Source organism: Zingiber officinale, chromosome 9B (genome assembly GCF_018446385.1).
Source record: "Zingiber officinale cultivar Zhangliang chromosome 9B, Zo_v1.1, whole genome shotgun sequence".
NCBI lineage: Eukaryota > Viridiplantae > Streptophyta > Magnoliopsida > Zingiberales > Zingiberaceae > Zingiber > Zingiber officinale.
In genome coordinates this window covers 21,575,684-21,634,811 of record NC_056003.1, presented here as the reverse complement: position 1 = coordinate 21,634,811, position 59,128 = coordinate 21,575,684, and the positions used below count along the sequence as shown (strand labels likewise).

The 59,128-nt window shown below is 39.7% G+C and overlaps 3 protein-coding genes across 5 annotated transcripts; 2 read left to right on the top strand and 1 right to left on the bottom strand.

Moving 5' to 3' along the window:
* Window positions 1-10,378: 10,378 nt before the first annotated feature.
* Window positions 10,379-12,425, bottom strand: LOC122025797 (polyphenol oxidase, chloroplastic-like). Its single transcript, XM_042584678.1, has 2 exons — window positions 11,705-12,425; window positions 10,379-11,621 (listed from the first exon to the last, which is right to left on the bottom strand). Exons 1-2 carry the CDS (start codon window positions 12,342-12,344, stop codon window positions 10,501-10,503), a joined length of 1,761 nt encoding a protein of 586 aa, XP_042440612.1. The 5' UTR covers window positions 12,345-12,425; the 3' UTR covers window positions 10,379-10,500.
* A 3,247-nt stretch (window positions 12,426-15,672) lies between these two features.
* LOC122024945 (E3 ubiquitin-protein ligase RGLG4-like) lies at window positions 15,673-37,744 on the top strand. Of its 2 annotated transcripts, none has more exons than XM_042583687.1 (11): window positions 15,673-16,070; window positions 35,759-35,843; window positions 35,918-36,058; window positions 36,165-36,278; window positions 36,357-36,454; window positions 36,531-36,610; window positions 36,695-36,800; window positions 36,891-37,018; window positions 37,102-37,270; window positions 37,347-37,403; window positions 37,509-37,744. In XM_042583687.1, the coding sequence occupies exons 1-11, from the start codon at window positions 15,708-15,710 to the stop codon at window positions 37,593-37,595; spliced, it is 1,428 nt and encodes a 475-aa protein (XP_042439621.1). In that variant the 5' UTR covers window positions 15,673-15,707; the 3' UTR covers window positions 37,596-37,744. The 2 variants fall into 2 exon arrangements, with proteins under 2 accessions (XP_042439621.1, XP_042439620.1); XM_042583686.1 differs by lacking the exon at window positions 15,673-16,070 and adding an exon at window positions 16,602-16,932.
* Window positions 37,745-46,848: 9,104 nt separating this feature from the next.
* Window positions 46,849-55,160, top strand: LOC122024336 (allantoate deiminase 2-like). 2 transcript variants are annotated; one of them, XM_042582948.1, is made up of 12 exons: window positions 46,853-46,969; window positions 47,062-47,156; window positions 47,679-47,782; window positions 47,858-47,942; window positions 48,031-48,147; window positions 52,694-52,803; window positions 52,878-52,983; window positions 53,101-53,187; window positions 54,048-54,287; window positions 54,366-54,491; window positions 54,564-54,725; window positions 54,803-55,160. In XM_042582948.1, exons 1-12 carry the CDS (start codon window positions 46,897-46,899, stop codon window positions 54,947-54,949), a joined length of 1,452 nt encoding a protein of 483 aa, XP_042438882.1. In that variant the 5' UTR covers window positions 46,853-46,896; the 3' UTR covers window positions 54,950-55,160. The 2 variants fall into 2 exon arrangements, with proteins under 2 accessions (XP_042438883.1, XP_042438882.1); XM_042582949.1 differs by lacking the exon at window positions 47,062-47,156 and having other exon boundaries at window positions 46,849-46,969.
* Window positions 55,161-59,128: the final 3,968 nt, after the last annotated feature.

The window sequence follows — 59,128 nt, the reverse complement described above, 5'->3', positions numbered from 1 at the left end:
TTGAGCCAGTTTGATTTATTGGACTAGATCTTTTTAGATTTGATCAAATGAGCTAGATTTATTCTAATGAGTCAGATTTGATCAAAATTATGCCAAATTGTCCAATGGGCCAGAATTAATCAAATGAGTCTTGGTTTAATCTATAGGTTTGAATTTGAATTAAATATGCTTAGATTAAACAATAACAACTGGACATCCCAATTAGATCAGTTCTAATAGGACAAGGGACTAAGCTAATACTTAGGATCTGGTTTTCCAATTGACTGGTCCAGTGTATCAGTCAACTGAAACTTCTCAAATAAAGAAAACTTATTTTTTTTATTTGATTATGGATTTTGTGTGTTTGTTTGATGTATATGTATAATTGAATTAAACAGATTTTGTTACTGGTTTGTTGGTTTTGTATTGACATTAATATTTTCAATTCCAGATGTTACAAATGATATATATGATGAGTCATCGTGATGTGCAATGAACTGAGCTAAGCGAGACAATTTAGGAGATAGAATATGACTTGACATACGGAGTCAGAGGACATATTGGACGGCTCGATCGATTATTCTGAAAACTCGAGCAGGAAGAGTTTCCAATCCTAGATAACTACAGGATCTGAAGTTTGATTCAATCATTGTTGAGGAATCCCAAGGTGATAGCACACTATGTATGGGACCGTTATGACTTATGAAGGGTGAATCTCATATTCAGAGTTGTGTATGGAGCTACTTTACCATGAGGATCCAAAAGAGAATCCTGAAGATTCTGAGAAGGATCTAGAAGAGGATCCGAACATGGATCAAATAGAGAATCCTGAATCTAATCTACTTGATATTGCCCTAATCAAGTCTAGGATGAACGAGATAGTATTGTTCATCAGTAATATTTTTCCTAGTGGAAGTGGTGTTAACTTATGTATTTTATTAGAGTTATGTTGTTATTACTGTCATTATATATGTATAGTATTAGTCTATTTAGTTTTTGAAATGTTATGTTATGTGTTAACAAACTAGAAAAGGAATATTATGTGTTAACGGTCTTTAAAGAATGATGAGCTCCTTTCATAATTTATTTACTTAATGATTAGTTCATTTGATAGGATGTGTAATATAATTAATCAATGTTGGTTAGATTGGATTGTATGAATGATGAGTAGAAATGTAATTGCCACTTGATTTTGTAAATCAACTCAAATTAACAATTAGTTAATCATAAATTATATACATAGGAAATACACTGAATTATTAAATAATATGTTTATTTATGTTAGATCATGACTACTAAGAATATCATAGTTGAACTTGATAAGAGAGAGAAATTATATGGGGATAACAATAAAATATAATATCTCAAGATAAAATATGTTCTTGAGGAATAAGAAGTTCTGAAGGTCATAAATCAGTTTATAGAAGAATCTACTGATGGTTCTACAATATAACATAAACATGATCTCGATGCCTATAAGGCATGGAAGAAAAAGGACTCTACTGCTAAGGGAAAATTGATTAGTTTAATGGTAGATGACCTAGTATTTGAATATGAGCCATTACCATGAGCTCATACCGTTTGGGTTGCCCTGAGAGAAAAGTACAATGGAGTTAGTTTAAGCAAGATTTTCAGTTGATAATCAAGTTTAATAGTTACAAAAAGTGTCCAAATGTTACCATGGCACAACATCTGAAAGAAATGGCAAAAATGAATGACATTTTAAAGGATGTCAGTCATGAGTTGACTGATGAACAACAGATTTAGATAGTTATCCATTCTCTTCCTAATTCTTGGAAAATGATGAAATAGAATTTGGCTCACAGTGAAATTATCAAGACTTAGCTTTCACTGATGTCTCACGCCATGTTAAACTAGAGGCGGAGAGAATAGAATCTGCAAGGATTTTTGGACAAGCTTTGTAGCTGAAGGTTTTGTTGGAGCATCTGGATCCAAAAATAAGGAAAGATTGTTCTCAAAAGGAAAGGGAAAGGGAAAAAGAAGCTAGTGTTACTGCTGGGCAAGGTCCAATCAAGAAGTTTGGAAAAAAAACTTAAAAGCAAGTTGACTTGCTATAACTGTGGCAAGAATGGTCACTTTCCTTGGGAATGCACTGACCCAAAAATGATGGATTCATGTGTATCTTCTTTCCGTGAGCATTATGTTGATAGATTCAGGAGCAACAAACCATGTGGCTCGTGATCGAGCTACACACGTGGAGTACCTTCGAGTACCAGTTGACAATAAATAGATATATGTGGGAAACAATGTAAGGATATTGAAGTAAAAGAAGTTGACACTTGTAAACTCAACCTACGTGATGGACGTACCTTATTTCTACAAGATATCCTGTATGTTCTTGAGATTCGACGGAACCTGATTTATGTTACTAGTCTTCTTGAGTTGGGTTATTGTATAAACTTTTACAGTCGTTGTGTGAAACTAAGTATTAACTCTGTGTTAATTAGATATGGTTATGTATCAAATGATTTCAAAGTTCTTGATGTAGTATTAGATATTAATTATAGCAATAATGGTTATTTTTCAAACATTACTCTTACTAACAATGCTAATATAAATGATGAAGTTTGCTATACTAGATTAAGATATCTAGAACAAGAACGAAGAAATAGATTAGCTAATAAAGAGGGTTTGCTCGACACTCATGCTAATGTTAACTTATATATATGTGAGCATTATCTTACTAGAAAAGTAACTACCATCTGCTAAGTCTATTAGGGTTGAATCACTATTGTAATTAATTTATTTGTATATTTGTGCTCCAGTGAATATGAAGGCTAGATATGGAAGTTTTTATTTCATTATATTTATTGATTACTTCACACGTTTTGATCATGTGTATTTGATCTCTCATAAATTTGAAACATTAGATTGCTTTAATTGTTATTTGAATGAAATTGAGAATCAATTGGAACATAAGGTTACAACCTTATGCACTGATCGTGGAGATTAATATTTGTCTGATCAGTTCAAGACAATATGTAATGAGAAAGAAATTATTGGACAGCTAACTATCCCTGAAATTGCACTACAAAATAGAGTTGCTGAAAGAAGACATCGAACTCTTCTAGATATGGTTGGATCTATGATGGCTTAAGCTAATTTGTTAATCTCCTATTGGAGAGATATATTATTAGCTACAACCTCTATATATAATTAACCAAGTGCCTTCTAAATCTTTTCCATCTACTCCATATGATTGTTGGATAGACAGAAAACTATATTTGAGTCATATGAGACCTCGGGGGTTAGCTGCCTATGTTCATGATAAGATTCACAAATATAAAAAATTAGGACTCAGGAGTAAGAAGTGTATCTTTATAATGTATTCTGATACTTCTAAGGGTTATATCTTCATTGGCAAGCAACTAAATAGAACTATCTCTGAAATAGAGTCAAGAGATGCTATTTTTCTCGAAACTGAATTCCCAACAAGAGATGAAGTTAATAAGACCATTCCTTTATTTGCAATAGAGGAGGAGGATAATGTTCTTTTATCAATGGGTGAGATATCACTAAAGATGCCTAAATCTAATAAATCTAATGGGATTGATTTGCTGATAAATGATTTAGTTTCTCAATAGTCTACCCTTCAAATAAGTAGTCGTCGAATTATTCCTCAGAGAAGGTTTGATATTAAGAATGAGGCATTAATGATTCTCCCAGTTGATGATAAGTAACCTCGAACGGTTGAGAAAACTTTGAGATGCTCAATTAGAGAAAAATGAAAAGTTACAATGGATGCAGAAATGAAGTCTATGAGAAAAAATTAAGTTTGGAATTTAGTCGATCTTCCTCCAGGCCGAAGGGATAATGGAAATAAATGGATTCTCAAAATTAAGAGGAAAGCAGATGGATCAATTAATTGATACAAAACTTGACTAGTTATAAAAGTATATACTCAAATGGAGAATATTGATTTTGAAGAGACATTCTCCTCAAATGATCATGACATATATCAAATGTATATTTTCAAAAAGAAATATATCATATCTAAATGATGCATGTATAGCATGACATATGATAATTTCATAAAAATATGAATGCAAAAGCAATGTTGTCATGGCATATTATAGGGCATATAATCATTGCAATTTTAACATAAAGAAATACCTAGATTATCTATTTAATTAAGTATCACTAACTAATCGCTAAATTAAAAATAACCTAAGTTTGCCCTTTTTCTCCCTAGAAAATATCAAAATCTCAACTTGACATTTATTTGACCTCTATCCTATTTGTGCCAAGTTAATTAAGCCCAAATTTTTAAATTTTGGCACATTTTACTCTTTTAAGAGTAAAAATTAACTTTTCATTTTCAAGGTGTAACAATACCTTGAAAATGCCCTAGAGTATCAACTTTATCATGATTGGGTTAACTATCATTCTAATTTGAGTTGACACACCATAAACTCATCTAAGATGTAGAAAATATACTCTTAGGAACCCCAAAATCTATTGGTGCTCCTTGGGTGTTCTAGATACTCATTGGGGATAAATTTTCTTGATACCTTCCTAGGCTTCTTAGAAGCCTTGGTTACACTAGTCTCCTCAAGGTCAACTCTAGGAATAGCTACCCTTGCAACCTTAGCTTGACTCCTATACATAGGGTTAGTTCCATAATCATATAGAACTCAATGGTACGAGGGCACATTCTCCTTAAATTTTGATTCATATCTCAAACCTCTCTTACCATTGAACACCTCTTGTCTCCGTAAAGCTTTTTAGATGCTTGGACACTATTGGTTATTTTCTTAAGGGTCTTGTATAATATATCAAATCTTGACCTCAAGACTTAATTTTCTATCCTTAAATGCTCAAATTTGGATTTTCTATTATTTTCTTGGCCACTTTCCTTTTTAAGCATATATTTAACTTGTTTTCGTTTCTTACCTAAACTATTTTCTACCTTCCTATCCTTAGGTAAGGTAGTCTTAACATGAAAAAATTTATAATTTTCCTTATGGTTTTTATGTTTTCTATTTTCATAATAAATAGCATTAAAATGATAGAAATTACTTCTAGCATGCTTTTTATCATTATTTAAATGAGTATCATTACCTAATAGTACCTTAGTTTTACCCTTGGAAGCTTTCCCTTAATTGGGTTTCCTCCTTTCTTCTTGGCCGAAATTCTCCCCTTTGGACATTGGTTCCTATAAATTTCCTTTTGATTGCAAGAAAAGCACACAATGTGATCTTGCCCTTTCGTATCATAGGGTCACCCTCTCTTGGCTTCTCCTTCTTCTTGAGAGCCATTTGAGCCTTCTTATTGGCTAATTTTGGACACTTATTCTTATAGTATTCTTTTTTCCTACACTCAAAGCATATAATATGATTTTTATCTTTACAATTTGAAATTGATATACCTTCACAAGTTGCACTTGTAGGGTTGACACTTTCTTCTTCCTCATTGACTTTGGATGTTGATGATGCTTTTTCTTATTCCAACGTCAATGATTTATGCTCCCTCTCAATCCTTGAGGTGCATGCTTCTTCAATTTCCTCCTCGTATGTTGAGCACCTCTCAACTTCCGAATCCTCTCGTTCTTCACTCAAAGAGTCTCTCTCTTTGAATTTGTCTTTATTTGGCAAAGTGGAGGGATTTTCATGGAGCTTGGCCAATTTTCTCCGTAATTCATTTATGCTCTTGTAATATCCTATTTTGCATAAAATATTGTTAGGCAATAAATTAACCAAAACTTTGGTTACCTTATAATTTGCCTCAGATTTTCTTAGTTGTTTCTTAGTACATTTTCTTTTCTTAAAGAATTTTTCTTTGTTATCCATTGGAGCTTGCAATTCCTCCATTAGAGCAAACTATTACTTTATCTCCATCATAAAGAAATTTTTAGATTTTTAAAGATCGAAACCTCCAATTTTGAATGGTGGAGGTGTTAAGATATCGTATCTGAATCCATCTTGACACTCCATTTTAAAACTTGAGCTCCTTGAATGATAATTTCTTGACTTTGAAATTAGGGTTTCAAGCTTCAATGTCTTCTTCTTCCTTTAGTTCATTGCTCTCTCGGCGATAAGTTCAATAAAAAGTAGTTTTGCTTTGATACCATTTATTATGATACTTTGGGAGCTAGAGGGGGTGAATAGATTCGATCGCTTCGTCGATGATGATATGCGGTGGATATCTTGAAGTGAATACTCACCAATGTTAACACTTGGATTTTACTTGGTATCTACCTTCTTGAGGTGACTAATCTAAGAATCCATATAGTGCACACACTTCACTATAAAAAATAATCCTTCTTGAAAATAATCTGGAGGTAGAGAAATCTCGTACAAGCTCACAACAAGAAAATATACCAAGAAAATAAATACACAATACAATAAACACCTTGTTTGATATCTTGTAGCTTGTAGATGCCTCTTGATCGTTGAAAAGTACAGTAACACTTGTCTTCCAAGGGCTCAAGAACTGGCGGAGAGTGTGCGAGAGGGATAGCTCCGAAAAAATCCACAAAGATCCTTTTCTAGGGTTCTTTGACGCTTTCCAATAGATTAGGATCACTCCTAATCAATTTCCATGTAGGATTTGCTCGTTCAACCTACAGAATGGTTCCTTTTTTGAAACTCTAATCGATTGACGAGTCATCTCAATTGATTCAGAGAGCCTTAATCAATTATCTAATCGATTCTGAAACTCTTTATTCATTCATGAAAAGGCCTTAATTGATTAGCCCAATCGATTAGACTTCTTAATCGATTACCTCAATCGATTCTTCTTTCTCATGATAAAACACTATTTAATCAATTGACCCAATAGATTAGCAGTGGCTGAATCGATTGGGTCAATCGATTCAGTCATTATTTTCATGATTTCTCTTCACAAAGTTCTCAATCAATTAGGAACTCATTCTAATCAATTGGAGCGGCCCTAATCAATTAGTCCAATCGATTGACCAATCGATTTAGGTTCTTTTTGTGTTCTCGCAAGAACCTCCTAATCGATTACCTAATTGATTAACTTAGGGTCAATCGATTACCTCAATCGATTGGTCAACCCTAACTTGCTTAATCCAAATCTAGAGTTCCGTTGTCTAACATCCGATCAATTGTGATCTGTTGGGACTTCCCACTAAGTGTTCGGTCAACCTTTAATTCACTTGGATTTTTTCAACTTCCCGTTGGACTTTCGATCACCGAGTAGTGTCATCTTAGATCTACTTGGATTTGTCCCCAGGGCATAGCACAGTTGGGGGTGCATGGTCTTGTGGCCGAGAGGTCCAGGGTTCGATCCTCGGGGTGTCATGACCTAGGGTTAACGTCTCTGTCATGCGCTTTCAATTATGTACCTGCATTTACCTCCCTCCATATCCGTGGGACCGGCTTTAGGGGGGCCGCTGATGTGGCGGTTCCACATTTAGATATACTTGGATTTTCCTCTTGCCTAATCGCAGTTTGTACTTTCCTCTTTACCATGTACGGTCCTCCCAGACCCACTTCAACTTTCCTTTGCCTAACTATAGTTAGGACTAACTCTTTGTCAACATACGATCCTCCTCAACCTACTTAGACTTTTCTTTGCCAACGTTCGTTCCTCCTAGACGCACTTGGAATTTCCTTTTCCTACCCGTAGTTAGGACTTCTCTTTGCCTAACCATCGAGTTAAGTTAGGACTTTACCTTGCTTAACATCTAGTTAGGACTTTGCAGTTAAGTTCAGCCCTCTATAACCTACTTGACTCTCATCTCACATATCGTCCTACATATTGTCCAAATATCAAAACTCAAGTTCGGACTCACTCGATCTTAGTCAACCTTGACCTGAGGATCATTGTACCAAGAATCTCCCAACAATATAATACTATCCACTTTGGACTTAAATTTTTATAGATTTATTTTTAGATTCTATCTAAAAATCTCATACCAATATAATATATTCTATCTTATAAATTTATGATGTTTTTCATATATGTGTAAAGTAAAATTTTAATAGTATTTTCAACCTCTTGAAGGCACTTGTATCTCAAATAGCACCTTAGGGCATTAATTATATTAATTATAGACCTTATGAAAAAAAAAATATCATAAATAAGAGTGATAGATAGCAAGACATTTCTTGCAATTTTAAAATTAGAAGGCATTAACATGTGCACAAGAATAATAGATGCAAGCAAAGTTGATCAATACTTTTAGTGAAGCACATGCCTACCTACAGTCTATTTTAAAATTGCAATAAATAATGTCTCGTTATCTCTCTTATTAATTGAATTTTTTGTATGCACACCACATTTGTGAACTGATGAATGGTAAGTATAGGTAGCATAGCTAGTGTTCCAACGTCGGCATTCTTGTCCTAAATAATGTAGATCTATCCTTCTTCCTTTTATGAATGCAATAGTAATTTTATTCATAGATTTGTAGTTACAAAGTGGTCCTCTATAGAATTAACATTCATCCTAATTAGAAAGTTTGATATATAGATTGACCATAATTAAAAAATTTATTTTACAATTTATATGCTTATCGTATGTACATTTTAGTCTAGGGGTAAGCGAGTTAGATTGAGTAGATAAGGTAGGTTTATGATATTAAATTTTTGTCATTGGGACCACCAATTGAAGTTAGTTACCTAATATTTCTATCTCAGCAACAATAGATGTGGCTTTAGTCAAAGCTTGCGCAAGTATCTGAAAGAGAAATTTAATGCTAATAATGCTCAAGGATTTTCAGGTGGAAGGCTTCAGCTCAACCTCTTGATAATCTTCTCATTTCTCAATATTATTTAGAGTTTTAATGGATTTCTTAAGTTTAGGGAGATCAAAGTCTCTAAATCTATATATACCGAAACATTTGGCATGGACGAATACACACTAACGTTCACTTAATTTGTTTAATATTTGTGAATTTTTTAAATTTTATGAGGTGTCGCCTATCCGCCTGTCCCCTTTGGATCCGACTCGAGCCATCTCTTAATTAGTCCCGGCAATTACCAATGCCAACCTGTCTAGCGACTTGGACATTTCAAGTGCGATTCGTAGTTGATGAGCACATAAGTCACCTTCGAATGCGACAGCGATGATTAAGTCAGACGTTGACATGTAGCTAGTTGCATTTTAAAAACCAAAAAAAAAAAAATCTGGACAACCGACATAATGAATGCAAGTTGGCTAGTCGAGGGAGTAGTCGTGTCAGCCTTTTCCGGTGAACTTTCAATCGCTTGTTAATTCTACTACGAGGCGCGACTTTGGCTCACTGAGCCAATGGCAACGCATGCGGCTCGTACAATAGTCAAGTTTCTCTGCTTTCTAAATCGTAATTGTTAATTCATAACAGGAAAAGTAATTAAACGCTATAAATTTATTTCTTTTTTGTCTTGGCTCTATCTGTAGGTGAGGGTGTTTCTTACTGCTTACGATACGGAATGCAGTGAATTTCACACTATGAAACCTCAACTTTCGTGTACAATGAAAGCTAAGTTATGATGCTGAGAAATCAAAACTTTAGCAAATGGCTTTTTGACTTTATCTGCTAGCTCTTCTTATTTCGTATTCAGATTTGATTGGAAAATTTTGTGAGACCCCAAAAAAGAACGATTATATATAGGTAAATTAGATAAAAATTCCCAATGGTAATTATAACTTTGCATGCAATCTCCATGTTTATAAAACTTTGTTTCCACTCCCTGCATGTAAAGTATTACTTGTTTCAACTCCCTCATGCAAATATTGATACCTAAATTGCCCCTCAGATTTTTAGGTACAAAAAGTCCAAAATTGAGTACAAAAAGTCTGAAAACGAGTATAATTCTTCTTAAAGTCAGTACTTTATATTAAAAATCGAGTATATTTTTTTATCAAAATTGTCCCTCTTATTTTTTAGGTATAAAAAGTCTAAAAATAAGTATAATTCCTGTTAAATTCAGCACTTTACACTATAATCCAGAACTCTATACTAGGATCGAGTATATTTTCTATTGAAATTAACCCATATTTTTTAGGTACAAAAAGTTAAAAATTGAGTACAAAAAGTCCGAAAATGAGTATAATTCTTCTTAAAGTCAGTACTTTATATTAAAAATCGAGTATATTTTCTATTAAATTCAGCCATTAAACTAAAATCGAGTATATTTTGAGGTGAAAAAAGAATCGTACTCAATTTAATAGAAAATATACTAGATTCTAATTTAATATACTAAATTTAAGAGGATTTATACTGATTTTTAGACTTTTGTACCTAAAAATATCATGGGCAATTAGGTAAAAATATGTTTGGCTGGGGAGTGAAAAGAAAGTTTTTTATAGATAGAGACTACATGTAAAATTATGTTTGCCAATGAAGAGTGCAGGCAAATTTACCCATTATATATCATATTTCAGACAAATCATCGTTTAGTTGTAGAATAGAAGGCTGATTATAATATATTAAGGAAAATGATGCAACAATTTTTATTGATAATATTATCGGCGATTATATGATCTTTTATATATATACACCCACATGGATGATTGACTAATTGATTGCGTCTTGTGGTGGATGGTTTTTCACTTTGAGAAGTCAATTTTGATGCCGGCCACCGACGCCTTCCCCTTCCCGGCCCTCGGTACGATCGTCACCAGTACGCTCTCGTCGTCCTCAGCTCCGATGTCTTCCAGCAGGTCCGTGATCCCGAGGCGAAGCCCCGTCTTCAGCTTCTTCTCGTTCTTCCGGTGCTTGTGTTTGTGAGGCACGTTCACGAAGCTTCCGGCGAACTCACTCTCGCCGGGAGTCAGCCCTTCCGTCCCTTCGAGGGCGTTCACGAACACGTCGAACTTGATGAAGAAGTCGCGGTCGTACTCGATGCCCTCCACCACCAGCACCTCCTCCTCCGCCTCCTTCTCCGCGCCGCTCCTAGATAATTTCGGCCGCTTCACCGTGAAGCTCACCGGCGAATTAAGCACCACCGGGAACCTCGCCGCCTCTGCGGTAGAAGCGCTCGGTCTCCCCAGCCTCTGAGTCCCTGCGGCAGCTCTCTTCGCCGGCGTCGGCCGCGACTTCAGCCACGGGATCTCCACGTCCTGGTACGTGTACCGCAGCCGCTCCGTCTCCAGGCAGTCCTTCACCGTGACGCGGACCAGGTCCGCGTTCTCGTCGTAGAAGAGGAAGCTGGCGTTGAGCCAGTCCTTGTCGTCGAAGTCGCGGTGCCGGCCGCCGAGCTTCTTCCATAGATACCACACGCGGTCGACGTTGCCGTGGTGCGCGAAGAAGATGGGGTCCCGCGCCGCCGAGTAGAAATTGCCCATGTCCTCCCCGTTCGGCTGCGTCGAGTCGCCGGTCCAAATGTGCACCGGACCGTGCGGGATGTTCTCCAGTGAGCCGGATCCAGGGTTGGGCTCGTCGCCTGCGCGGTACGGCGAGCCCATGAACAGCAACGGCGTCTTTCCTCCGGAGACCACCTGGCGGTACATGATCTTGAGGTTGTGGTCGACTTGCTGCGGGTAGGGCAAGCCAGGGTCGACCCCGTTGAAGTCGAGGTCGACGAGGGCTGGCGGCTGGTGCCTGGCGTCCCGTAACTTGTCGTAGAGCGAGGAAGACTTTTTAGTGTAGATGGAGGGCATCTGGATGCCACCTGGCGCGTCCCAGTTCCAGAAGGGAAGCGCGAAGGTCTCGTCGCCGATGAGTTTCCCTGCGAATCGAATCGAAAACAGTATGAAATCTATGAGACTTAATCGAGAAGATTAATCATCGAATAAATATATAGGAGCATACCAAGGATCCTCTCGTGGAAGTAGAGGTAGAAGCGGTGCCACGGCAAGAAGAGCCACGAGTTATGGACTTGGATCTCCAGGTCGGGGAAGCCGATCTGCTCGTAGGCGCCGTCGCAGTACGCGCAGTGGATGTTCGCCTGCTGCGTGAAGTTGCGCGGGTCGTCGGCCGGCAGCGCCCTCATGAGCTCGACGGCCTTGGTGTACTTGGCCAGGTAGTTGGCGTCGACCAGGTGGGCGGCGGGGCGGACGCGGAGGGGCGACGACTGCGGCGGGAGCTTGAAGTCCCTTATGGTGCTGGAGTATGGAGGGCAGCAGTTGACGACAGGGACGCCGTTGGGCAAGTCGGCAGGCCCGCACTTGGAGAGATCCGGCCCCGTGATCGGGCTGCCGAAGGCCGGTTTGCTACCGACCCCAAGTCCGCCGACGGCGGCGGCGGCGCCGCAGAGACCGAGGAGGACGTCGCGACGGTCGAGCGTGGGCTCATGCACATCATCGCTAGATTTGCATGCGATCTTGGAACATCGACGTTGCCTAATTATGAAAGAAGGGCTTTTGGCGGGGAAGGCGCATGCAAAGGAGTTGTTATTGATGGTCGTATGAGGAATATTGCATGGAACAACAAAGCTAGCCATTGTATTCATAGCAATATTAACTGCACCAGATTATTTGATATCTTAATCAATAATCACATACACAAATATAAGTAAATATGTATAAGATTTTGCAGGACGAGGTGAGATCATTATAGGCTATTTATATAGAGCGCACGAAGTGCAAATACTCCTTCATAAATCACGTGTGGAAATTAATACAGTTAGGGTTACGTGTGGTACATTGTCTTTGAACAATATGTGGTGATTCACTTAATTTGTTTTTAAAAAAAAAATTAAAGATCAGAAAGTCAGACATCTAGATATCCTCCAGATCAGCAAGGAAACTCTTACTACTTTCATGTATATATATAATTAATTTTTATCTCCTTTTTTTGGTCTCCGATCTTTTTCATAAATTAAACCTTGGGAAATAAATTGGATCTTTGTTACTAATCACCCTAGCTAGTGTTCATTTATAGTTTTAAACAATTAAATTTGGAATTAAAATATAGTATCTATTAACATTTTATTCAATTCATCATTAAAAATCTTATTGCTACCCATACACTATTATATTAGATCAACTAACAAGGTGTATATTTGATATTGTTACGGTTGAATAAGTGAATGGAGAACAAATGGAAGAGGAAAGAGGCTCCATTGTAAATGAGACTTTAGTCCCACATTGGAAGTCTCAAGGTATTTTTGTTGGTTTATATTGATTCACATACATTAAGGATGTGAACTAATGCATGGGGAGAGACTCTCTTTCACGCATGGGTACGCAAGGGGTGTGCAAATCCAGGGCTCGGATTGCACTGAACCAAGTTGACTCGTGTGCGCGAGTTATTACCGACCGGCTATATGATGGAGGACTCTCATGTAAGAAAACTCATATATGGGTGCGTTTGGTTCAAGTCATCATGTATAAAATCACATAACCAAGGTTTTAATGAATACCCTACTTTAATATTTTACCGTATTACCCTCAGTTACAAAACTAACTATACATATTATTATTATTATTTTTTAATGTTTTTTTACTTTTCTTTTTCTTGTATATTTTTTTACTTTTTTATGTGTTTTTTTATTTTTTATTTTTTTACATTTTTTTAATTTTAATTTTTATTTATTTATTTATTTTTAAAATTTTTAAATTTTAAAAAAAAAATTTTTTTTTTAAAAAAATTTTATAATTTTTTTAAAAAATTTTATAATTTTTTTAAAAAATTTTAATTTTTTTTTAAATTTTTTTTAAATTTTTAATTTTTTTAAAAAAAAATTTAAATTTTTAATTTTTTATAAAAAAATTTATAATTTTTTTTAAAATTTTTAAAAAAATTTTAAATTTTTATTTTTATTAAAATTATTTATTTTTTTAAAAAATAAATTTTTAAATTTTTTAAAACATTTTTTTTTATTTTTTAATATTTTTTTACATTTTTTTTCTTTTTTCCATGTTTTTTCTTATCAGAGGGTATTTTTGGTAAAAAAAAATCGTTAACCCCAGAATCAAGAAAAACCTTAGTTTTCTGAGGTTTTCTGATTCCGGGCTGTATGACCCTTTTGCTGACGTGTCGGGCATGGAACATTACTTGGGAATCATCGAATACCTAAACCAAACAAGGTTTTTGTTGATAACCTTGGATAGATAACCAAGGTTATCAAGAATAACCCCGAACCAAACGCACCATAAACCAAACGAATACCCTAGGGTGCGTTTGGTTCAAGTCATCATGTATAACCTTGGTTATGTGATTACCAGGTAATCACATAACCAAGGTTATAGGGAATAAAACATAACCAAATGTTGTTTGGTTCAACTTAGGTAATGCAACAAAAACTTGTTTGTTTGAAGGTTTTAATGAATACCCTACTTTAATATTTTACCGTATTACCCTCAGTTACAAAACTAACTATACATATTATTATTATTATTTATTTTTTAATGTTTTTTTACTTTTCTTTTTCTGGTATATTTTTTTACTTTTTTATGTGTTTTTTTATTTTTTAATGTTTTATATTTTTATATTATTTTTATTTTTATTTTTTTACATTTTTTAATTTTAATTTTTATTTATTTATTTTATTTTTAAAATTTTTAAATTTTTATAATTTTTAAAAAAAAAATTAAAATTTTAAATTTTTTTAAAAAAATTTATAATTTTTTTTTTTAATTTTTATTTTTTTAAAAAATTATTTATTTTTTTTAAAAAATAAAGTTTTAAATTTTTTAAAACATTTTTTTTATTTTTAAATTTTTTTTACATTTTTTCTCTTTTTTTCATGTTTTTTCTTATCGGAGGGTATTTTTGGTAAAAAAAATTCGTTAACCCCGGAATCAAGAAAAACCTTAGTTTTCTAAGGTTTTCTGATTCCGGGCTGCATGACCCTTTTACTAACGTGTCGGGCATGGAACATTACTTGGGAATCATCGAATACCTAAACCAAACAAGGTTTTTGTTGATAACCTTGGATAGATAACCAAGGTTATCAAGAATAACCCCGAACCAAACGCACCCTATAGGGTCGACCAGCAGTGGGGTTGATCAGTCATATGCTAAAAGACTTGTACTAAAAGGGGGAAGTTAGATTCCCTTACTCCGGACAGACATGTAGGTCAGACATCTCTTGACCTCTGTCGGTTATCGAATGATCAAAAATATAGATGTCTTAATATAGGAACCGAACACTAGGTCTCCTAGGTTCGATCGACTCCTTGGCCGGTCATCCTCATACTGAAAGTCTTAACGTTGGACGAAGAGCAAAATCCTATTAAGAATGACATGTTGGTTACTACCTCTTCTTGACTTTGATTGTCACGTTATATCCCGTATCAATTATAAAATTCAGAATTTGATTAAATCGATGAAAACAAACTACCAACGATCAATTGATGTACTGTAATTGATTGATTGCTGGTCCAAATTTATGAGTTATGACGGCTTGAAGAAATACATCCACAAATCAAGCATAGAAAGTTCAGACATGGATTGGTGCGATCGATGATTGTCCACGTATAAATTGACTAATGATGCATAGAAATTGACTAATGATGTAATAATAATAGATCAATTCAATTTTAATTAAATGTTCAGCTTAATGATAAATGTCTTATTTTTACTTGCTTATTTATCCTAAAGTATAGGAATTTTTGTTTTTTAAATTAAAAAAGTATCAGATTTCATATTTGCGTTTGATAGAAAGTAAGAATCTTCTTCTTGATCAAACAAGTGGGAGAATAAATGCAACGAGAAATTTCCATAAAGAACACATGCATGCAGCAATTGCATGCCCAGTACCTTCCCTATATTCTTCCATCTAACTCCCTTAAATTTCCAGCTCTTGCAAATAAATCCAAGTGCTGAAACATTGACACTACGATCGAGCATTGCAACTCACAGACCGTCAATGGGCAATTGCGCGCCCTACACAACAAGGACGGAAGCTTCTTCACCGCCGCAGAGCGGCCTGGGTTACCGGGAACCGGATGTCTGGAGGCGTCGGACACTGGTGGCCGACAACTCGTCAGCTGCCACTGCTCTTCAGCCGAGGTTCAGGCAAGCATCCCTGGAGCGAGGGATATCGCCACCCGAGAGGCGGCCATCTCTAACTGCAAGAACTCAAAGTAATCAGCAGCAACAATTCATCGGAAGGCCACCGCCTCCGCCACCGCCGCAGCCGGTCAACCGGAGAAATAGCTCCAATGACAAGCGGAGCCAATTGACGAAGAAATACGCCTACATCCCAGACAACTACACCTCCCTTGAACAGGTACACTATATATATAATTACACTTGCCCTTCATTCACTCCCTTCTCTCCCCATTTATGATCGGATCTACCAAAATAAGAGTTTGTATAAAGATCAGGGATAGAGATGTTGACGCCCTTTTGATCGGTTAGGTTCTACGTAAATTTTCTACCGATCATCAGGTGAATCGGGAAGTATTTACGACGGACGATCCAGAAGTCTAATATTCCTTAGTTGCAAGTCCCATTTGAAAGAAAAATCTCTTTAAATATATCAAAATTGAGAATCAAATCGTAAATATTTGAGAGATAATTGAATACTTTTACCACTCTACCATAGCTCGGGTATTCGACAGATTAAGTACCTTAGGTCTGTGAGAATCTAGAGATCTGAATTAAAAAATTATATATATATATGCAAATGACGACAAAGAAAATCAGATGCTATGATTCTAAAACAAAAAAGAAAGCTTTAAGAAACATCCGGGAAGTTTCACGAGCATCTTTGATAGATGAGGATTAGCCACTTTATTCCAAACCAACATTTAAACCTTTCCTTCAGGATAAAATCGATACTACTTCAGCCGTCGTTTTGCCTTCTTTCGATCGGATTAGTATATGGTTGGTGGATGGGGAATGTGGTGGCCCTGCTTTTCGGTCGGCGGCGAGCTCACCGGCCAGCGGCCCGGGGAATAGAGGGGTGGAGGACTCGCCCGGCGGTTCGGGAAATAGAGGCGTGGAGTTTTCGCCCGGCGGTTCGGGAAATAGAGGGGTGGAGTTCGAGCAGCTCTCAGTCTTCCATGGGAAGGAGAATAAATCGCAAAAAGAGTGAAGTTATGAAGAAATACGCGTTCATCCCTGACAACTACACCACGGTCGACCAGGTTCTGAAATCTTACAAACTAATGATAATTTATACTTAATTTGTAGTTTTTTATAAATTAAATTCTTCAATTAAGACCGTTCAGAAATTAGCTATTTATTGCCAATGTAAAACTTTAGTGTTAATTGTCCAAAGATGATTAACATCAAACTAATAATTCACCATGTTTGTCATGAGGGAATTATTTGTGAATAATATTTATGAATATTGAGGAACAAAATTTATTAACTAAATTCATATATAAAATTTTCATTGTAAATAAATAAAAAATAACAAAATGAATAAGCAAACTTGTATTATTAGTTTAATAGCTAATCAAATAAATTTAAAATTATAAAAAAATTTAAACAATTTGAATTGGGAGTTTGATACTATGTAAACAAATCAAACTTAAATCGAGTTCTTGTAAAAAAATATCAAACTAAATTTGAATAAATATTTCAACCGCTTAATTTATTTTGACTCAATAAGTTTGAACATAATAAATTTGATTGGACTTTACCACCCTACTTCTTGTTGAATCATCAGCACGTGAGAGAGGGTGAATCATGTATTTTTAAAGACAGAATTATTTTAAAATAAAATTGCAGCAAAAAGTTTAAACTGAAAAGAATATAAGAAAAAACTCGATCGATTTTACTTGGTTTGGAGCCTTCAACGGCTCCTACTCCAAGACTCAGATCCCGTAGACCTATCGACGAGTAATTCACTAAAAGCATCTTCCGGAGCTGTTGGAAGACGAAATCAAATACAAAGACAGGGACAGTGTAACAACTTACACTTTCATTTTAAAAGCAGTAATAAAGAAAGCAATACTTAATTAAATTTTACCAATTTTATAGTCATATGCGCTTGTGTATTACTGTCTGATCTTGTCGAGAATCTGAGAAGACGAACTTGCTGGAATGACGTGTCTAGAATATTGACCGCATCTCCATGACCTGGATGGTGGTCTGTCTCCTGTGTTGACCAAGTCATCGGAAGACCTCCGGTCAACGCTACCTGCAGCTAGCGATCGGGTCGCCCCGGTCTCTGGTACCCCGATGCTCGAGACGGGTCCCACAAATGTATAAGCAATCAAATAATAGCAGAACAATGAAGTAAAGGTAGGACAAGTACGATGACGTACCTTGGCCCCGGGGGGCGCCCTCAGATGGGTCGATGAGCTGGTCGCGGTGCTGATCGAGTCATCGAGACCGTGCCGAGCAGACGAGTGTGAGTCAGCTGAGGAGCCGGATCTGGGGGCGACGACATGGAACTCGGTGCAGCAAGCATAATAACAGTGCAAATAGCAAAACAAAACGGCTCGATGGCCGGAACATAACACACAAAGCATAACATAGATCATGGGGCAGAATGCGATAGCAGCGGCTGAAAGGCCGGATCAGCGGTGACTCGAGCACCAAATCAGCGCCGAAATCATACGTCGACATGGAAGCTGCAGCAGCGGCCGTTGGAGGCTGTGGCAGTGGCCGTTGAAGGCTGCGACAGCCCCCGCTGGAGGGGTCGGTGACGCTCGCGAGAGGTGAAGACCGCTGGAGGCAGCGGCGTACCGTGCGTCCCTGTACTTAAGGCGCCAACGCGCATACAAGAAAAGGGAGAGGAGCGGCGACAGTGGCTTGTTGCGGGTGTGAGAGGTGTCAGCGACGGCGTCCACAGCCGCTGGCAGCAACGGTGGCGTCGTGAGGCGCCGGCAGCGGCAGCGGGAGGCACCGGGGTCGGAGAAGAAAGGAAGCGGCGGAGAGGGAAAGCAGAGGAAATGGCCCAAAGACGGGTGTTGTCGGCAGATCTCTCCGGAGGCGGCGACGAGAGCAGAAGCCTCTGCTTCGATCCCTGGTGGCGGCGGCAGAACCCCCAAGCTTGCTCCCTTTCTTCCTGTTGGCGGTCATCCCCCCTCGGAGCAGAGTATGGAGTGAGCGAGAGAGAGATAGAGGGAGTGGTGGCTTGCCGGTGAGGAAGGAGAAGGAGGCGTCAGCGGCAGTGTGAAGGAGAGGAGGTGGTGTTGGCTCTTGCGCGAGGATGGTGGCGGAGAAGCTCCTCCTTCGAACACGAACCCCTCCTCCCTTCTTAATGCCCTCACAGCAAAAGGGTGAAAATACCCCCCGCCCCCCTATTTCTCTTTAACTCCCTCCTATGCCCCCAACAATATCCATAACACAAGCATCCCCTTCAAGTCTAGTCGAAGGAGGCACGAGTTCGACTGACTAGACAATCTATTTCCAAAGTTGAATCACTCTTGATAATAGAGTCGAATCGCTGAACCCCTTGTATAATGCCACGTCAACGATCACTATAGCAATGGTGTCGCACGAGAGATAGTAGCGGTGATAAGCAAACTACGAAAAATAGTACCGAGTCGGCAACCAGACAGATGCTGAGTGAGCGGCAGAACGTAAAGCGAACGACGAGTAAAATGATAATAGACTGAGCGATACGCGGGATAACGAGTAGACCGAGCGGACGAGCGATGCCGAGCGCGCGACTGCGAAGACGCCGACCGAGCGATCGGAAGGATGTCGATCTGGTGGATAGACGTCGGACGGACGATGCCGAGCGCGTGACCGAGAAAATGTCGGCCAGTCGACCATAAGATGATGACTAGACCATCGAGAGAATGCTGAGCGTTCGATCGAGTTGTTTAAGTGTATAGCCGAACGGGCAGCTGAGCAGTACCGGTCGGACGATCATGAGAATACTAAACGAGCGGCTCGGAGAATACCGACAGGGTGATCGTAAAATACCAATCGGATTGCCGTAAACTGCGGCCGGACGGCCTGAAAATGTCAACCAGGTGACCATAAAATGCCAACCTGACGACTACCAAGAAACACAAGCGCGTGGCTAAGTGGAGGATCAGGTGGCTACCAAAATGTCGGCCGAGCGATGAAAAATAGGGCCGAGCGACTGCCAAGTAAGCTATCGGGCGAACAACAAGTGAGCACCTGGACAAATACCGAGCGAAAGGCGAAGCAGCGCTGGGCCGGAGTGGAGCCCGAAAACTGAGTGAGAGCCTAGTCCGTGAAATTGAATGCCCACAGAGACGAAAGTCGTGAGCCGAACGAGCGCATCGCACGTGAATTGAACTGGAGTGTAGCCCGTGAGTCGAAGGCGCACGGAAACGAAAGTCGTGAACCGAACGTGCGCATAGCCTATGAGATATTCTGGTCCGAAACCAGTGGAGATACTCTTGTCTGCGACCATCGGAGATAGCTCGACCCCGAACGGGGGAGATAAGACGCTCTTATAAGCTGGTCTGTGACCAGTGAGACGTGCTCGACCCCGAACAGGGGAGATGTGAGATCCGATATGCTGGTCCGAGACCAATGAAGGTCTCTCAACCCCGAACGGGGGAGATAGATGCTTGTGGAGACTGCTCGACCCCGAACAGGGGAGATAGACACTCGTGACAACTGCTCGACCCCGAACGGGGGAGATAAAAGATATGATATACTGATCCGCGACCCGGTGAAGGCTGCTCGACCTCGAACGAGGGAGGTAGAAGATCGTGAAGACTACTCGACCCCGAACAGGGGAGATAGATGCTGGTGGAGACTACTTGAACCCGAACAGGGGAGGTGGAAGATATGATATGCTGGGCCGCGACTAGTGAAGGCTGCTCGACCCTGAACGGGGGAGATAGCTGCTCGTGAAGACTGCTCGACTCCGAACAGGGGAGATAGGCGCTCATGGCGACTGCTCGACCCCGAACGGGGGAGATAAAAGATATGATATACTGATCCGCGACTGGTGAAAGCTGCTCGACCCTGAACGGGGGATGTAGAAGATCGTGAAAACTGCTTGACCCCGAACGGGGGAGATATATACTCCGCGACCAATAAAGACCTCTCGACCCTGAATGGGGGAGATATGAGATCTGATAAGCTGGTCCGAAACCAGTGAAAATCACTCGACCCCGAACGGGGGAGATAGGAGATCCGATAAGACTGGTTCGTGACCAATGAAAACCGCTTGACCCCGAACAGGGGAGATAAATGCTCTGATAAGCTGGACGGTGGAGACACGGGTTTAAGGTCGCCGCTCGACCACCGGTGGAGACCTGGGTTTAACGTCGCCGCTCGACGGTCTTCAAGGCGGGATTTTTATAGTCGCCGCTTCGACTCTAGGGTTTAATGTCGCTACTCGACGGTCTTCAAGGCGGGGTTTTTATAGTCGCCGCTTCGACTCTAGGGTTTAACGTTGCCACTCGACGGTCTTCAAGCCGGGTATTTATAGTCGCTGGTTCGGCTCTAGGGTTTAACGTCGCCACTCGACGGTCTTCAAGCCGGGTATTTGTAGCCGCCGGTTTGACTCTAGGGTTTAACATTACCGCTCGACGGTCTTCAAGCCGGGTATTTATAGTCGCCGGTTCGGCTCTAGGGTTTAACGTAGCCGCTCGACGATCTTCAAGCCGGGTATTGATAGCCGCCGGTTCGGCTCTAGGATTTAACGTCGCCTCGCGACGGTCTTCAAGCATAACTCAAACCCGGCCGATCGGCACAGGGTCTTCGACATCGAGCCCGTGGCTCAAATAAATATACGCCCGGTCGATCGGCACGGGGTCTTCGACATCGAACCCGTGGCTCGGATAAATATACGTCCGGCCGATCGGCACGGGGTCTTCGTCATCGAGCCCGTGGCTCGGATAATATACGCCCGACCGATCGGCACGGGATCTTCAACATCGAGCCCGTGGCTTGGATAAATATACGCTCGGCCAATCGGCACGGGGTCTTCGGCATCGAGCCCGTGGCTCAGATAAATATACGCCCGCCCGATCGACATGGGGTCTTCAACATCGAGCCCGTCGCTCGGATAAATATACGTTCGGCCGATCGGCACGGAGTCTTCGACATCGAGCCCGTGGCTCGGATAAATATACGCCCGGCCGATCGGCACGGGGTCTTCGTCATCGAGCCCGTGACTCGGATAAATATACACCTGGCACATCGGCACGGGGTCTTCGACATCGAACCCGTGGCTCGGATAAATATACACCTGGCACATCGGCACGGGGTCTTCGACATCGAGCCCGTGACTCGGATAAATATACACCTGGCACATCGGCACGGGGTATTCGACATCGAACCCGTGGCTCGGATAAATATATGCCCGGTCGATCGACACGGGGTCTTCGACATCGAGCCGGCCGTGGCTCGGATAAATATACGCCCGGTCGATCGGCACGGGGTCTTCGATATCGAGCCCGTGGCTCGGATAAATATACGCCCGGTCGATCGGCACGGGGTCTTCGACATCGAGCCCGTGGCTCGGATAATATACGTCCGGTTGATCGGCATGGGGTCTTCGACATCAAGCTCGTGGCTCAGATAATATACGCCTGGTCGATCGGCACGGGGTCTTCGACATCGAGCCGTGGCTCGGATAAATATACGCACGGAGGATCGGCACAGGGTCTTCGACATCGAGCCCGCGGCTCGGATAAATATACACCCGGCTGATCGGCACGGCCGATCGGCACGTGGTCTTCGACATCGAGCCCGTGACTCGGATAATATACGCCCAGCTGATCGGCACGGGGGTCCTCGATCGAGGAACTAGGGCAGATCATATAACTGAAAGGGAAAAGATAACGCACAAACTAACCTACCGTCCAACAGAGGATCTAACTCAGTTCCTCGACTCCCGAATACCCGTTGAGTGAGGAGAATGACACATTCGTCGAAACCTACCAAGGTCATGAGGATAGCAGAATTTTTCGGCATCGTCCATCTTCATGTTCCAGATCAGGTGTGTTCCCACAAACGATGCCAATTTGATCCTGTCGAGAATCTGAGAAGACGAACCTTCCGGAATGACATGTCTGGAATGTTGACAGTATCTCCATGACCTGGATGGTGGTCTTTCTCCTGTGTTGACCAAGTCATCAGAAGACCTCCGGCCAATGCTACCTGCAGCCAGCGACCGGGTCGCCCCGGTCTATGGTACCCCGATGCTAGAGGCTGGTCCCACAAATATATAAGCAATCAAATAATAGCAGAACAATGAAGTAAAGGTAGGACGAGTACGATGACGTACCCTGGCCCTGGGAGGCGCCCTCGGATGGGTCGGTGAGCTGGTCGCGATGCTGATCGAGTCGTCGAGACCGTGCCGGGCAGACGAGTGTGAGTCAGCTGAGGAGCCGGATCTGGGGGCGACGACATGGAACTCGGTGCAGCAAGCATAATAACGGTGCGAATAGTGAAACAAAACGGCTCGATGGCCGAAACATAACACACAAAGCATAACATAGATCATGGGGCAGAATGTGATAGCAGCGGTCGAAAGGCAGGATCAGCGGTGACTCGAGCACCAAATCAGCGCCGAAATCGTACGTCGACATGGAAGCTACAGCAGTGGCCGCTGAAGGCTGCGACAACCCCCGCTGGAGGGGGCGGCGACGCTCGCGAGAGGCGACGGCCGCTGGAGGCACCGGCAGCGGCGTACCGTGCGTCCCTGTGCTTAAGGCGCCAACGTGCATACAAGAAAAGGGAAAGGAGCGGCGATAGTGGCCTGTTGCGGGTGTGAGAGGTGTCGGCGACGGCGTCCACAGTCGCTGGCAGCAACGGTGGCGTCGTGAGGCGCTGGCAGCGGCAACGGGAGGCATCGGGGTCGGAGAAGAAAGGAAGCAGCAGAGAGGGAAAGCAGAGGAAATGACCCAAAGATGGGTGTCGCCGACAGATCTCTCCGGCGACGGTGACAAGAGCAGAAGCCTCTGCTTCGGTCCCTGGTGGCGGCGGCAGAACCCCCAAGCTTGCCCCTTTTCTTCCTGTTGGCGATCCTCGCCCCTCATAGCAGAGCATGGAGCGAGCGAGAGAGAGATAGAGGGAGTGGTGGCTTGCCGGTGAGGAAGGAGAAGGATGTGTCGGTGGCGGTGTGAAGGAGAGGAGGTGGTGTTGGCTCTTGCGCGAGGATGGCGGCGGAGAAGCTCCTCCTTCGAACACGAACCCCTCCTCCCCTCTTAATGCCCTCACAGTAAAAGGGCGAAAATACCCCCCTATTTATCTTTAATTCCCTCCTATGCCCCCCCCCCCCAACAATATCCATATCACTATCGGTTTGCCAAAGATGGTTGGATGACTCGATAAAGTAATTCGGTGGCAGAAAGAGTTCTTTAAAGCAGTAGAGGATTTGTAGAACACTTGAATATGATAATGTTTGAAGAGCTGCTCCAAGCCTTCTTTTATTGACGATTGAAGGTGCCTCCAACATCAAGCATCATCCCCTTATCTTCAGAGTTGATAAAATCCGCTTTTTGCGAATTCTATCCCTTGGAAGGTGCCTCCAACCACCTTCGAGGCGCCTCCAAGCTCTAAGCTTATCCCGCTCTCTGCGATGTTCTTATCCTACACGAGGGCGCCTCCAACACCTCTGAAGCACCTCCAACCCTCGATCTAGGGTGCCTCTAACCGCCAGGAGGTGCCTTATCGCCTTTTGCTCCGGGGTGCCTCCAATCGCTAGGAGGCGCCTTGAGCATTGTTCATCCGAAGCTTTTTATACTTGAGCCCCGGGGCGTAGCGTAGACGGTGGGCGCATAGCATTTCTAGCGTAATGGTTAGGGGTTGATTCTCATAAACTGACGACCTGGGGTTTACCACACCATGCGCCTATGACTTGTGTACCTGTATATACCTCTCTCCATATCTGTGGGGCCGACACTAGGGGGGCCGCTAAGGTAGTGGATCTACTTTTTTTATATATACTTGTTCACCCTTGCAAAATGTATTAGTCCAGAAACAAAGTATACCTTGTAAAATGGGATTACCACAAATATAAAATAGGAGTATTAATTAGTTTATATCTTTCCAAGATCAGAAACTAGTCATGGTCTCAATTTAGGTATCTTAAATAGAGCTAACCTGGACCATCGCCTAAAGTCCAAACTTGGACTCATCCTTACTAGAACTCTCTCCTCCAGTGACTTACCTTCACTTACCAACTTGTAGTCTATTGACTAGTCTCTCAATTATCAGGTCTTCTTGCTAGTTGTCAGGTCTGCAGACCCAACTAGAGTTCAACTAGTTGTCAGGCCCCGCAGATCCAGCCGAACTTCCTGCCAGATATCAAGTATGTCCTTTGACCTATCTGGCTTTGCACTAACTATCGGGTCCTCAGACATAGTTGGATTTCAGCCTGATGTCTGATCTCCTAGACCTGTTAATCCTTGCACACTCGGTAAGTGCATTAGATCATAAAAAATACCTAATTTAATTCACTTGTCATTCATCAAAATTTGAGTTAGACCGTTAGTGCATATTGCACCAACAATTTCCTCATTTTTGATGTAATGACAACTTAGTTAAAGTTATGGAAAATAAAATAAAAGAAGTGAATGCAAGAATGATCTAAGAATTTTAGATTTTGAATTCGTATTTATTTCTTGATCATTTTGAATTGTAGAGTTAGGTTTGAGTTTATCAACTTAATCTTCTACATAATTTGTTCCAACTTAACTCTACTTCTTATCAACTTGATATTCTACATAATTTGTTCTAACTTAACCCTACTCTTCTCTTTTGACATTCATTAAAAAAAATATGCAAGGAAATAAATAAATCATATGAATCAGAGTTAGGGAGAGTTAGAATTTTAAAAAGAGATTGTAAGAATATTAAACTCATTTGTAAAAAAAAATTGATGAACAATAATTTTTGCAAGAGAGAAGATTTTTCTATTCATGGATTTGCAAGTGATTTTCTAAAATAATAGTACTTTCAAAGTATTTTTAAGCAAAACCATTTAAGTGAAGATTTCAAAATATTTTTAAGTATAGATTTTTGTTCAAAGAGTTACTAAGTAAATTATTTTTAAAATGTTGTGTAAGTGTGCATTTTTCAACAATTTGAGATAAACGTAATTCTTAAGTAAATAAATTATGTAAAGATTTGAAAAAAAAAATCTAAGTAAATATTTTCTTTAAAACAAGTTTAAAGAACAATTTTAAGTGAAATTTATAAGTAAAAAAAAAATTAAGTTACCAATTAAATTTTCAAAAAGTTTTATTTTTCAAGATAAATTTCAAAACACTTTTTAAAAAAAAAATCAAAATAATTTTCAAGGTGGTATTACAAAGTAATCTTTTAAAGTTTAATTTTCAGAGCAAATTTTTAAAGTTAATTTTTCAAAGCAAATTTCAAACACTTTTCAAAAGTAATTTTCAAAACATTGTGAAATGAGATTTTATAAAACTTAATTTTTGAAAGGATTTTCAAGGAGTAATTTCTAAAGTATTTTTAGAAGATTTTTCAAAGTAATTCTAGAAACAATTTTCAAAGTTATAAAGTGACTTTCAAAATATTTTTTAAAAAAGATCAAACAAAATAGTTTTGAAAATATTTTCAAAATATTTTTCAAGAGTTTAAAAAAAAAATTCTAAGTTTTTATCCGTCCTCTCCCTTAAGTTGACACTTCTTCTTAACCTAACATCTATAGTTATCAAGGAGCTTAATTTATATAATTATTTAAGGGATTTAATATTGAAATACTGATTTTCAAAAAATATGTAACTTTAAAAAACCATAAGTTAAGTTTGATTAATTTAAGATTGTTTAAATTAATTGTTAATAAATTATTCTAAGAAAACTATTCTAGGATTAAGTTAATTAATTTTTAGACTAAATGAATCAATTAGTTACTAATGTTTTACTAGGTTAAAGATAAGTTCAGTTCAAAATTTTAAATTCAAATTAAGTGTATTTAATAGTTTATGTTTGGATTGATAGTTTACTTGAACCTAAATTGAATTGTTTATTATCAATATTGATTAACTATTATTTAAATTTTAATTGTATTAAGTTAAGTTTAATTATATTTTGATTTAGGTTAAATTAAAGATTGCATTGTAATTAATTTAAGGATGAATTAATTAATTAATTTTTAGAATAATTAAATTAATCATTTGTCTGGATTACTAATACTTAATTATTAATTGAGATTTAAGTTAATTGATTGGTAATTTGATTGATTTAAATTAAATTAGTTTAAAGTTTAATTTTAATTAAGTTAAATTAAATTAAGGTGTTAATAAAATTAATTTTTCAATTGAGATGATTCTAAATTATCAATTAAGGTCAGATTAATATTTTGAGTTTAATTCAATTAATTTTAATTGTTTGCTTATTAATTATTTAATTTGGTTTCAAGTTTAAGTTAATTAAATTTTAATTAATTAAATTAATTGTTTAATTAATACTTAGGTTTAAATTAATTAATGTAATTTAAGTTTAAGTTTTAATTAAGCCTTTAGGTTTTAACTAAGTGTTTAAATTTCAACTAAGTTTTTAAGATAATAATTTTTTTAATTATTTAAAAGATTTTTTAAAAAATATTTTTTATTTATTTTTTTTTAAAAAAATATTTTTAAAATAATTTTGAAAAGATTTTTAATTTTTTTAAGACAATTTTTAAAATATTTTTTAAAAATAATTCTAAAAATATTTTTAAATGATTTTTAAAAAAAATTAATTTTTATAAGCTATTTAAAATATTTTTAACATAAATTTTTTTAAAAAATTTAAAATATTTTTTTAAAGAATTTTAATGTAAGACGTTAATTAAATTTACGTTTAATTCTATTTTAATTTTAAGTTTAAATTTAATTTTTAGTGTTTAATTAACTTTATTTTAAAGTTTAAGTGGATTAATATTTAGGGTTTAATTTAATTAACATTTAATTAATATTTATAATTAAATTTTGGGTTCTTAATCATCTTACCCAGTTTAATTTATCAACTAAGGTATTCCTATAGTTTTGTAAGATGATTTAGTTGATTTTTATTTGAAGATAGTTTGACTTTGTGTTAGATTCAGGTTTAACCGTCAATCAATTAAATACATATTTCAAAAATCGGCTTCCAATCTGTGGCGATGCACAAGTGTCTTCTTCGGTATTGGAGCAACGATCATTCTAAACAAAGTCTTTTTAAGAAATTAGACATTTAATTTTTCTATTGATAAATCTTGATTTAACTAGTTTAGGATGTGGTGAGGGAGTTTCAGTTAGTTTCACTTAGCTAAGTAGACCAAGTAGGGCACGTCTTACCCTACTTGACTCCCTAGATAGAGTTTCATTAACATACTATCATCTCACCCCACCCTGATAATATGTTGGTCAAAGATCAAATTATCTGGGAACTACCCGACCAAGTAGACTAGGTTCATGAAGTGCTAGTTATTCTCGCGCCTCCCCCTAAATTGTTGCTTTTGTATTTTGTTTTGATTTTTTAGTTATGTTTATTTGTTTTATAATTATAAAATACTTGATTGTAGTTAGTTTTTGGTTTTATTTTGGACTTGTGGCCCAAGTTTGGTTTAGTTAATTTAAGTTTGGGTTTAGATTATTTAATTTCTTATTTTATATAATTTATCTGATTCTTAGTTACATAATATTGATTTGGTCCTACTTGCATAGTTAGACATACTTTCGGAACCCAGACTTGGGTTTGATTTTTTATTTTGGATAACTAGAGATATAAAAGTCTTATTAGTCAAGCTGGACTTGTATCCGAGTTCGAACTTATTATACACAGCTCTTTGTGATCCAAGTATCATATCAAGGTGTTTGAATCTAGTTGTAAATTTTCCTAGAAGTTATTTTAGTTCAACTATTTCACCTTTCAATTTAGAATTGTCCTCCTCAAGTTTTAAAACTTGTGTTGGGGTTCCAGCTTAAATCGGCTTAATTATTGAGGTTAATTTTAGTTGTTCGATAAGTGTTTTATTTTCTATACTTAGTTTATTTATTTGATTTTCAGAAATAGTCAATTTCCTATGTAAACATGCAAGTATTTAAAAAACAACTTTTTACTTAAAATAGATTATATCTCGTCGGAACCTTCTGTTAGGGTCGAAATATGCTAGAGGAGGGGGGTGAATAGCTCGTCGTCTTGCTTCTTGGTGATGATAGACAGTGGAAAATACAAGAAACAAAAATATAACGCTAACACAAGGATTTATTTGGTATCCACCTCAAGAAGAGGTGACTAATCCAAGGATCCACACACGACACACACTCTCCACTATGAAAACACTCCTTCTCGGTCGCAGACGAAGGTGGAGAAATCTCGTACAAATTCACACAACAACAAGAAGAAAAGAAGAAGCTAAATACAAGTAAACCTTACAAGATTTTACACAGTAAACCCTAGCTAGCTTCCCCTTCTTGTTTGGAACGCCTCTTGACCTTGGAAATGTAAGAACACCTTGCTCCAAGAAGCTTCAAGAACTGGCGGTAAGTAGTAGAGAAAGCGCTATGAAGGTCGGAGAAGAATCGCAACTGTAGTCGTGTAAGCCGTGTGGAGAAGAACGCTCGCCAACGAATATAACCTGCGCCAACGGTCAGATTTCAATCAATTGAATTACTCTCAATTGATTTGGGAGGCTTTGGATCGATCGATCCAGAGCGCCTCTGTGCTCTCTGGAACTCGCTTGAATCGATTACCCGATCGATTCACTAACCCTCGCGCGATTCAAGCTTCCCAATCGATCACTCGATCGATTGGAGGCTCCCAATCGATCACTCGATCGATTGGAGGCTCCCAATCGATTGGGTGATCGATTAGGAGGGTCTCTGTGCTCGCGGCGATTCTCCCCAATCGATCAACCGATCGATTGGGCATGAGTCAATCGATCGGTTGATCGATTGATCCAACATGATTTGCCCTAATCAAGTCCCAAGCCCCTAAAACCCAACATCTAGTCAACCATGATCTGTTGGGACATCATGCCTAGCATCCGGTTACCCTCGATTTGCTAGGACTTCCTCACCAAGTGTTTGGTCAATCCCTTTGACCCACTTGGACTTTTCTCCTTGTGCCAAGTATCTGGTCAACCCTTTAACCTACTTGGACTTCTCAATACCAGGTGTCCGGTCAACCTTGACCCGCCTGGATCTCCGGTGTCTGGCTTCACTCACCAGGACTTCCCTTCTGCCTAGCTTCACTCACTAGGACTTTCCATCTGCCTAGCTTCACTCACTAGGACTTTCACCTAACTTCACTCACTAAGGTTTCCCATCTGCCTGGCTTCACTCAGCAGGACTTTCACCTAGCTTCACTCACTAGGGTTTCTCATCTACCTGGCTTCACTCAGCAGGACTTTCACCTAGCTGCACTCACTAGGTCTTTTACTTGGCTTCACTCACCAGGATTTTCCATCTGTCTGGTTTCACTCACCAGGACTTCTCATCTGCCTGGCTTCACTCATCAGGACTTCTCCTCTGTCTAGCTTCACTCATCAGGACTTCTCCTTTGCCTAGCTTTACACACTAGGTCTTTTACCTAACTTTACTCACCAGGATTTTCCAACTATCTGGCTTCACTCACCAGGACTTCTCATCTGTCTGGTTTCACTCACCAAGACTTCTCCTCTTCCTAGCTTCACTCACTAGGTCTTTCACCTGGCTGGCTTCACTCACCAGAATTTTTCAACTGCCTGGCTTCACTCACCAAGACTTCTCAGTCAATTATCCAGTCAGTCTTGACCTACTTGACTCTTCTTCACATCTAACTGGCCAACCTTGACTAGAGGAGAATTTAGCCAATAATTTCCCCAAATGAACAATTGCATCTGCAATCTCCATGTATTATCAGTCTCCATGTATTGTCAAACATCGAAACTCAAGCTTGAGCCATCTCAAGCTTAGTCAACCAGGTCAACCTTAACCTAGGGAATATTGCACCAATACCTTCAAAAATGAGAACAGGCTTGTGGCTCAATTCGGGTTCAGATCTGTCTTCCGATTTGCTTTTTGATTCTGGTCCAGATACCATCAATGCGAGGTAGTTGGTGTGCTTCGATCGGTCATTGTCCGATTCTTTCGATGACGACTCATCCCAAGTTGCCTTGAGGGATTTCTTATTTTTGAGATTCGAGCAATCATGCTTGTAGTGTCCCTTTTTGTTGCATCCAAAGCACGTGACATTCACCTTGTTGTTGTTGGAGGTGGGATTGATCTTCTGCAGGTCCCTTTTGGTGAACTCCTTTTTCCTAGTGAATATTTTTATTACCAGATTCACTAGATACTCTTCATCGTTTGAGTCTGGGTTAGATTCAACTTCTAGTTCTGGTTTAGTTTTGACTTTTTTTTTGGACAATCCTGCAAAAAGAGCAATAATTTTCTCGGCGGGTTTGGCGTTAGTTTGTTCGTGCAACTGTAGTTCATAGAATAATTCATCTAATTTAAAATTTTAAAGATTCTTTGAAATTTTATAGATATCCACGATGGATGCCCATAATGTATTTAGAGGGAATGTGTTTATGGCGTACCTTATAAGATCTCAATTCTCTATCTGGTGGTTGATCGTGTAAAGTCCGTTGAGGATGTCCTTGATCCTCATGTGCAACTTACTTGCAATCTCTCCTTCCTACATTTTGATATTAAATAACCTATTTTAAAACAAATATCTTTTATTTACCTTTGCATCGTTGGTACCTTCGTGTAGTTCTCTGAGCTTTCCCCACAACTTCTTTGCATTTTCCTGTGGGCCGATGTGGTTTAGTTCCTCCTCCGTGAGTTCGAACTAGATTGTGTTGAGGGCCTTGAAGTCTATTTGGGCTTTCTTCTTCATCTCCGAATTTTAATTTTTCGAATCAATTAGAATCCCGGTGTTGTGGCCGATTAGCACCTTGTATCCTTTTGTTATACTGAACCACTGGTAGAAGTTAGTTTTCAAATATACTTCCATTATTTCTTCTAGTAGGAGAAGTCGTCTCAATTGAATAGCAGGGGATGAACGATGTTGGATCCCTCAGTTTGGTTCATTGGTTTACTGAAAAATAAAATTTAAAATAGATACCAAGACTTGGTGAAGGGGAGCCTTGGCGCAACGGTAAAGTTGTTTCCATGTGACCAAAAGGTCACGAGTTCGAATCCTAGAAACAGCCTCTTGCAAAAAGCAGGGTAAGGTTGCGTACAATGGATCCTTTCCCGGTATCCCGCATGGTGGGAGCTTCGTGCACCGGGCTGCTAGTAATACCAAGACTTGGTCTTAGGGTAAGTAGTGTGGGAAAAAGTTACAATTATAATTAAATGAGAGAAACTGGAAAATCGATGAACCCCCTACTCGATCGGTGGTTGCATCAATTCAGAGCTAACTTGCCTCTGATACCCTGTTGGATTGTGAGCATGTGAGGGGAGGTGAATCACGTGTTTTTGAAAACAGAGTTATTTTAAAAAGTTAAAATAAAATCACTACGGAAAGTTTAAACTGAAAAGAACACAAGGAAAAACTCGATCAGTTTTACTTGATTCGGAGCCTTCGACAACTCCTACTCTAAGACCCAGGTCCTGCGGATCTATTGACGAATAATCCACTAAACGTCTCTTCTGGAACCGTCGAAAGAGGTAATCAAATACAAAGATAGGGACAGTGTAACAACCTATACTTCCCTTTTAAAAGCAACCCTTAATTAAATTTTACCAACTTTATGGTCGTGCTCGCTCGTGTGTTGCAATCAGTTTAACGGAGATGGTCGGATGACTTGAAAAATAGTTCGACGGTGGAAAGACTTCTTTGAAGCAGTGGAGGAGTTGTAGAACACTTGAATATTATAATGTTTGAAGTGCTACTCCAAGCCTTCTTTTATTAACTGTTGAGGGCGCCTCCAATATCCTCCAGGGTGCCTCCAATATCAAGCCTCATTCCCTTATCTTCGGAATCGATAAAATCTGCTTTTTGCGAATTTTATCCTTGGAAGGTGCCTCCAAGCGCCAAGCTTATCTCGCTCTCTGCGATGCTTTTATCCAGCGCAAGGGCACCTCCAACACCTCTGAAGTGCCTCCAACCCTCAATCCAGGGTGCCTCTAACTACCAAGAGGTGCCTCAACGCCTTTTGCTCTAGGACGCCTCCAATCACTAAGAGGCATCTCGAGCACTGTTCATTCGAGGATTTTAATACTTTTTTACTCCTACAAAATGTATTAGTCTAGAAACAAAGTATACCCTGTAATATGAGATTAACACAAATATAAAATAAGAGTATTAATGAGTTTCTATCTCTTCAAGACTAGAAACTAGTTATGATCTCAAATTAGGTATTCCAAATTGACCTAAACTTGACCAGCACCTAAAGTTCAAACTTGAACTTGTCCTCACCGGAACTCTCTCCTCCAGTGACTTACTTTCACTGACCAACTTATAGTTTATTGACTAGCTCTCGACCCATCAGATTTTCTCACCAGTTCTCAGGTCCGCAGACCCAACTGGACTTCGGCCAACTGTTAGACCTCGCGAACTCAACCCGACTTCCAGCTAGATATCAAGTCGGTCCTTTAACCTATCTAGATTTTGCACCAACTATCGGATCCTCAGATGATCCTATCTGGGATCTGTGTCAGATGGACCGCGGGGTGAGGTGGATGGAATGTTGACCGAATAGTGATGTCTCGGAGGGGGGGGTATGATGAGATGACTTCTATGTTGACCAAGTCTTCAGAAGTCCTCTGGTCAACACGCTACTTGCAGCCAGCGACCGGGTCCTCCCGGTCCCTGGTACCCCGAAGCTCGAGGCAGATCCGACGAATATATAAGTAACAGACTAATAATATAATAGTGAAATAAATGAGGGGCGAGTACGGAAAACGCACCCTGCCCCAGGGGGGCGTCCTCGGATGGGACGCTGCTCGAGTTGTTGTGACCTGGAAGCTTAGACGAATGCGCCGGACGAGGAGCTGAATCTGACGACGCGGAGCCAAACGCGGTGGCGCGAAACTGGATGCGACCTCGGCACGCAGGCCGGGATAAGACATTGGCACGCAGGTCTGGATAAGACATCGACACGCAGACCGAGATCCACTGATGACACGAAAGCCGAAACATGATATCGGCATGCATGCCAAGATATTGCACACAACCCAGGATTTAACACATATGGAGGACGAGGCAAAGACTGAAACATAGCCACGGCTCGAGGGCTGAAACACAACCATGACACAGAGCCAGAACAACGATGGCCCGAGGGTCTGATCAGTGCTGAAAACATACGTCAACATGGATCGAATATCGAATCAGCGTAGGCGATGTATGACCGTGAGGATCGAAGGCGCGACGGTGGGGGGGGGGACGGCTGCAGCTTAGAGCAGATTTTGCGCTGCCCTGGTCGACGGAGCGACGGACGCCGGTAAGGAGGGAGAGGGAGTGGAGCGGGGCTACTGGATACAATGGTGGCTCGGCAGTAGACATTGTCACCGATGTCAGGCATGCGGAGAGGAGGAACTGCACTGGTCGCTGTGTAGAGAGGAGCCCCGGCGATGACCGTGGGAGGCGGTGCTCGGCGACAGCGTGCGTGGCTGCGGCTAGGCCGGAGGCGACGAGGGAGACGACGCGATGGTAGAGGCGTGGAGAAGGCTGCTCAGGGGAGTTGCGACGAATTTGTCCGACGCCGACGTTGTGAAGAGAAGGAGGAAGTGGAGAGGCGGTCGTCGTGAGGAGAAGGAGAAGGAGCAGTGGCGAGCGCCAGCGAAGAGCGGAGCGTGAGGAAGAGGGGAGGGGCAGTAGCCGGTCCGGTAACGACGACACGCGAGGAGGAGGAGAGGGAGAGGAGAAGAGGTGGAGGCCGGCGGCCAGCGCGGCGAGGAGCTTGAGAGGAAGAACGAGATCCCCTGGTGGTGGAAGCTGGCGGAACCCTCCTTTTGCTACAGTGCCTCTTTTTCCCCTTTACCCTCTGTTTGGATGGAGTGAGGGAAGGTTCATTAACGGAAGGGGAAGGGAGGGGAAGTGAGGGGAAGTAAAGTATTTAACTTCTCCTTGTTTGGGAGGAAGGGAAGGTTCATTAACGTAACATGTGTCACTTTGTTTGGGAGGAAAGGAAGGGGAATGAAGGTTAAATAGATAAAGTTATAAAAATATCCTCATTTTTTAAATTAGATATTTTTCATAATATTAATATTTTTTTATAAATATAAATTAGATATTTTTAATAATAAAATTAATTTGTTATATTATCATTTAAATTAGTTATTTTTAATAAAAAATTAATCTTTTTATATTATTCATAATAAAATAATGAATTATCGATAATCAAGTAATTAAATGAGAAATAATGAAAATAATGATTTTAAAAACCTTAAATAAAATAATTTGAAAGATAACGTTGATAACGAGAATTCTTATTATTTAAAAACTTATTAAATTTTGATGAAAAAATTAAAAAATAGTAGATATCCTCTTAAATTTTGACGATAAAAATAGTTTCTCCTTTCAATTCAGTTAGAAGACGTGTCAGATCCCCTCTAATGTTTTGGCAGTAAGCGAGCTGTGAAGAAGGCGAGGAAATTGGACTCCGACGATATAGAAAGATTAGAAATTGGAGTATTTCTTAAACTATTAAGAACAAGGATAAAATTGGAATAAATTTTTTTTGGTTTTCCCTTCCCCTTCCTTACACCCCAATTCGGGGTGTAAGAAAATCTCTCTTTCCATGGGTAACGAAGGTTAAAGCTTACCCTTCCTTACCTTTCCTTCCCTTTCCTCACTCCTTCCCAAACAAGGTTCAAAGTTTCCCTTCCCCTTATTTCCCCTTCCTTCCCCTTCCCTCACCTCCTCCCAAACAGACCGTTAAAGTCCTACCCTGCGAAAAGACTGAAATGCCCTCCTTCCTCCCCCTAATTTCTTCTCTATCCCTCAACCTATATCAATATCATCAGACCTAGTTGGATTTCAGCCTGGTGTCAGATTCTTTAGATCCGCTAATCCCTGCACGCTCGATAAATATATTAGATCATAAAAAAAATATCTAATTTAACTTATTTATTATTTATCAAAACTTAAGTTAGATGATTAATATCAATACTTCCAACAACAGCTTAAAAATCACTAGGTGTTTCCCTGCAGGTCACAGCTGCCCTGAGAGAAGCTGGATTAGAGTCATCAAATCTAATTGTCGGGATTGATTTCACTAAAAGCAATGAATGGACAGGTTGGTCGAATCCAATCGAATTTACACAGCTAAAATTTCCAAATTTTATGATGAAAATTCATCCTTTCTTGTAGGGAAGCACTCTTTCAGAGGTCAGAGCTTGCACAAGCTCGGAGATCAGCCAAACCCTTACGAGCAAGCCATTACTATAATTGGCAAGGTTTTGGCTCCGTTCGACGACGACAACCTCATTCCTTGCTTCGGATTCGGCGACAGTATACTTCTCATTTCTATTCTCGATTTTGCTGCAAGTTTTGTTTTTCCTGTTCTATCACCATGATACACCTTCTTCTTCTTCTTCTTATTCTCTGATCATGGCAGTGACAACTCACGATACACATGTGTTCAGCTTTCATCCTGATAATTCGCCTTGCCACGGATTTGAGGAAGTTTTGTCCTGCTACAAGAAGATCGTTCCTCACCTACGATTAGCAGGTTTGCAATTCATCTTTTGTCCATGATGATCGATCACGATCAGTAGGCATGATTTGTAGTCTCTATTACTACTCGAAGGGCCTACTTCCTTCGCGCCGATCGTGGAGGCAGCCGTCGACATTGTCGAGAGAAACCATGGGCAATACCACGTTTTGCTCATCATCGCAGACGGCCAGGTTCGTCTTTATTTCCACTTAGTTTTTTCAGATCACAATATTTTCTGAACTTTGAACCGCTGCGTCTGCGTTCAAGGTCACTCGCAGCGTCGACACAGACGACGGCGAGCTCAGTCCGCAAGAAAAGAAGACTATCGACTCGATTGTGATGGCGAGGTATGCTCTGTTTTCACAGTCACTTTCAGCTGTAGTCGAGTCGAGGTGCTCAATCTCGTGAGTTCTCTTCTCTCAATGCTTCAGCGCCTACCCCTTGTCGATCGTGCTCGTCGGCGTCGGCGACGGACCTTGGGACGACATGAAGAAGTTCGACGACAAGCTTCCCGCCCGCGATTTTGATAATTTTCAGGTATGGTCATGGAAATTGAACGAGTCTGGATCCCCCTGATCCTTTCTCGATTGATCGCCCTGTTCGTTCACTGTCTGCCGTGCGATGCAGTTCGTCAACTTCACCGCCATCATGGGGAGAAACGCGAGCGCAGCGGAGAAGGAAGCAGCCTTCGCCCTCGCCGCTCTCATGGAGGTCCCTCTCCAGTACAAAGCTACCATGGAGCTCGGCATTCTCGGGTACAACATGCACTCTGTTTAAATAAAGAAGCCTAGGGCTGTATAATAATCCTAAATACGTGTTCCTCCTCCGGCCGGCGAAGGCAAGTGACAGGGAAGGCCAAGAGAGTCGTGCCGAGGCCGCCTCCGTTGCCGGCTGCACAAACACAGAGGTCGTACGTGCCTCAGCAAAGCAGACGGCCGGAACGCAGCAGCACGTTGCAGAGAAGCAGCAGCAGCCCAGCGCAAAGTAGCAATGACGACCAGAGCCAGGTAATGCAGACTGATTCGCAGGCATTATATATACGTTCGATGAAAATTTCAAGAATTTTTTTTTCTTCTGCTGCAGACTTGCCCGGTTTGCCTGACCAATGCCAAAGACTTGGCCTTTGGATGTGGCCATATGGTGAGTGAGCCCCTCTCTCTCTCTCTCTGTCCCGTACTGCAGGTTTTTTTGGTGTTACTATATACAGTCCCGTATCTGATCGATCGAACGCCATTGATGCTGCAGTGTTGCAGAGATTGCGCTGAGAGCTTGATCAGATGCCCGATATGCAGAACGATTATAACGTCACGCTTGAGGGTGTACACAGGATGAATCAGGCATGCATGCAGTTGTGTTGTTTATTGTGGTTTGGTGATGAAAATATATAATAAATGTAAATTTCTAAGGCAGCTAGATAGCAAATTATCGCTGAATAATTCTACTCGTGGAATCTTGTTGATTTAGTCTTGATTGTTGATTAACATCAGTGCAAGAAATAACTAGGGGTTATGTTTGGCTGCACATGAGTTTGTGTCTAACTCAATCTAAACCTAATTAAGTCGTACGTGCGTGTCGAATTAATATGGCTGACGAGCTGAATGATTGTCGCTAAATCTGATTTGTTTAATAGACATAGCTTGATTTTTGGTTAAGTACCATGTAGGGTTATGCCGTGCATGGTTAATGATAATAATGGAAATACTCTCTAATTGATTTCAATTAATTGAGATTTATTATATTTGACATAGATCAACATAAATTAAATAGGAAAAATAATATTTCTAAGTCTATTATATTACTATATTTATAATCATTATGATTATATACTTTATTTAATCTTTCTATTATTGTGTACAATTTGTATAAATAATTCTATTGACTTTAGTAATAAGATTATCAAAAAAACTTTATATTATTTTTTTCCTCTACCTATTGATTTCAACATGGTATCTGAGTAATCTTCTCTTTTTCTTAATTTTTCTGTTCCGAATTTTTATTACAACAGCTACAAGAATTTCTACATCGAGGTTTATATCATCGTCTACAGTGAAGCAACTTCGACAATAACAACTTTTCTTCTTCTTTCATAAACAATTCTTTTTTATCAACAGTAGTAGCAGCTTTGACAACATTAATCGTAGTAAGACAAAATTATTATTTGTTCGTTTAATTTTTTCTTTTTTGTATTTTTTCTCTCCTTATCTGTTTAATTTTTTCTCTTTTGTATTTTTTTTCTCCTTATCTGTTTTTTTTTTCTCTTCTATTTCGAGAAAAAAAAAGCAAAACAAAAAATCGAGCAGAAAAAAAAGCAAAAAAAAATTTCTAAGTCTTATTTTTCTCTCATTTCTTTGTCTTTTCTCCCGATGTTATTTTACTATTAATTAATCTTGTTATTCTCCGTTGTGTTCATCTCCATCGTAGCAAGTGCTTCTATTCACCACCAATAGCTGCCTAAGCCAACGTAGAAAAACCCTCTGCTTTTTTATCGTCGTCGATAAAAAGTTACTCTGCCACCCACAACAAGTGGCCGTCACCATCCACCAAGCTTCTAATTTGTCGCTTCCGTTGGACAGCAAGGTTCCAGTGCCAAGTATTATTTCCAGCCCCGCCGAAAATTCTTCCAGTAAAATCTATTACTATTAAGGGACGAGTTATTTATTTTCGATGTCAGATACTCAACGACATCAAGATGGCCAAAAGCAAAGTTTAGATCGATGTCAAATTTGTCACATCATTGGTCATACTGGTATTCATTGCTCTAGAAGATTTGATTGGTCTTATAGTCAGAGAAGATGTCAAATTTGTCTCAGAATTGGACATATTGGTATTCAATGTCCTAAAATATTTGACTTAGATTTTGCTGGTGGTCCTGTAGCATTGGGATAACCAACTACTTCACAAGGAGAGCACGCATCTTCAAATCGACCACCACCTTCTTAGCATTCTACAACCCAGTCATCTCATTCTGGAGCATTCTCACATTATATCTCTCCTACTATAGTTTCATCGACTCTTGAGAACCCAGGATGACATCCGGATTATGGAGCAACTCATCATGTTACACCGGAATATAATATTATCACAGAAGTTTCGCCTTATGATGGACCCGACATGGTACAGATAGGTAATGATTCAGGTTTGCAAATTACTCATATTGGAAACACATATTTTCACTCATGCGATCATACTTTTCGCATGCGCAACACTCTTTATGTTCCTTCTATTACTAAAAATTTACTTTCCATTCGTCAATTTGCTCTTGATAATAATGTGTTCTTTGAATGCCATCCTCATCATTGTCTTGTGAAGGATCCCACAATAGAAAATATTCTACTTCGAGAAAATATTAAAGACGATCTTTATCATCTTCAGCCCACCTATACTAATGTGTTTGTTGGAGAATGCACTAATAAATTCTCTTGACACTCACGTCTTGGTCATCCGTCTCTACGTGTTGTTCAGAATATCATTAACCAGTATGGTTTACCAATTTCTTTAGCCTCCTCTTCTCATTTATGTGAAGTTTGCATGAAAGTAAAATATCATAAATTACCTTTTGTGTCTTCTTCTCGCACTTCGAGTTTTCCTTTAGAAATTATTCACTCTGATGTGTGGGGTCCTGCTCCTATTCTATCTAATCAAGGTTTTCTTTATTATGTTATTTTTATTGACAATTTCAGCAAGTTTACTTGGATTTTTCTTATAAAAAGAAAGTCTGATCTCTTTGTAATTTTTGTCTCTTTTAAAAACAGGTTGAGCGCTATTTTGATCGTAAAATCCTCACCCTTTATTTTAATTAGGGTGGAGAGTATCAAGCGCTTTATTGTCATCTTACTTCCTCTGGCATCATCTATCGAGTCTCTTGTCCCCGCACTCCTGAACAAAATGGATCCGCCGAGAGAAAACATCGTCATGTGGTCGAAACTGCCTTAGCTCTTCTTAATCATGCCTCGGTTCCTCTTAAATTTTGGGATGATACCGTCCAAACCGCAGTCTACCTTATCAATCATTTACCTGCTCCACTACTTCAAAATAAGTGTCCATTGGAAAGACTTTATAATTGTCTTCTAGATTACTCCTTATTTTGTATCTTTGGTTGCGCATGTTATCCTTGGCTACTACCTTACTTTAAGCACAAGTTAAATCCTCGCTCTTTACAATGTGTTTTCCTTAGTTATAGTAATTTACATCATGGATATTGTTACCTTCATATTTCAACCACTCGGATATATATTTCTCGACATGTTACTTTTGATGAATCTCTATTTCCGTTTGTAGTTGCTACCTCAGATCCTAGCTCCTTCAGATAATCAAGGAAATTATCTAATATCACCAAGAAATATACTAGAAGCCCCACATATTGATTCATCAAGACATATTGAAAGTACAAGGGGGATGATATCTTGGGTCCTGCTCCATCTCCACAAGTTCCTGTAGACTCGATGGCTAGTGGTGATCCATTTTCTAGTTTTGATTCTCATCCGTCTGACCACTCATCTCTGAGTAGCTCTGATGATGATATTCCTCGACGGATGCTTCCTATAAGCTTGACTTTTGACCTCCATGTAAGCTTGACTTTTGACCTCCACGTAAGCTTGACTTCTGACTTCCACGTAAGCTTGACTTCTGACCTTCCCGTGGTCTCGACTTATATGTCAGCTTGACTTCTGACCCTCTTGTGGTCTTGACTCACCACCACATCATCTTACCGACCCCACGAACATGCGTCGTATCAATATCGTTAGTCTTCACGAAAGTTGATTGTCTACAGTGATGCAGATTGGGCTGGATCTCTCGAAGATAAACGTTCTACTAGTGGATATGCTATATTTCTTGGGCGAAATCTTTTTTCTTGGCTTTCAAAGAAGCAACCTATAATCTCTCGCTCGAGTACTGAAGCTGAATATAAAGCTATCACTAACGCAACGTTAGAAATTATTTGGATACAATCTCTTCTTTCAGAATTACACCTTTTCCCAACTGCTACGCCTAAAATATGGTGTGATAATATTGGAGCAACTTATCTTACGATAAATCATGTTTTTCATGCTCGTACCAAGCATGTAGAGTTTGATTTTCATTTTGTTTGCGAGCATGTGGCGACTCAACAACTTTCAGTTTCTTATATCTCTAAAGAAGATCAAATTGCTGATATATTTACTAAGTCATTATCGAGATAACGTTTCACCAAGTTAGTACTTAAACTCAATGTTCAGGCACTCCCGTTGAGTTTGTCGAGGGGTAATGATAATAATGGAAATAATCTCTAATTGATTTCAATCAATTGAGATTTATTATATTTAGCACACAATCAAGATCGACATGAATTAAATAGGAAAAATAATATTTCCAAGTATATTATATTACTATGTTTATAATTATTATGATTGTATACCTTATTTAATCTTTCCATTATTGTGTTGGATAATTTGTATAAATAAACCTATTGACTTTAGTAATAAGATTATCAAAAAGTTTTATATTATTTCTTTTCTCTACCTATTGATTTCAACAGTGATAAAGGTGTTGGGCTAAACCCTGCACATGTAAACACACCACATGCATGTATCCCTTATTATCGAGTCTGATGGGCACATTGCTATGATCTACCAAATCTAAAATTTTGTATCATTTGTCCCCGGAGTAATGTTGTAATGGTTAACCTTCTAATGAATTATTAAGGGATTTAAAATTTAAATCTTAACTATCACATATTGTAAGAATTTTTTTTCTTTTGGATAGACCTCCACAGGATGGTAGCTGATAAAATTTTTTCATAAGATCAAATCAATCACATTCAAAATTAATCGATTCAAATAATTAGATACATTATACCAACTAAAAAATAAAATAAATTTTGGTACCTATACCAAAAGTTTAACAATTTTCATGGGTTGATGCTTCGTCACCCAACAACTAATTAAATATGTTGTTGATATATATTGTTGTAGTGTTACGCTAGTAAACTATGAGTTGGCATCTAATAGTATAATTAAGATGGTGAACTCCAAGTATAAGTAATAGATACTACTATTAACTAAATTATCTATCACGGACCTTATTAATTAAATAATAACTTGAAAGTTTTATACTCGACGTACTACCCAATGCAACTCCTTCATGCAATCCAATGCATGCTTGCGTACCAACTTAATCAACAACTTTATGTAATTAGTTCATTAACACAGAGTATTTAGTGGTAAAAATTAAAATAAGATTCCTCTTTTTTTAATCTTAAAAGGTTTTTTTTTATATATTTTTTATGAGGAGGACATTGTTAGTAGTGTTTTATCAAATTTTCTTTTAGCATGCTTTCTCACACCTGCCTAATTAAACTAATAAATCCGTTACAAACCAAAATGGGATTAGACAATACTAGGTGCAGCGGAGGCCGACAAGAGGGGGGTGAATTTCTGAAATCAAAAATAAACTACACCCTCCTCGGATTTCAACTCAGAAAAGCAATAGAAAAATAATAACAAATAAAGAAATAGAAATTAAGCAGAAGATAGGAATTTAACCTAGTTACAACCAAGAGGGTTATTAATCCAGGGCAGTGACAAAAGCGTAGTAGAAGATCTCCTTTTGCTGAAGGCGGAGAAGTCTTTTATACTTTGAAGCTTAGAACTATTGCTAGGAAAGACTATACAATTGATTGCTTGAGTTATATTGAATTCCTAGCTCCAGGGGCCTTTAAATATCCTTTGAAAATCTGATCTCGAGGGTCCAAGGCGCCTCCAATTGAGGTCCAAGGCGCCTCCAATGCGTGAGCGGATAAAACTTTATCCGCAGCGCAAACGGTCGGTTTTGACCTGTTGAAGGCGCCTTCAACAAGGCTGAAGGCCCCTTCAAGCTGGAGGCGCCTCCAAGCTGGCAGCTCGAATTCCAGCTTGCTTCTTTGCTTCGCTTTGACTTCCGACGCTCCGATCTTTTGGGTGATTGCGGCCAACCGGAATAGGGCTCACCCGAACTCAATTCTCGGCCTTCTCCTCGAGCAGTCTTCCTCCCCGGCTTAACGTCCCTCGAACATCGCGCACGTTATTCTCGACCACCCGTGTACTCTTCCGCAGCTCTTTCGTCCTTCGGATGCACCGAGCCCGTTGGTTCCCTTCCCGTGCCGTCCTTCTCGCTAGCTGCGTCTTCCGCTCGACTTCCTGCGCTCCTAAGCTCCTACACACTCAGACACAGGGATCAAACAAAGCAGGACCTAACCAACTTGGTTAATCACATCAAAACACCCACGGGGACCAACAGCTATCACTAACACAACGTTAGAAATTATTTGGATACAATCTCTTCTTTCAGAATTACACCTTTTCCGAACTGCTACACCTAAAATATGGTATGATAATATTGGAGCAACTTATTGTTGGAACCCCAAGGTTGTTTTGGTGTGATCAACAAGTCAAGTTAGGTCCTGCGTTGTTTTAACCTTGTGTCTAAGTGTGCAGGAGCTTAGGAGCACATGTACTCGAGCGGAAGACGCAGCTAGCGAGAAGGACGGCACGTGGTGCGTCCGAGGGACGATGTGCTGCGGAAGAGTACACCGGCGGACGAGAAGGAAGTGCGCGCGGTGGTTCTGAGGTACGAAAGCCGGAGCGGGAGATTGATCGGGGAGCAATAGACGCAGCTAGCGCGAAGGTCGGCACGGGGTGCAACCGAGGGACGAAGTCTGCGGATGAGTACGCTGGTGGACGAGAAGGGACACACTGCAATTCCGAGGGACGAGAAGCCGGAGGGAAGCACGCTCGAGAAGACCGGAAGATGGGTTCGGGTGAGCCCTATTCCGGATGTCAGAGATCACCCAAGCAAGCGGATCCGGAGCGGAAGACCCGGACCGAGGCGGGACTAAAACGGAGCAGAGGTCCCGGACGCAAAAGTCAACCAGAGTTGACTTTTTGCTCCGGGGCGCCCGGAGCAGCCCGGGGCGCACGGAACAGTCCGGGGGGCCCAGGGCGCCCGGGGCGCCCGGAACAGTCCGGGGCACCCGGAACGTGAAGTTTGACCAGAACGCGTCTTTCGCGTTCTGGACGTTGGGGGATAAAGTTTTATCCCCCCAGGGCGCCCGGAACCCTTCCAGGCGCCCCGACCAAGGCTATAAATATAGCATTGGTCCAGAAGCTGTCAATCAACTCAGTAATTAGCATTCCAAACACTTGTGCGCTCATTGTTCTAGTTTAGCTTCTGTTTTTGTGCTTTCACCGTTGTAAGAGGCTTCTCCGCCTGAAGGAGTTTTTGAGCTTAATCTTCCTTGGATTAACAATCACATCGGTTGTAACCAAGTAAACATCTGGTGCCTCGTCTTTTCTTTTATGCTTTTATTTATCTGCTTAATTCATTTTACAAGTGTTAGCTTAATCGTTCGAGGAAGGGTTGTCTGTTTTTAATTGACAGGTTATTTACCAACCCCTCTAGCCGGCCCAACGGTCCTACACTTATCTTGCGGTAAATCATGTTTTCATGCTCGTACCAAGCATGTAGAGTTTGATTTTCATTTTGTTTGTGAGCATGTGGCGACTCAACAACTTTTGGTTTCTTATATTTTTAAAGAAGATCAAATTGCTGATATATTTACTAAGCCATTATCTAGACAACGTTTCACCAAGTTAGTACTTAAACTCAATGTTCAGGCACTCCCGTTGAGTTTGTCGAGGGATAATGATAATAATGGAAATAATCTCTAATTAATTTCAATCAATTGAGATTTATTATATTTAGCACACAATCAAGATCGACATGAATTAAATAGGAAAAATAATATTTCCAAGTATATTATATTACTATGTTTATAATTATTATGATTGTATACCTTATTTAATCTTTCTATTATTGTGTTGGATAATTTGTATAAATAAACCTATTGACTTTAGTAATAAGATTATCAAAAAGTTTTATATTATTTCTTTTCTCTACCTATTGATTTCAACAGTGATAAAGGTGTTGGGCTAAACCCTGCACATGTAAACACACCACATGCATGTATCCCTTATTATCGAGTCTGATGGGCACATTGCTATGATCTACCAAATCTAAAATTTTGTATCATTTGTCCCCGGAGTAATGTTGTAATGGTTAACCTTCTAATGAATTATTAAGGGATTTAAAATTTAAATCTTAACTATCACATATTGTAAGAATTTTTTTTCTTTTGGATAGACCTCCACAGGATGGTAGCTGGTAAAAAATTTTCATAAGATCAAATCAATCACATTCAAAATTAATCGATTCAAATAATTAGATACATTATACCAACTAAAAAATAAAATAAATTTTGGTACCTATACCAAAAGTTAACAATTTTCATGGGTTGATGCTTCGTCACCCAACAACTAATTAAATATGTTGTTGATATATATTGTTGTAGTGTTACGCTAGTAAACTATGAGTTGGCATCTAATAGTATAATTAAGATGGTGAACTCCAAGTATAAGTAATAGATACTACTATTAACTAAATTATCTATCACGGACCTTATTAATTAAATAATAACTTGAAAGTTTTATACTCGACGTACTACCCAATGCAACTCCTTCATGCAATCCAATGCATGCTTGCGTACCAACTTAATCAACAACTTTATGTAATTAGTTCATTAACACAGAGTATTTAGTGGTAAAAATTAAAATAAGATTCCTCTTTTTTTAATCTTAAAAGGTTTTTTTTATATATTTTTTATGAGGAGGACATTGTTAGTAGTGTTTTATCAAATTTTATTTTAGCATGCTTTCTCACACCTGCCTAATTAAACTAATAAATCCGTTACAAACTAAAATTGGATTAGACAATAGTGGGGCTATTTTTAAAATTGGATTAATTTAAGCCGATGTAGTAATTTTGGGTAAAATTATTATGGCCTCATATAGCACTCAAACAATAGATCTAATAGTACATAATTTAAACTGATTAACATTAAAAAATAAAATCATAGTATAATAAAATACTTGTTTAAATTTAAACCTGTATAGATCTATATAATAATTTTGATTAAAATTGTTATATATTTTTTAAAAAATCATAATAACAAAGGATTTATCCAAATCTGTTTCTCATTTTGAATTTTCTTTTTATAGATTTATGAAGGTTCAAATTTACGTGGAAATGAATGAATATATGGACGGATGAATTTCACACAACTCATACAACAACACAAAGAGAAGTGCCCCGGGCAATTAAAGATAATTTAATAGAACAGGGCGCCCAACACAATCTCATTAGATTAGATTAGTGTTTAAGAAAAAAAAAAAAAAAAAGACAGTCATCCTGCCCAACACTGGGCTCATTAGATTTAATCTATTAGATTAAATTAGTTAATTAAACTCCTCAGCTCTTCTGTGACCTGTCCATGTCTTACTCACTGACGATTATCGTACGAATTTCCACTCGGCTCAATTTTTTATCTCAGCCGAGGATTCCCTCCCACACACCTGACATCCAACATCTAACGGGACGTAAGAAACAGGTCCTTTGATCTGACGGCTGGTATTTACCATATTCGTAACGGTTTCAGATAGTGAGCTGATCCGCAGGAGCAACGGACGCTTTAGTTCTTGCCTAGTAGTTAAAGAGGACATGAACCGCTTCGCCCATTGCAAGCCAGCAGCGTGTGGATCGGCGGAGCGAGGGAGGCGGTCGGATGGCTCCCTTTCATCGAGAAGATGCCCCGATCTTGCCGCTGTTCATTGCCCTAGTGCTTGTTATTGTGGCAGGTAATCGATTTTTTTCTGTTGGCGATTTGTTTTGTTGCATTTTCCGTTCGTTTTAAACCGACTTTGTCGCTGTTTGTTTGGGGTAATGCAAGGTTTGGACACGGAGAGGATTGGAGACGAAGGGAGTGAGTTGTTCGGTGAGATTCCTAGGGACGAAGTGATCGAAAGGATCAATCAGCTCGCGGAGGTGCGTTAGCTTCCTTTTTCTTAGTCTTCGATAATGTTAGATGCATTTTGAATGCAAAGTACTAGAAAGAAGATTTGTCCAAAAGGTTTGTTTGTATAATGGTCTATGAAAAATGTGATGCGAACTGACCGCAGTAGTAGAGGTCATCGTTAGAAAAAAAAATGAACTCGATATCATCGAACCTGGCGACCGGCCCGGCCCACAGAAGTTTTCCACTGGCCAAGTAAATCGGAAATTGATTAATAATACTGATAACAAAGTGTTCCTCGCGTGCTGGCAATACAATGCTGGCAATACAATACATTAAAAGAATTATGAAATGTTCTTGTTCTAGTTGCAAATTCCAAACAGGGAGTTCTTGTGTCGATTCTTTTGTGCTATTTGTGTCCTAGCTAATTTTTCATATCGATGTCAATAGTTATATTGGTTTCGTGGTTGATTTGAATATGTGGTTACTTCAGTTGTTATATTGGATCCATTTTGAGAAATGATTTAATACCAAAAAGTTATTCTTTTGACCAGATATCTGATGCTGATGGATATCTTGAGAGGACGTTCCTAAGTCCAGCTTCAATGAGGGCTGCAGAACTAATAATAAAATGGATGCAAGATGCTGGATTGAGAACGTATTCTCTGATCTGTTTTCTCAGCATCATATTTTTATTATTTGAGCGTCTGACTTACATGGTCTTGACATTTAGGTGGGTTGATCAAATGGGAAATATACATGGACGAATTGAGAGTGTTAATAAAAGTGAAAGGACCTTATTAATTGGGTCTCACTTTGTAAGCCTTCATGAAAATTTCTTTTTCGTTTGTGTTTTTGAGTTTTGTGAACAAAGGTCACCTTTATAGGGTTTGGTGGCCGAAACAGGACACTGTGGTTGATGCTGGAAAATTTGATGGATCATTGGGTATTATATCTGCAATCTCTGCTTTGAAAGCCTTAAAGATCAGTGGAAAATCGCTCAAACTCAAGAGGCCAGTTGAGGTCAGTGTAGCTTTCTTTGCAGTTTCTTTGTCTCTGTTATAAACTATTCAGTTATGGGACATGCGTTTTAAACCAATAGAATGAAATAGTACACAAGCTGAAAAGTTCACCATATTCTCTTCATAACTAATCATCTATTCACAATTACATAAATTCAATATATATATATATATATATATATATATATATAAAGCAGAACTTTGGCGCAACGGTAAAATTATTGTCATGTAACCTAGAGGTCATAATTTTGAATCTCAGAAATAACCTCTTGCGTATAATATACCCTTCTTCGAGATCTATATTGACGAGAGCTTCATGCACCAGGTGGCCCTTTGCCCTATATATATATATATATATATAGCATAGATGATGTATATTGGTTTTAAATTTAACTCATCATTCTGTCTTTGCATGTTGATTTTAAATTTGATTTGGTTTCTATTAGCATAGACAGAACTTTTTGTTCCATTCATTGACACGATAGAATATTCGATATTCTCACTACACAGTCGACAAGGTTCCATCAATCGTTTGAAGACTTGTTGGTTTGCAATCGTATCTTTGTTCCAAAGGATGCAAGGTTCACAATGGCAACCACTTTTGAGTGGAAATCATTCGTGTGACCACCACTCTTATGTAACCAAAGTGGGGATCATCCCTATGATCACTCCGAGACTACTCCATTACACTCCAACCCACTCAACATTGTCCTTGCCCATGTAGAGGTTGTAGCCTTTGATTTTGTCATTGCTCGAGACAACCTCCAGGTCCTCCACCTCATCACTAGTTCGATGCCATTCTCACCCATGTCCTCTAATCCTGTCCGAAAGTGTGAAGTTGGAAAGTTGGGAGGTGGCGGCTTCGTTAACTGGACGTGGACTTCCCTCCGCTCTGCAAAACAAATGACGTCAATGTCGGGCCAGGGAAGGGGTCCCGACGTTGGCCCTCCGACGCTCAAGTCAGTCACTGGAATGTGGAGAAAAGAGGAGCAACAGTAGCAACAGTAGAACTCAAGAATAATGTGTAGCTCCGTCGGTGATGACCCCTCCTTTATATAGAGCCCTGGTGGGCGACATACACGCTTCCCAAGGCATGATCACGCTCTCCAATATGTCCTATGAAAGGACCTGTCAGTAAAGTACCTCTGACATCATACCTTAACAGAGCATGCATATCCTTGACAAGACAGTAGAAACTTCCGCCATACGATCCGCCTGTCGACCATGCCTCGTGTCAATGACACTATCTCCCAAAAGGATGTCGAGAGATACTACAATGGTCTCGTTGCTAGGCCGAGCGGGGTAGTCGCTCTGCTGGGACTCCGCTTAGTCCGCGGCCAGGTCCCGCTGCTTGGCCGAGCGAGGAAGCCGATCGCCCGGAACCTCTTTGCTCTGACGACCTCAGGTGGCTCTTTCATACGGTGACTGTGTAGTAACATGTCCTCCCCCATTCGGACCAACTATCCGATCTCCCCTCGACATCCCGCTACGCCGTATTGAGTGTCGGCTGCCTATGTGTCATCCCGAGCTAGACGGGTGGTCTACTTGGACATGTCCCCCGCCGATCGGGGCCTGACTGCCCGACCGACTATTGTCATTATCCTTCGTTCGACTCTTTGGTACTCGGGCGTTGACCTCCTTGACTTTGACCTCCACCCTGGCAATTGACCTCGTGCCAGATAGGCCTCCCTCAATCGCCGCATCCTCCTCCTTAACTTCATCATTTCTCTTTGTCATTGGTTCCACTAGCACCATGTGTCAATACTGTGGGCACCATACCAATATAATTTCATTCCAGCTGGGTATCAGAACCCTAGCCTGGAACGAAATTACAATTGTGAGTTGGAAAAGTACTTCCAGAGATATTGAAGGAACAATTCCAAAGATATGCATCCTTTGCCTCTAGGATTTCTATCTGAGTTTTGAAGGATCGAAAAGAAATGATAGGAGGGGGGACATCGTTCATTTTTAATAAACTTTTATCTTTTAGCAAAGTAGCAGAATAGAAAAATAAAAGCAATGTAAGTGATTCATTTAGTTACTTGGCTCGGAGCCTATGTCGACTCCTACTCTACAACTCGTGATCCTTGATCGCACCGTTGAAAAATTCACTATAATCCTTCTTTCCGAAACCTTAAAAAAGAAGCAATTCGTACCATGAAAAGAATGATAATAACATTATACTATCTTCTTGTAAATAATGAAACTAGAATGTAAAGTATATCGACAAAGAATAGATAATGAAGCTCGCTGGCACTTCTCAGCGTAGCAGCTTGCATGTGAATTTGAGGCGTAAAACAGCAAAAGCACAAGTAGAGGGTTACACAGAAAAGTTGTTTTGTTGGTTCAGATCTCGAGGTTCTTTTATAAGCTAGGTTCGACGGAACACTGAAAAGTCGTTCGGTCGACTGATCCTTTCGGTCGATCGACCTCACTATCAATCGACGGAACACGCTCCCTTCCTTCTTTGTTGAGATTGAATCTTCGCGCAATTAATGATCAATCGACCGATAAACTTGATCGGTCGACCGATCCTTTGGTTTTCTTTTTTTTCGAAGTTCTGATCTGATCGCTTGTGCCTTCCTATTTAGGTTTGGTCGACCGATCCACCTTGAATACCAAATGCCCTTTGAACTCTGTGCTTAGTCAGTTAGGTTCGGTCGACCGATCCCATTAGTTTTTGTAAAATAGAGTTAGTTCCACAGGTATAGAAATGCTCTTGCAAAATAGAATTAGCTCAGTATAATAATACATGAGTAAGAAAAGACATAAAACCTGTCTTGATCTCAACTTGAAAACCTCCCGATTTCTCTAATTAGATTAGCGACCTAGAGTTTGTCCATTCCCGAGACACGACCTCACTGTCGCTCCACTCCAGTTGCTTATCTCAACCTACCAAACATCGGGTCCTCAAGACCGGTTTGAACTTCGGCTCAACATCGGATTGTCTCATCAGGACTTTCTCTCGATATTAGATCCTTCAGACCTATCGAATCTGTCAGGTGTCAGGTCCTCGACCCACCTAGACTTCCTATATGACTTCCATGATTTGCTAAGACTTCCCTTCGTAGCCGCGACTAGGACTTTTCCGGTTGAGTAAACAGCTTGTACACTTAGTCAAATTATCATATCACAATAAGACTTAACTTGAACCTTTGACAACATCAAAACTCAGGTTTGATTCTGGTGCACCCTGCATTGACAAGTTTGTGTTTTTTGCATGTTTAATGATGTTTCTCTTCGTGGTTCACTTTTTGTGTGATTGTTATTCTTCATGTTGCATTGATAATATTCTGTAAAGCTGGAGGAAATGGGATTAATTGTATTCTTATGAGTCATGACCCCTTCATTAATAATGCTAGAAGATGAGAAAAACAGCAAAAGGACTTTCTAATTGTCAAATTGCCTATGGAGTTTGATGGTTCTTTTAGCTTGCTGACAAGTTGCATTTTGATGCTACCACTCCAGATTTAGAGAGTGATTTGTCCAGATGTATAGTTGCAAGATTATACAAATAGGTTCTCATCCCCTAGCACATTCAAATCTTCTAATCTTATAGCTGTAGGAGGATGTAGTGAGTGCTAAGGTCGAGGCCATTTTGTGTATCCTTCATGTAATCATTATAGTCATTCTGTTTCCTGGTTGTTGTTGCTTCTCTTATGGATAAACCATATTAAACTGCACCATCTACCTCCAAGTCTTGTTGCTCTGCTACTACATTCACATCAGTGGTGGCATCTTCTGATATCTTTTTAGACTTCTTTTCCCACCTCATCCATTACCCAACTTATTAGTGTGACTACTTGTACTATTGGAACAGTTTGGTTTCAATCATAGATTCTACGATTATGCATTGTGATCGGCAAGCTTCTGTCTACATTGCCAACAATTGTCTTTCATAAGCAAATGAAACATGTCAAAACTTTTTTTTGCCACTTCAGAGAGATGGTGTGATGACTAAGATCTTTCTTTTATCAGTTTTGAAAATTACTTGGCTATTTTTTTCACTAAACCACTTGGAGTAATATGTTCTTCTATTTTGATTTTCCTACAGATGATTGATATCTATACTGATATTGAGGTGGTGTGTTTTTCAAATGCAAATTACGGCTATTTTAATTTTTTTATCTGTTACATTATATCACATAAGGTGCATCATAGCATCTATTATTGCAACTGAATAATACCATCTTCTCCACTACGACTTCAACTAAATTGAATACCTTGTTAAATCTTAAAAGGTTTGATTACGTGAGAGGCCGAACCTATAGCCTCTAGGAAAATGAAAGAATTTGGCTCATCTACCAATCGCTAGGTCATATGGACATCAGAATAGAGAATCTTTGAAGACAAGATTTCTTTGAAACAGTGTCTTTCAATTCATTAATCTTTGTATTGCTTGAAATAAACAATAACAATGTTGATTGTTCAGTGCATTTGATATCTCTATACCCTATCTTTATTATACTTGCATTATATTTATTCTGGCTTAATGGACATGGAACCTAAAATAAAAGTCACGTTTCACTGCTTTGTTAATATTCTAGGTCATCGCATTCAGTGATGAAGAGGGTGTAAGGTTTCAGTCTACCTTTTTAGGCAGTGCAGCTATTGCTGGTCAGCTCCCTGCACCGATGTTGAACACATCTGACAAAAAGTAATTCTCTTAATTACAAGTAGTTTCATCTTCATCTGAAACTTTTCTAATTCATGATCGTGCAAAACATCCAGTGGTGTCACAATTCAAGATGTGCTGAAAGAAAATTCTTTTGAAGGTAGTGTTGGAAGTCTCCTTCAGGTCAAGTATGACCCAGAATCTGTGTGGGGTTATGTGGAGGTATATTCTAGCTAACAAGATCTTTATTTTCTATCATATCCTATGTTTGTTAAAGACATTTTTGTATGACTGACATTAGATGAAAAAGCCTCGTATGTTCTTATTTTGTTACCACAGGTGCATATTGAACAAGGTCCTGTATTGGAATCTCTTGGCTATCCTCTTGGCATTGTCCAAGGAATCGCTGGACAAACACGGTTAAAGGTCTCTATAATATATCATTTTGCTTTACTACAAACTATGGTACAGTGAACATAATCATTCAAGTTAACTGCTCTTGATTGTGAGTGGTAAAGACAATCTTCTTTAAAGAAGTCACCAATATTCAGAATGTGGACTGATTTCTATGTGCATCCATATCAGAAGATCTTGCATGGCAAAGATGAAAACTTCTATGATCAGAAAAATCACTTGTACATCAACAGGAAATAACTATAAAACGTCTAAAGGGATATGAACTGTTAGACAACCCAAATTCAAGGAATTAACATGAAGTAGGCAGAGAAAGATTTGTCCATATAGAGCAGCTTAATATCTTCCCATACAGAAATGAACCATATAAGTTTGTAAGAGTGATTATTAGTATCGTGACTGTTACTTAATTACCAATCTGTTGTAGAATCTAGAATCTGCTTGGATGTAATTGTAGTTGGTCGGCACCTTCTGATTTTGGTGTATACCGCTAGAACTACGACTATTTTTGCACCTTTTGGTTGTACACCCCTTTTATGATTAACTTACCTTTCACTCAGTATTCATTTAACCATCTGAGATCATTGTAGCTTGTCTTACATGAAACATATCATTAAATGCTAATGAATTACTGAAGAAGTTTGATTTCGACCTCATCCAACTCTTTCATTTGACTCGTCAAATGAAACTTTGTTTAATCAACTATTCAATAAGAACAATCACTTTGGAGATGGCTCAAAGGTTAATCAATTGTGCATGATGCACCAGAAATCCCCTATGCATATCAATTCTCCTTTTATGTTCAATTCAAATGTGAAAACTTATCCTTCAATTCAGCTGCCAAGTAACAGAGGGAACATCTAATTTTTCAGGTAAAAGTAACTGGTTCTCAGGGGCATGCAGGCACTGTTCCAATGCTAATGCGCCAAGATCCAATGACTGCAGCGGCTGAACTTATTGTAAATCTTGAGAGTTTATGCAAATATCCTGATAGAGTTTTCACTTACAACGAACAGTGTGGATACTACAGTAGAGAATCCTTTTCAGGATTGGTTTGCACGGTAGGGGAAATATCTGCCTGGCCAAGTGCAAGCAATGTCATTCCCAGCCAGGCAAGTTACAATCTTCAGTTACAGTTAACACACTTGTAATGGACCAATTTATTGCATTTCCATGTTTGATTTATGCAGGTAAACTTCACTGTTGATGTGCGAGCAATGGATGATGTGGCAAAGGAAGTTGTAATATCAGAATTCTCGCATCAGATCTACCAAATATGTGACAATCGGATGGTTAACTGTACCATCGAAAGTAAGGTACTGGGTTTGTTATTCCTAGTTTCATTTGTGTTACGTCAAGAAACTTATGTTGACATGAAGTTCCATCAGCATAATGCAGATGCAGTGCATTGTGACTCCGAGCTACGGCTACAGCTCAAACAAGCAGCTCACTCAACTATGAAGAATTTGCCAGGAAAAATCAATGGGGAAGTGCCTCTACTGATGAGCGGAGCAGGGCACGATGCAATTGCGATGTCTCATCTTACCAAGGTCATTTTCGTGGTCATAGATAACTGACCGATCTCTGTAATCAATATTATTGTTCAACCTTGCTGGTGTTGAAGCAGGTGGGGATGCTGTTTGTTCGATGCCGCGGGGGAATCAGCCATTCTCCTCAAGAATATGTAAGTGACGACGATGTTTGGGCTGCTGTTCTTGTGCTCATAAATTTCCTACTCGATCAACATATAATTAGTGACCATATGAGCTCATGAAAGACTCATAAGATGTGGTTCTAAAGGTGTAGTCTCTCATGAGTAGTGGATAATCAAAAGATCTTGCATTCTGTTTCTATCACTGGTCACGCAAAAAGGATACAAAAAAATTGTATCCTTAGAATGATTCGTAGCTACTGAATAAATTTCCATGTAGACTCAAGTGTATTGAGAGACAAGAAAAGATGTATGAAAAGAACCTTTAGACTGATTAAACTACTACTTTCTAATTAATCTTTTTTATTTGGATGTATTGAATAAAGGTTAAGTAAAATGACACAATTTGATTAAATAATTAACAAATTACACCATAGAAGTAGTGGCACATAAGTGCTATGTTGATATCATCACGACCGAGGTCGATATAGCTCGGAAAAGTCAGCGAATGGATGTTAACACCATTTGCGAAGCACCTTCGACACTGATCTATGAAGAAAAGGAGGAGATACAGATTCAGTCAAACTGGTCGGAAGCCACCACCCAAATAGCAGCCGACCTAATCCAAGAACTTAAAGTAGAGCTCATCACGTGTCTAACACGCAATAACGACGTCTTCGCCAGGACTCCCAAGGAAATCACAGGCATATTGCCAACGGTTATGGAACATGTGCTCCGCATCCGTTCGGACCCCCGACCAACGAAGCAGAGGAAGCAAGATTTTGGGGCCAAGCAGAATAGAATCATCCGGGCGGAGGTGGACAATCTACTAGAGGTCGGATATATTCGTGAAATATAGTTCCCAAGTTGGCTAGCCAACATGGTCCTGGTGTTTAAGCCAGGAAATAAATAGTGAGTCTGCATCGACTTCCGATATCTGAACAAGGCATGCCCCAAGGACTACTATCTCTTGTCCTGCATTGATCAAGTGGTGGACTCAATCTCTAGCTATGAGCTGATACACATGTTGGATGCATACTACGGCTATCATTAGGTCCCACTAGCCAGAGACGATTAAGAAAATGTTAGTTTCATTACTACTGAAGGACCTATTGTTATAATGTCATGTTGTTTGAACTAAAGAATGTAAGAGCTATTTCTAGGATTGAGGCACGTGAGAGACAGAGTGAATCATGTGTATTTAAAACTTATCTTTTTAAATCTTTAAAACAAAATGCGTAGTGGAAGAAAATAAAACATGAGAAAAGACAAAGACTGATCGATTATTTGGTTTGGAGCCTTAAGCGACTCCTACTCTAAGACCTAGGTCTCTTAGACCTATTGATGGGTAATCCACTAACTTCTCTACCGGTAAACTCCCGATAGAGTAATCAAATACAAAATAATGAAATAGGAATGTGTGATAACCCTACACTTTCCTTTTGCAAGTATAAAAGATATGCACTCATATAAACAACTTAAATTAAAATATACTGACTCGTAGTAAATGGAAGTTGATGCTTGGAGTTGATGTCGCAGCATCGTAACAGAGCAGCAGTGCGTTCAGAATAGTAGTAGGATCATTTGAGCACATTTTCAAGTTATGTGTAAAGTGCTGGTCGAATGACCCTTTTAAAGTGTTGAAGGCACCTCCAACCTCATCCAAGGTGCCTCCAACCTCAAAAATTATCTCATAAACTTTGGCTTCGATCAACCCTGACACTAGCAGTCTTTATCCATGGGAAGTGTCTCCATGCACTCCGAGGTGCCTCCAATGCACCTCCGAGACGTCTCCTCCGTCATGTCCAGGGCGCCTCCAAGCAGTGATCCGAAGTACCTCTGCGCACCTCCGAGATACCTCGGACAATGTTCATCTGAGGCTGATTTTTGCCATTTAACCCTGCAAAAAAGAGTTAATCTATAAAACAAAATATACCCTGCAAAATAGAGTTATCACAATTAAAATAAAGTGATTATTAATTAGATCATATTTATCCAAGACCAGGATCTAGTCATGGTCTCAGCTTAGACTTCTAAAATGGATCTAAGTTGGACCAACACTTAAAGTCTATAATTGGAACTCATCCTCACTAGATCACTTTACTCCAATGACTTACCTCACTTACCATGTAGAATCGTTTGACTCTCTTTTGATCTACCAGGTCTTCCTGCAAGTTGTCAAGTCCACAAACCCAACTTGATTTCGGCCAACTGTCAATTCCCATAGACCCAACCAGACTTCCCGCCAAATATTTATTGGATCGAAAGCGCTAGAAGGGGGGGGTGAATAGCGCTCGTGACTTTCACAATTCAGATTCGTAAATCGTTCGATTAAATGCAGCAGAAAGTAATAGCACAAACAGAAGACACAGTCAATTTACTTCGTTCGGAGTCTAGCTCGACTCCTACTCGAAGGCCCGCGATCCTTGATCGCTTTACGTGGGCAACAACTATAAATCCGGAATTATTACAAGCTAGAAGCAATGACAGTTAAGTACAAATAAGAAAGTTATACCGACGAACAAGAAAATAGAAGAGCTTTGGAGTTTCAGTTCGTTGTAGCAGCAGAGCGTTGTTGAAGCGTACGGAGCACACAAGAGCACAGAACTTTAGTTCGGAAATCAATGATTTGAGCTGCACCTCGAGGACTCCTTTTATAGCTCTGCAAAGTCTAATCCAGATCCATAAGATTCAGGATCAAGTTTGACTCGACGCGGATCGGTTGACCGATCCCAATGTTTGGTCGACCGATCAGGCGATCTTCTCCCATCCGATCCGCCCGATCCTCTCGCTCCGCTGGTCAAACTCTATCTGAGGTTCGGTCGACCGATCCCAGGTAGACCCGACCCCGGGCCGGGTCTGGCCCGGACCCGGCCCGGGCCCGTAACCGGGTCAACGGGCCGGTTGCCCGTTGACCTGGAACCGGCCCGGCAAGTTGCCGGGCCGGTTCCGGTTCATTGGATGTAAAACCGGCGAACCGCCGGTTAACCGGCGGGTTGAACCGGCGGTTCAGCCGCAGAATTTTTTTTTTTTTTTTTTTAAACGGCTTGAACCGCCGGTTAACCGGCGGTTCATAGCCGTTGGAACCGCCGGTTAACCGGCGGTTCATAGCCGTTGGAACCGCCGGTTAACCGGCGGTTCGTAGCCGTTGGGAGGGTTTTTTAGGTATTTTTTTTCAACGGTTAGGATCATTTGACCGTTTTTTGATCAATGGCTATGATTTAGTGTCCGTTACTATCAAAACTCTATAAATAGAGAGCTTATTTCATCATTTTTCACACACATCTTCTCTACTCTTAATCTCATTTTCGTATTCTCTAATCTCTACACGCTTTCGTTTTCAATTACAATGGAAGGAGGCCGCGGAGGTGCATCATCTCGAGCTCGAAAAGCAAATAATGAATCAATGGAGGAGGACCCCAACATTCAATCCACCGATGATGAGATTGAGCATCTTCCGAATCCGACACCCGACACACAAGGAAGTACCGATGCAATTACTTCTAAGGTTCGGGAACTTCCTCCTCTAAAGTCTTCTATTTTTACTAAACATTTTGAGAAGGTCACTCTTCCGTCGGGAGAAATGCGTGCAAAATGTAAGCACTGCAATGCTTCCTACAAATTCCAAGCCGGCGGCGGCTATGGGTCGTTGAAACGACATGTAGAAACGAAGCACCCGACGGAATATGGACTCGACTGTTCTCAAACACAATTATCAAGATTTTCTTCAACTAGCGGTAGTACCGATTCCGGTTTATTTTTATATTCGGATAATAAATTAAGAGAATCATTAGCTAAATTTGTTTCCGTAGAACATCTTTCTTTTAGTTTTGGATCTAAATGCACATTTGAAGATTTTTGTAAAGAATCTCTTAATCCATGTGCTAAACGTGTTCCTAGGACTACACTTACTCGTATAATTAAAAATTAGTAAAACAAGGAAAAAGAATTTAATTGATGAATTTAGTAAATTAGATAATAAAGTTTCTTTATGTTCCGATATTTGAGTGATCATTGGCAAACACATTCGTATATGGGTGTGACTTGCCATTGGATCGATAACTCTTGGAATCTCCAAAAAGATTATTAGCTTATAGAGTTTTTGATGAATCACATAATGCTCATAATATCGCACAATTATTATGTTTAATTTTAGAAGAATATGGTTTAACTCATAAAATATTTTCAATATCATTAGATAATGCTAGTTCTAATACCGCTTGTATAGATGATCTAAAATTTGTTTGTCAACCTATTATTGGAGGTTTATTTTTTCATATTCGTTGTGTATGCCATGTTTTA

What these genes read in the sequence shown, in the direction of transcription:
- LOC122025797 (XM_042584678.1), bottom strand. Translation starts at nt 12,344, where the DNA reads ATGAATACAATGGCTAGCTTTGTTGTTCCATGCAATATTCCTCATACG. An exon ending in CTTCCACGAGAGGATCCTTG is followed by an intron (nt 11,622 to 11,704) that starts GTATGCTCCTAT and finishes TTCGATTCGCAG; the next exon opens with GGAAACTCATCGGCGACGAG.
- LOC122024945 (XM_042583687.1), top strand. Translation starts at nt 15,708, where the DNA reads ATGGGCAATTGCGCGCCCTACACAACAAGGACGGAAGCTTCTTCACCG. An exon ending in TCATCATCGCAGACGGCCAG is followed by an intron (nt 36,455 to 36,530) that starts GTTCGTCTTTAT and finishes TCTGCGTTCAAG; the next exon opens with GTCACTCGCAGCGTCGACAC. An exon ending in CCTTTGGATGTGGCCATATG is followed by an intron (nt 37,404 to 37,508) that starts GTGAGTGAGCCC and finishes TTGATGCTGCAG; the next exon opens with TGTTGCAGAGATTGCGCTGA.
- LOC122024336 (XM_042582948.1), top strand. Translation starts at nt 46,897, where the DNA reads ATGGCTCCCTTTCATCGAGAAGATGCCCCGATCTTGCCGCTGTTCATT. An exon ending in GGATCAATCAGCTCGCGGAG is followed by an intron (nt 47,157 to 47,678) that starts GTGCGTTAGCTT and finishes TCTTTTGACCAG; the next exon opens with ATATCTGATGCTGATGGATA. An exon ending in AACTCAAGAGGCCAGTTGAG is followed by an intron (nt 48,148 to 52,693) that starts GTCAGTGTAGCT and finishes TTAATATTCTAG; the next exon opens with GTCATCGCATTCAGTGATGA.